The sequence below is a fragment of the Leptodactylus fuscus genome, chromosome 3 (genome assembly GCF_031893055.1).
Source record: "Leptodactylus fuscus isolate aLepFus1 chromosome 3, aLepFus1.hap2, whole genome shotgun sequence".
NCBI classification, from domain to species: domain Eukaryota; kingdom Metazoa; phylum Chordata; class Amphibia; order Anura; family Leptodactylidae; genus Leptodactylus; species Leptodactylus fuscus.
The window spans coordinates 226,542,857-226,614,945 of record NC_134267.1 but is presented as its reverse complement, the minus strand read 5'-3'; the positions used below and the strand labels follow the sequence as shown (position 1 = coordinate 226,614,945).

Below are 72,089 nucleotides of genomic sequence, written 5' to 3'. Positions count from 1 at the left end.
GGAAGTGTTTGTATATGTAGACACAAGTGTCATAAATGGCACATGGTAGGTGGGGCCCTGTTTCAGATTTTGAAACTGGTCCCAAAAACTGCCTGTATGATGGTGAAGAGGGGACTAGAACACATTCAGACACTACAGACTTACACAATTCTGGACACCTAAAAATCTATTACAATCGTTCACCCCCTTCTGCTGCTCATACAGATGCTCCAGCATGTTTAAGGGGGAGTTTCATTAAATTGGAAGATGGCAGATAAGCCAGTCCAAGAGCAGATTATTTGTCACTGCAAATCGAGAAGTGTGTTGTTTGCAACGTAAGAACGGCTGGAATGCACAGAGATATTTCAGACCATGAGGAGCAGCTCTTTTAAGCCACTATACAGGTCAATAAAATGCCGAACCACCTGATTAAGGACATACACCATACAAGACATACATATTTGTTTTATTGCAGCATAGCAACAATATTGGCGCCATTATCACTGGCAAAACTGTCCAGTTGGAGTTGGCGGAGAGCCATCCAGTAGGATACTTGCTGCAGGATACAGTGAAGCAGCTCCTCTGTGCGGCTCCTCTGACCCAGGTTTATTACTTACAGAACTGTATGGCAGAACGAAACGGTCCAGAGAGAAGGATGGGCCCTGCATAGTGTGGGAACTGGGCCTGAACAATCAGGGTAGAACTATCACTTGGCCTTGCTGCGTTTTTCCATTGTGGCCGCTGAGAACATATGGTTCTTGTCCATAATTACTGCTCCACATGGCCAGTGAGATTGAACGCATGCCATCAGATACAAGCACAGTCAGTTGTACAAAAGTGGAAGATACATGAAATAGTCTACAAAGCCCTATACAAAGGACTCTTGTACACAGCAGCTATCCAGCACAGGTCGTCCTCAGGGTCAGGGGTTAGCAGATTTGGCCAGGCCTGACCTTTGGATACAACTTCTTTATAAAACACCTTAGCCGGGACTACTGGAGAAGACTTTACAGCTGAACAATGCAGTGGAGGTGCAGGGTAGTAGTCTGAGGGGCTCATCTCCTGAGGGGAGACATGAGGAGGTGATGTTCCCCTGTTTTAGGACAGGCTCCAACTCACTAGTGCAGGAGCCGCACACTCTCCTAGGAGGGGGGAGGGCTAATCTAGCAGATTCTAGAACCCTCAGAGTCATCAGCAGATGCCATTGGCTGGCAGGATCATGTGACGGACTTATGGCACGTCCCATTACAAGCAAGTAATAAACCAATATTTATGCGGACAGAGCAATATGTCATTTTGAGCATTAGGTGGCAGCAAGACAATAAACCTAATGTGAGCTAATGTAGTCTAATGTAATGCCAATAGGAATGCTATGCTGGGACTATGGATGAAAATCCTACATATATATATGTAGCCAGTGTCTTAAGAGCATTTACAGTCTGTATCCAGATAAGTATATGGATCACCATTATGTTACATCATATAATGCAGCCGGCCCCATTACTATGGCATATACTATGTGATGGGATATTTCTCAGTGGGGTCCTATAACAGTATAATTTTGTGCCCACTGACAGCTGCTAGGTCTTTAACTTAACTTACACGGCTCACCCTAAATACTGTACAAGCAATAATACTAAGTCGTACCAGCTCCAGAATAATCCAGAGTCATGTAGGTAATAAGGAAAGACCTAGCAGCTGTCAGTGAGTACATTACACTGTTATAGGACCCCACTGAGAAATATCCCATCACATAGTATATGCCATAGTAATGGGACCGGCTGCATTATATGATGTAACATAATGGTGATCCATATACTTATCTGGATACAGACTGTAAATGCTCTTAAGACACCGGCTACATGAAGACTAAGAAATACAATAATCCGGTGCAGTATTTGTCTGATATCCATTGTCTAAGTGTGTTGGGCCCTAATACAGAGGTCATCAATAGATCGGTAGACGCCAAATAAAGTAATAATAACACAAGCTCTTAATTTTTCCGGATACAAACCCCTTCCTCTTGAAGGGCAGGTCCTTGGAGCTACAAAAATCTGTTCCACCACATCAAATTACCCCCAGCCACAAGCACTGGCTCAGGGGCCCCAAACACCCAGAATGGCAGTTTTCCATATATAATAAGCCACTCCCCGGGACACCCCCAGCAAGAGCCCAAAGACCAGGCAGACCAAGAGAAATAATCCTAGGGGAAACTAACCACCATGTTTCCCCACCGTTTACAATTTCAACCAGCTCCAAGAACCCCTTACCAATTAAAAATAACCTGTATACAGTATAGCTAGTATATACAGTATGACCTGTATACAGTATAGCCAGTATATACAGTATGACCTGTATACAGTATAGCCAGTATATACAGTATGACCTGTATACAGTATAGCCAGTATATACAGTATGACCTGTATACAGTATAGCCAGTATATACAGTATGACCTGTATACAGTATAGCCAGTATATACAGTATGACCTGTATACAGTATAGCCAGTATATACAGTATGACCTGTATACAGTATAGCCAGTATATACAGTATGACCTGTATACAGTATAGCCAGTATATACAGTATGACCTGTATACAGTATAGCCAGTATATACAGTATGACCTGTATATAGTATAGCCAGTATATACAGGATGACCTGTATACAGCCCTGAGAAATTACATACTGTACCACCACACTGTACCAGGCTGTCCCTCTCTCACCACAGGACCTCCATTACATGTGTCCTCTCAGCTCCACCATAGAGACACCCTCAGTCCCCAGGAACAGTCTGTATTATATAGTAGTATTTATGAGATATCAACTATGTCTGCTGTGTGAGGTAAATACATAAGGGCACTCTGTGACTGTATATAACCTGAGGTTATACTGCAGTATATATGATATATCAGCCATGTGTGAGGTAAATACATGAGGGGACTCTGTGACTGTATATACCCTGAGGTAATACTGCAGTATATATGATGTGTCAGCCAGGTGTGAGGTAAATACATGAGGGGACACTGTGCCTGTATATACCCTGAGGTAATATTGCAGTATATATGATATATCAGCAGTGTGTGACGTAAATACATGAGGGGACTCAGCCATGTCTGCAGTGTCTATGTCAAATACATGAGAGGACTCTGTGACTGTATATATCCTGAGGTAATATTGTAGTATATATGATATATCAGCCATGTCTCCAGTGTGTGGTAAATGCATGAGGGAACACTGTGCCTGTATATACCCTGAGGTAATATTGCAGTATGACGAAGGCTAGCGCCCAAACGCGCGTCGGGTTGCCGGGTTGGCGCCTTCCCCACTTGTCTCTCCTACACTCTCATACAGCATGGGTGAGTAACTTTGCATGTGCAAATTTTTTTCAGTGCATATATTGCCAATACAAACTATGTGAGTCTATCCATTTAATCTCCCTGGTGTGTTATAGCAATTTAATATATGGGATACAATTCTTAGGTGTGTATATAGCCACATTACTATATGGCTGGTTTCTGAAATTCCAGTGATGTGAGTGTATACAATAGTAGCACTTTCTTTGCCTTTATAATAATCCCTATATGTCCCTATTCACACCATACTCTTGCCATCACAGTTTTTGCACGTTGGGTCCAATTCTTGGAGATTTAAATTACCACCTGGTTCACAGATAGATCTACATTGCCACCTAGTGGCGCTTTGTATGTAGTACATTCCAATTACATTGTGTTTTGGTGAGTTACATGTGGGTTTATTTTGTATACTCTGTTTTTCCATTTGTAAAATAGTTTTTGTACATTTAATATACTCTTTATGCCAATCCTGGCCCATCGGGATAGTGTGTTTTTGTACTTTTTGAGTGGTTTTGCTTATCTCAAAAGCTGGTTTCCACTTTTTTTGTGCATTCACGTTTTCCAAGTACTAGTCTTTTTGTTTTTATTGTTTGTGTGTTAAAGGGGCTCTATCAGCAAAATCATGCTGATAGAGCCCCACATATGCGTGCATAGCCTTTAAAAAGCCTATTCAGGCACCGTAAAAGTTATATTAAACTACCCCCCCCCCCCCCCCCCGTTTTAAAATAATAACCTAAAAAAGAATGTGCTCTACTTACCGAACGTGCACCCTGGGCGGGCATTCAGGGTGTGTCTTCATCTTCATCCCCGCCTCTTCTTCTTCCGATGTCTTCCGATCCCGTCTTCCTCCAGCGCTCGCGAACGGCCAGTGATAGCCGGGGCGCATGCGCAGTAGCCGTAGTAGAAGCTGCATGCTACTGCGCATGCGCCCAGGCCGTTTTTTCGTATCAGTGTCCGCGAGCGAGCGCTGGAAGAAGACGGGACCGGAGGACATCGGAGGAAGAAGAGGCGGGGAAGAAGATGAAGACACACCCTGAATGCCCGCCCAGCGTGCTCGATCTGTAAGTAGAGCACATTCTTTTTTAAGTTATTTTTTTAAAACGGGGGGGTAGTTTAATATAACTTTACCGGTGCCTGAATAGCCTTTTTAAAGGCTATGCACGCATATGTGGGGCTCTAGCAGCATGATTTTGCTGATAGAGCCCCTTTAAAGTTCACAGTCAATGAGCATTGCCAACAGCTGTCGTTTGTTTGGCAGGCTCCTATTTAAAAGCATTGTACACACATCTTATACCAGCCATGATTAAGAGGGTTACCCTCTCGAAACATGTCGGCGTTTAACAGCTAGTATTGCTGGATTTTTTTCAATGTACACCTTGCTATACCACCCATTGCCTGTGATTTTCAATTTTTAATCGTCACCAATAAAGTAGAGTTTACTTTTTAAAGAAGGACGCGCTGGATGTCTTTTTTTCCTTGTCTACGCTACAACTTCCAGTTCCTTGCCGGAGGACGACAGGTCCATGCGCTGTTCCTACCTCGGAAGCACCTGAATCGGGTCAGTACTTGATTTATTACTGTTATATACAGAGTTGCTACGGCATAATTGAAGATTACATTGATCAAGTCTGTACCCTGGAGGCTGTGTTTTTCCCTTTTTTTCCCTTGGAACTGCATATCACACTGTCGACAACCTTAAGAGACACATGAGTTGGTCAATATAAGCGGTCATATATCTCCACTAAGAAAAGTACAAATCATCAGAAAGGGTCCTTGAAGCTGCATATTTTTTTTATCAAAACATTCCCTTTTTTTTTTTTTTTAAATAAAATATTTTTCTCCCTCCCTCCAGCCGCAATCAGCCCCAGCTCGGAGGGCTCAATTTAGTGCACAGGCATGTGAAAAATGACAGCCATGACCCTAGGGACTTACCCTAACAGGGTCTTCTTAAATTTAATTAGGTTGCCGTAACCAGGGGGTCCATAACTCTGAAGGCTACCCCTCCACACTCAGGGGACCATACCTCTGATGGTCACCCCTCCACACCAGTGGGACATACCTCCGATGGTTACCCCTGCACTGGGCTACACCCAAGGTGGTTCCCCCTTACTAGCCAAATTAAAAGTAACTTCAAGGACCCATTAACCCCTTCCCGACATACGCCGTAATAGATATCAACTATGTCTGCTGTGTGAGGTAAATACATAAGGGCACTCTGTGACTGTATATATCCTGAGGTAATACTGCAGTACATATGATATATCAGCCATGTGTGAGGTAAATACATGAGGGGACTCTGTGACTGTATATAACCTGAGGTAATACTGCAGTATATATGATATATCAGCCATATCTCCAGTGTGTGGTAAATACATGAGAGGACTCTGTGACTGCATACATCTTGTGGTAACACTGCATCTTATACAGTATAGTTGGTGATACTACATTAGTAGTGCTGTGTAATGTGAATGTGGTGACATCAGTCATACCTCCCAACTTTTGAAGAACCGAAAGAGGGACAAAATGTGCCGCAGCAAATTTAGCCCTGCCCACTTGTTTTGACTCCTCCCACTCATTAATTTTTCATGTGCCCGCACACAGTATAATCCTCCTACAGTCACCCATAAATTATATGTCCCCCCTCTATCTCTGCCCCCAGTTCCATGTCCCCTTCAATCTCTGCCCCCAGTTTCATGTCCCCTCCATCTCTGCCCCCAGATTCATGTCCCCCATCTCTTCCCCCAGATTCATGTCCCCCCATTTCTGCCCTCAGATTCATGTCCCCTCCATCTCTGCCCCCAGATTCATGTCCCTCCATCTCTGCCCCCAGATTCATGTCCCTCCATCTCTGCCCCCAGATTCATGTCCCTCCATCTCTGCCCCCAGATTCATGTCTCTCCATCTCTGCCCCGATTCATGTCCCTCCATCTCTGCCCCCAGATTCATGTCTCCACATCTCTGCCCCCAGATTCATGTCTCCACATCTCTGCCCCCAGATTCATGTCCTCTCCATCCTTGCCCCCAGATTAATGTCTCCACATCTCTGCCCCAGATTCATGTCCTCTCCATCTCTGCCCCCAGATTCATGTCCCCACATCTCTGCCCCCAGTGTCATGCCGTCCTCTCCATCTCTGCCCCCAGTGTTATGCCGTCCTCTCCATCTCTGCCCCCAGTGTCATGCCGTCCTCTCCATCTCTGCCCCCAGTGTTATGCCGTCCTCTCCATCTCTGCCCCCAGTGTCATGCCGTCCTCTCCTTCATCTGCCCCCAGTTTCACGTTCCACCTCCACGTTCCACCTCCACATTAATCTTACCTTCTCCTCCGCTCCCTCGCAGCTCTATGCGCGCCTCTCTCGCTGACACATATGCGGCTGAAGCAAGGAGCTGACACAGGTGCCAGCGAGAGAGGCACGCAGCGGTGAAGCGAGAAGCTGACACAGGTCAGCTCCTCGCTTCAGCCGCATATGAGTCAGTGAGAGAGGCGCGCAGCGGCGAAGCGAGAAGCTGACACAGGTCAGCTCCTCACTTCAGCTGCATATGATTCAGCGAGAGAGGCGCGCAGCGGCAAAGCGAGGAGCTGACCTGTCAGCTCCTTGCTTCAGCCGCATATGAGTTCAACTCAGATCTGCATCCTCTGGACGCAGATCTGAGTTGAAATCGGGACATACCTCCCTCCAACCAGGACCGCGGGACATGTCACCCAAATCGTGAATGTCCCACGGAAATCGGTACGGTTGGGAGGTATGACACCAGTGCTGTGTGAGGTGATAGACCCCAGTATTATACTCCCTGATACAGCAGACATACTTCATCCAGGTCTTGTGATGAGAAAGAGGATGAAAATGGATGAGACAGGAAGTGACATCTATTTCTAACTCCTCCCTCCCTACAGTAACACACTAAGCACCATATACTAAAGCTGTATATACACAGATATATACTCCTAAAGCAGAACATACACAGATATATACTCCTAAAGCTGAATTTACACAGATATATATACTCCTAAATCAGAATATACACAGATATATACTCCTAAAGCTGAATATAGACCAATATATTCTTAAAGCTGAACATACACAGATATATACTCCTAAAGCTGAACATACACAGATATATACTCCTAAAGCTGAATATACACCGATATATTCTTAAATCTGACCCAGTCTGTATAAATCTACACAACTACTGCACGAAGAAGAAACTGAAGGAGATATTGGTTCCTCCATCCCAAAGTCATGTCCCCCTTTGCTGGGGGTGTCTTTGCACACTATTATTTAAGGTGACGACACTAATATCCCTATGCAGACCATTGGCCAATGACACACGAAGACCAAGTGTATATAGAAATAATGGCCATTCTCGGACATTATAATGCCTTTCCATGTGAGTACATGGAGCTGTCATTCCTATATGTTTTCTTGCATGGCCACGGCTAAGTTTCTGCTTGCAGATTTTGCCCATCAAAGATCCAGCTAAGTATCAATGTATGAATAACACCAAACAAATCAGTATTAAATTGAAATAATTTATTCTTACAAAGTTTTTAATATTAAACATGATGGTATCAGGAAAGCACATAAAAACAACACGTCAAACGAGTGGAGGTCGCATTGGAATGAGTAGCGTCAGCAGGTGTATAATGTGCTGGAATAGAGAAGTCTCAATAGTGGTGTAGGGGATATAGATATATATATATATATATATATATATATATATATATATATATATATATATGGCCCTGTATTCCGTATATATATATATATAAATATAATTTGGCTTCTATTGCCCACAGTATCACAAAACCAGGGCACCTAATCCTATTAATATTATAAATGTGAAAGTTTGTGAGTTTGTGGGTTTGTGTGTTTGGATGTTTGCATGTTCGGATGTTTGTTCCTCAATCACGGAAAAACCGCTCCACCGATTTGGCTGAAATTTTCCACAAACATAGTCATTACACTCGATTAAACAATAGGCTACTTTTCGTCACAATAGCGCACATACGTTTGTGCCAGGACCCCCACAAAACCCAAACTCACACCACCATCTCTGCAATCTCACACACTTTGGACCATAGCAAGCCACAAAATTCATATTGCCCTCTACAGCCTCGCCCCTAACCCCACACAATCTCATATACATATACTTTACCACTTTACCCCTCACCTTAATGATACTCCAGGAGGCTCTCTTTAACGCTCCGGAGCAGCCATGTTTGCCGACCCCCACCACTCTGACAATCCGCGACACCGCCCACCCATGTCAATACCCCTAGGCGGTCTAATAAATGCAAAAAAAAAAGTTTAAAAAAAGTAAAAAAAATATAAAAAATAAATAAAAAGGATAAAAAATTCAAATCACCCCCCTTTCCCTATAACACATATAAAAGTAGTTAAAAACTGTGAAACACATACATGTTAGGTATCCCCACGTCCAAAATCGCCCGCTCTACAAAGTTATACAAATATTTTTCCTGTTCGGTAAACACCGTAGCGGGAAAAATGGTCAAAAGTGCCAAACTGCCATTTTTTCACTGTTTTGATTCTGCTAAAAATTTTAATAAAAAGTGATCAAAGCAATAACATTTCCCGAAAATGGTAGAACTACAAAGTACACCCATTCCTGCAAAAAATGACGCCCTATACATCCCCGTACACGCATGTATAAAAAAGTTACGGCTGTCGGAATATGGCGACTTTTCAAAAAATAATTTTTTAACACAGTTTTGGATTTTTTTTAAGGGGTCAAAATGTAAATAAAACCATATAAATTTGGTATCCCCGGAATCATCACGAAGCACAGAATACAGGGGACATTTCATTTTGGTTGCACAGTGAACGCCGTAAAACCAAAGCCCTTAAGAAAGTCGCAGAAATGCATTTTTTCTTCAAATCCACCCCATTCTGAATTTTTTCCCTGCTTCCCAGTACATTATATAGAATAAATAATGGTGGCATCATGAAGAAAAATTTGTCCCAGGAAAAATTAAGACCTCATATGGCTCTGGGAGCGGAGAAATAAAAAAGTTATGGGGTTTAGAAGGAGGGGAGTCAAAAACGAAAATCAAAAAATGCCAAGGGTTAACTTCAAATACTTCTGTCCCAAAGTCACTATGTAAAGTTTGTCACAACACCGTATAGCAGCTCACATACAAATTAACTTCAACACAAAAGTCTCCCGTATTCTCTGAATTACAGCAAAAACAAGATACAAAGTTACATTTCATATCCCATACCATATACACACTACGAAAACCTTACCCGCGCCTGTATATACCCACTTCTACAATCACCGCAGACGAAGTCGCGGGTACCAGCTAGTTGAAAAATATTTGTGGCATTGCAAAGATCATACCCACATCACCATTGTATAATTAGAGCATATAAGGTAACAGCATATAAGTTAACAGAATCAATGTGAAGTTACACACACATGCCAGTGTTACACATGAATCAGCCTAGATAGGGCAAAGAATGTAATGCATGAACAGTAGGGTTGAGCGATCGTGTTTGTAAAAGATCGGATTCCGATCGGCGATCGAGAAAATTTCATGATCGCCATCAGAATTCCAAACACAATCTTTTTAGGTGGGATTGAGATCGGTACTATTTCCCACAATGCTTTGCTTAGCCCTCACACTGAGTAAACACTCCGCTCATTCTGAGTGGAGTGTATACTCAGTGTGAAGGCTCCGCTGCGGTTCCATAGGAATGAATGGGAGACTAAACTAACATCTCTATTAGCTACTTACCTCCAGAGATGGCTGCTCCGGATCCCGGTGTTCTCCTTCTTCTTCGCCTCCCTGCCGCCGCCTCCCAGGTTAGTGTTTAACCCGCCCAAACTCTCTTAACCCATCCACACTCTCCTAATCTGGGAGGCAGGGGGCAGCGAGGCGAGAAGAGCAGTGTGGAGCGGCAGCGAGGCGAAGAAGAACACCGGGCGCCGGAGCAGCCATCTCTGCAGGTAAATGGACACCAGGGAGGACTAAGTAGCCAGAGGATTAAAAAGAAATCCTCTGGCTACTTAGTGATTAAAAAAAAAATCACTACACAGCGTGGAGTCTAACAATTAAAGTGTTCAATTGTTAGAGTCCATGCTGCATAGTGAATAGGATTGCTTTTAAAATCCGATCTCCGATTAATAAAAAAATCCCATTGACTTGCATTGGGATCGGAATTGGGATCGAGATCGGGTTCGAATGAAAAATGATCGGAAATTGGATTTTAAAATCTATCCTGAAAAGTAAAGATCGGCTCAACCCTAATGAACATAGAATATTGCTCACCAGCTGCGACCTCCGGAGGGGAAGCTTTTTATAGGGTACGTAATAGTAGATTAATGGTGCCATTAATTCATTCAGGTGCGGCTGTCGCATCACAATGGTGCGAGAGCATCACATGACAATGCTTGAGCTAATCAAAACCGTGGGAGTGTCCAAAGGAGGCACACATACAGCGTATGTAGAGGGGAAAACCACAGTCGCCACGTATACAGACCAGGAGATGTATCCTATATGCGCAAATGCGACAATCAGATTTCACATATCACCCTGAATTTATCATTTGACAATGTACACAAATATTCCCACATTGGAGATGATCATGTGTCAACAACAGCAAAAAAAGTCTGCCACTACCACCACCAGTGCCAAACCCCCACCTTGGGAGGTTCCTCTAGGCCTGCTCCGGATGTGCTTTTAGGATACTGAGCGAAATGGAAGTATCACCACTGCCACCACCCTGACCCACTTGCCAGGTACTACCCTCAAGAGAATCACCATCAGCAATCATCATCATCTTCCCCACTTTTTTCCAACACATACTCATACGTTATAACCATGCACACCCCCAGAATTTCCACCTCCAAATATCCCCCTAGCTCCCCTACTAGAACAACTACCACTAGTAGTAGTACCACGTCCTCTCTGCCAATACCAACAGTCATCACCTCTTCCTCCTCTGCTTGCACACAATGCTGACTGCTCTCATCCAGCCCACCAAAAAGAGGAGGAAGACTGCTCTGACTAGGAGAAATAGATTGCTCAGCAGGTGCCACATCACTACCAGCATCTGTGTCAGTGAAGAATGTAAAGGAGACGCGTTTTTTTCACTCACATTATTTTATAATACCCAGAAAATGCTTAATTAACTACAAAAAACACTGAAATATTTTTTTTTTCACATAATGAAGGATGCACTACCAATACCACCATCACTACTACTATGTGTGACGTACATCTACAATTACATATTTTGTTCAGATTAACAACCATGTTCCTTCACAGTGTGTATAGGTCATAGACCAGACTAGATTGGACGTTTTTTTAAAGATTTTTTTCTTAGTTCTATAACTACTGTTCAGTTTTCTGACTTGTGCTGCCTATAGCCCGGCCAATAGCTATGAGATGCAGTGACATAGGACACAGATGGTTTTGCGTGTCCACCATTTACACTATATGAGGTTGATCATGAGTGTAGAAGCTTATATAGTCCATATGATATCAGCCCTGTAAGCGCCACCTGCTACTGTCTATCGGCTGACAGCCTATCAGATGTTGCTATCATGTGATGTGAGAGTCACTACTACCATGACATTGTCTGCTCTGTATCTTCAGGTCTAACACGTGCTGCTGCCATTTTCTCATAGCGCGGTCACTTTTCTTTGTCCAAAGCGACTCACTATGTCTTCTAAATATTCGTTACGAACCGATATGCCCCTCTCCAACTCTGACCCCAGGTATTGGCAGTTTTCCCGCTGTCTCTTTTTCCATGCCATTCTTATTCCGAGGCTACAACAAGAGGCTTATTCACAAAAACTGTTTCTCCTGATCTAAAAAATGAAAACCCTATCCGCTTAAGCCAGTGGCCCCATAAAATATAATGGGGTCCCCGGTATCAGGGATGGAGGCCCTGAACGCTAGGGTGAAGCCAGCCTTAGGAGGATATCTTACAATTAAAGCTTACTTCCAGTTATACAATACATGAATAATATGGGGGAATATAAGAAACCTTGTAATACATTTTATTTAAGAAATATTTTTCCTTCTCAAGTTCCACTTCACGTACAGATGTAGTCAAATGAAAATTGACATGTTAAATAAATACTGGGGTAACATGGTGGGCTTGCAGCTCTGGACTTCTGGGTTCGAATCCTGCCAGGAACAACATCTGCAAGGAGTCCAAATCTTCCAAAGAACCGCGCTTCCACAGACTATTTCAGTCAACAGACTTCAATAAAGACCTTCTATTGACCGAACTACTCTATGGGAGCGCAGTCCTTTGGAAGATTCCAGGTGAATCCCTGTCCTGTCCATAGTGATCTATCTACAACACCCTTGGGTGTCTGGACCTTGCAGCCGCACACTGCCAGCAAAGTAGTTGTGAACTGGTCACAGCGAGTTAAGGTGAGAATTTATACATCTGTACCTTAACATACTTCACCACTTGGGGCTTTTCTGTTTGTTTTTCAGTAAAGAATATATGACCTGTCCGACTCTGCACACCTGAAATGTGGCCGACAAAGGAATTCTCCTTAAAGAGACTTAGTATTCCCCCTGACCCAGGTAACGGGAATGACATCTGAATATTGTCTATTGTGACTACAGATTTACAGTCTTTTAACTGCAAGGCAAAGCACAAATCATATGGGGTTTCGGTGCATTTGTTATTCCAATGTCAGGTGTCATGTCCACCTCAGTGACCCCTGGGGGGAAGGAGAAGGTGAATTTCTGCAGAAGACTTGTGAAAAAGATGAAGAGCTCCATTCTTGCAAGTGTCTCTCCGGCACAGGCTCTACGACCTAAAGTAAAAAAAAAAAAAAAGACAGATCATAGACAAAACAATTGTATACAGTTATAATGTGAAAGCCTACAAACCATAGTTGATGTGTGTACAAATTACATATAAAAAACAAAAAACTTGCAAGTCTTTAGTAGGTGATACCTTTTTTAATGGCAGAAATGTGGAACATTTGGTGCACCAAAGATTTTATGCCAAAAATCTTTATGTTGGAGAGACCGGCCAGAAGCTCAGAATGAGAATTAATTCACATCGCCCTACAATTAAACAATAAAGAATGGACCTTCCCGTGCCAAAACATTTCTGTCAGGAAGATCATAATATCACCAATGACATGAAAATTTTGATTTTGAGAGGGAATTTTAAATAAAGGAAACAGAGACGGATTTATGAATACAGGTGCATGACTCTATTTAACACTCTGGATAATGGAATGAATGCATCACATGGGTTCATGTCATTCTATAAAAATCACTGAACTAAGACAGCCATAAAGATAAAGAACCTGGGAACTGCGAATTGTTTATATTTATATGTATACATTAATAAGCCTCTTCCCCCTCCCTCCTGAAATCCTATCCCTATGTGTCCTGTTGTACATAAATATGCAGCCTTCAGAAAGTGTTTTTAGATATATCTGAAGAAGAAGCAGAAAGCTTTGATCTGTCATCATTATGAATTAGCCATTAAAAAAGCTATCACCTACTGAAGACTCTCAAGTTTTTTGTTTTTTATATTTCATACCCACTGGCTAACACAGTACAAAAACAAACATTTTCCTTATACATATTACATATACATACAAGGGGTTGGCCAAATCAGAATACAATATTTACTAAAAGCCCCTAAACAATTTGTTCAGTCCCAAATGTCCATCAAATGTTTCCTTCATCACCCAGATGAAGACTCCTGGTTCCCCATCTTTGGGCTATACAAGCAAATGGTTGCAATATCCATACTGTGAATGGCCGCCATGTGGTTCACTCATGTGGTCACTTTTCTAAAGTGCCTGTGGGTATCCATTCTTTTAAGCAGACAGGCTCTCCATCTTTCAGACCCCCATGAGGACCTGAACGATGAAGAGCCAAATGCTAGTGTGAACCTGGTGTAAGTAAAGACAAGTAGTCAATTGTTACAGTGCCAACAAACCATATGTAATATGAATGAGAGTTCTTTGATATACCTACCTGCAGAGAATGGCATGAAGGCTTCATTCTTCCTGAAATTTCCCTTGGAGTCAAGAAAATGATTTGGATAAAACTCTTCTGGTTTCTCAAATTGAGTCTTATCTCTCAATACCGAGGTCAATAATGGAACGATATAAGTTCCCTGGGTAAAACAATATAATTTATATATAATTTATAAAAATATACCATAGCTTTATCTTACTACAACTAACTACAACAGTGGTGTAACTAGGAATGGGATCCCAAGGCAAACATTTGACATGGGACCATCCCACAGTATAATAATCAGAGTCCCAGAGGAGGATATAAACATAAAAAACAATGTTACTTACCTCTCCTGGTCTCCAGTGCACTCCCCGCAGATCTCTTCAGTGTAGGACCAGACGGCACCTGACTTCAGCCGACGTCGCGACGCATAATGATGCCGGCCCACATTACGTCTGTGACATCACCATCAGTTCCGTAGCACAGGAGATGTAAGTAACAGTGTTTTTTATGTTCCCTCTCCTCTCCTGGCCCATCAATCATTATACTCTGATCTGAAAAGACCTCAGAGTATAATGATAGCAGTGGTTGTGGGGTTCGTGGTCTACGACCTCACTGATCCCCGATCCTGCTCACATCTACAGAAGGGGAAGTGCTGACGGTCATGAGCAGAAGTGAGGATCAGTAATTAAATAGGGCCGTTACCTGCAAGAGTTAATGTCTCTAATGTCCCGGGACTTGTGGCAGCCGCTACCCCGGTAGTTACACCCCCGAACTACAAGTGGTTTTGAAATAATTTATTTTCTATTAACAAAGCAGAAGTGTTGTTAATTCCGGAGGCGGGAAGAGGCATGAAGAGGACACGAGAGACCGGCATATGCTGCAATGGAGCCCAATGAGACTGCTTGTTGTGTTCACACTATCAATACAATATCACAACATGCTAAAAAAACACCTTGAAATGCAGACACTTCCCAAGAAACCATGTTGTACTTAGCAGAGTTACTTTTGATAGACGTATCTGGTCCAGCCTGAAGGACACAACTGTACCTGCTCAGGTCATACATGGTACTTACTTTTGGAAGAAAATATCCCTTAAAGATCACATCTTTGGTTGTTTCATGGCCCAAGTTAAGAGGTGCAATATCAGCGAATCTCTGGATTTCATGTATTACTGCATTTGTAAAGGGCATTTGTCCTCGGTGGCTGTATAAGGGCTGGGCAGAGCCAATGACTGATAAAATTTCCTCTTGAACTTTTTCTAACAAAGACCAGAAAAATTCAACAAAAATCAAGATGTTTCCAAAGTATTTCATGATGTTTCTCAGAGACATTAGGTAGATCCAAAGCACCATCTTCATCAATCTTCATATCCCATGAGCTTGAATAATAATAGTATTTACAGATATGCCCAATGTTACCTTTCAGTTTGGATAAGAACCTCCATTTGCCATAAAACCAAATCAATACAAAATTGCCCATGTCAGCAACTATAACTTTAACTATATAGCAACTATAAATTGAATGGAAGACCCTGTGGAGTATTTTCTTTTCCTTTTGTTTCTATTGTTAAAGCATGGACAAGACTCAAGACCTGGTTCAGCTGGAGTTTTCCTGTGTGCACATGTGCCTGTTACCATCCCCCCAGGAGCTAAGGACAGCATGGTCACCATGCGGCATGGAGGAGAAACCTGCATGGAAGTGTGGACTTCTTCTTTCAAGGAGATGATTTCTGGAGTCTATTGCTGATGTGTGAAGATGTCTACAGCTGACTGGTATTTCTTTCTTTTACTGTGGACACGTGAGACTCTGCTACAGCCTGGGAACCTACCATCACCCACCTACCCCATGAGTGTATGGAAGCTTGGCAAGAGAGCAGCACCCTGTCTACCTGGATGGCTTCAGACTTCTTTGGGCAGTAGAACACAGTGGTAAGAAGAAAGGAGGAGGGCTTGTGATGAAGGACATTTGGGGCATTTTTTGTGGTTAATGGACAATAGCGCTGATGCAAGATACCGAACTATCAGCTGTGAGCAGGAGATCTCACTACCTACCAAAGGAACTGCCACATGTTATCATGATAGCTGCCTATGTCCCCCACCTCTGCAAAACCGTTTCTGCCTGTTATATCTACATGCTGTGACCCCCTCCTCGTGTCCTCCAACCACGGTCGGGTTGTATTATTAACATCACTTCACACAGAGAACTAAATGATCCTGCAGTGTGTCTGTGTTTCTCTCTTTTTAGTTGCTATGATTCCTAGTATTTCTCTATCTGCCATGAGCTTGTATGTGTTTCTCTCTTGTTATATACTACTGTACCATCTATGAAACTGTATCACTGAAACTTCCCCATTGTGAGACTATTAAAGGATTATCTTATCTTATCTTAAAACTGCAAGGCACAACACAACCACTTGATCTCCTAGGAGAGATAGAGAGCTGCAAAATCATGTTTTTTGAATAGCTGATCATCTCGTGCCACACATCTTGGAATATTTTGAGCCAACATTAATGAAGATGGTGATTTGGATTCATGCCTGAGAAAGCACATGTTTAGCATGACTATCTTTGGCAGCATTTTTTATTCTCCTGCTTTGGCCTTTTATTGTCTGAGAATTCTAGAATGATCAATATCCAAGCTCCAGCACTTATGTAATCTTTATATGTTATTCTCCCTCCTCCTCCCATATGTATCCACATATATTTTTTATGACTTGTGATTTGTCACAGGGTGACATTTTATTATTACATTGTGTTCGGTGGGATTGTTGGCATTTTCAAGAGTTTGAGTAGGTGAAGTTGGTGAAAGGTCGTCTTGAAGAGCCTTAAGGACTCCTATGGCACAGAGAAGGAAATGCTCTCATAGGGATACACAAGTATGGATACTTCTCACACTGCATTAGACGCATACAGGAACACATGGTGAAGTGATCAAATCATCTCTGCTCCATCTGTACCTTGGATTTTTGGATATTTTGCCATCAAAAGAAGTCCCCAGGATAGTGTAGTGGCCGCTGTATCTATTCCTGCTGAGAACAGGTTTCTTACAACACGTGTCAGATTTCCATTGTGGAAATACGATTGAGGGTTTGCCGCTTCCTGGAAAATAAATCAGTATACTGAGTGAGTAACCCGCACCGAAATCCACTTACAATATACTGTAACTTGAATTAGGGTTACTTATGTAATCCAGAGACAAGAGCTGGATATACAACGACACTACAGCTGTTTATTACAGAAATATAGAAAGGGATTTGCAAGAAGCAAACAGTAGCAGAAACAACCCTGCCCCATTAGATTACTCCTTGTTGCTGCTTCTGCAAGTTTTATACTGATGACTAGAGATGAGTGAACACTAAAATGTTCAGGGTTCGGAATCCGATTCGAACAGCCGCACAATGTTCGACTGTTCGAACGGGTTTCGAACCCCATTATAGTCTATGAGGGGAAATGCTCGTTTCAGGGGTAGGCAACATTCGATCAAATTCTACTTACCAAGTCCATGAGTGAGGGTCAGGCCGGATTCTTCTCCCTGCGCAGCGTCCCCGCGTCCTCTTCTGGCTCTGAATTCACTCTGCTAGACATCGGGCCTCGGCAGAGCCGACTGTGCATGCCCGCACTACAAGCGGACATGCGCAGTCAGCTCTGCCCAGGCCCGATGCCTGGCAGAGTGAATTCAGAGCCGCAAGACGCTGCAGGGACGCTGCGCAGGGAGAAGACTTCTAAAGGTAAGAGAAGAACCAGCGTTGATTGGCAATGTATAGCATTCTGCCAATCAACGCTGGTTCTGCATCGAGTACGAGTATTTTGAATACCGTAGTATTCGATCGAACACCTACTCGATTGAGTACTACTCGCTCATCTCTACTGATGACTAGAGATGAGCAAGTAGTATTCGATTGAATACCTCCCCTGCATAGTTATTGGTGTAATCGGTCAAATACCACAGGTAAACGCAGTAAAAATTTGATGCCCCTCCCACCTTCCCTGTTGCTTTTGTACACCAATAACTATGCAGGGGAGGTATTCGATAGAATACTACTCGCTCATCTCTACTGATAACTTATATATATATATATATATATATATATATATATATATATATATATATATATCAAAAAAACTTGATAGTCTTCAGTAGTTGATACCTTTTTAATGGCTAACTCATAATGATGACAAATTACTGACGTTTCGGAACACTACGGCTCCTTTATCAAAGTAAATTTAAAACATTTCTGAAGGATGCATATATATATATATATATATATATATATATATATATATATACAGAGAAGGCACAAAGGGTGTTAGAATTCCAGGAGGAAGGGGGGGGGGGTTGTTAGTAATTGGTAGAGACAATGTAAACACTTCCAGGTCCTTATCAGTTCACACGTTTCTGTAAAGAGACATAAAACCCTGTGACACATTCAGTCCACACTCCAGCATTTCTAGCAGGGTCATAAATTTACATTCATGAATGCGTCGTTCTCTCTTTGATCTGAAATTCCCTCTCAAAACTAAAATGTTCATGTGTTCAGTGATAATGTGATCTTCATTGCAGAAATGTTTTGATACGGGAAGGTCCATTCTTTTTTCTTTAATTGTATGGCGATGTGCATTGGACCCCGCACAGATCAGCTATTATGGAAGTCTTCCACAGTGGATGGGGAGCCTGTGTTGTCTGCTTCTAGTCAAGTGATAGGCACTGAGCCCCATCTATAGTATAGCGAGGAACTGAAGCTCAGCGCCTATTACTTGAATAAGAGCATTATACGTGAGCTCTCCATCCATTGTAGCAGCTTCTGGCACCTGGAGGCCAGAACAGCTTCTTTCTGCAGGGCCCGGGTGTTGGACTCCCATGGATCAGATACTATGACCTACCGTATTTTTCGGACTATAAGACGCACTGGACTATAAGACACACCTAGGTTTTAGAGGAGGAAAATAGGGAAAAAAAATTTTGAAGCAAAAACTGGTAAAATATTTAATATATGGGAGTTGTAGTTTTGCAACAGCTGCAAGGCCACATTGACAGGTGACCCTGCAGCTGTACGGGGATGCATAGAGTGGTTTTTTTTGCAGGGCCAGAAGTACTTTTTAGTTATACCATTTTGGGGAATATCTATTGCTTAGATCACCTTTTATTGAAAAAAAAAAACCCGGTGGTTTATGATATATGATTTTCTACTTTTATATATATATTCTAGGGACAGGAGGTGATTTAGAACTTTTATTTATTTCATATTTTTAAAGCTTTTTTTTTTTCTTTTACTATTTTATTCCCCCCCCCCCCCCGGGGCTTGAGCCTGCGGTCACTTGATTGCAAGTCCCATAGACGGCAATACAACTGTATTGCCGTCTATGGGACATTCTGTCTATTAGTATTACGGCTGGTCATAGAGACCAGCCGCAATACTAATACAGCAGTGACAGGCCCGGGAGCCTCAGTAGGCTCCCGGCTGTCACCCGAACAGGTCGGCTCCTGCGATATCGCCGCGCAGGAGCCGGCCTGCAACTTTACAGGTACGGGGCCGGTGGGGACCGGCCCCGGGGGAGAAGGGGTCACCGATACTGACCCGGCATCCGCTGTACTATAGAGGCGGATGCCGGCACGGGATAGAAGGGGTCACCGATACTGACCCGGCATCCGCTGTACTAGAGAGGCGGATGCCGGCACGGGATAGACGCCGGGGCCTGAGACATCGCTGCCCTGCCCTGTATGAAGCCAGCGGCGGGGGGACAGAGGAGCGAAATAGCATCGCCCCTGCCGCTGCTGGCTTCATGCAGGGTAGAGGAGCACAGCGAAGTCTCAGGCCCCGGCGTCTATCCCTTTCCGGCTTCCGCCTCTCTAGTACAGCGGGTGCCAGGCGCCACATTCGGCCTATAAGACGCACCCTTCTTTTCCCCCAAAATTTGGGGGAAAAAAAGTGCGTCTTATAGTCCGAAAAATACGGTATCTTGTAGATAAGTCATCAATAGGAAACACCCTTTTAAAGCCGCTGTACATGTTACATTTTCCCACCATATAAGAATTAGAGCACCCAAAAAATTACTGTACCTCTTTTTGTCTGACGAGGAAAGCATCAATTAAACTTCTTTGATCATTTTCATCCAAGTTCTTCAGACGTTCTGTGAATGTTTTTGTAATAAAGTCACAAAGTTCCTCAACATTTTTCACAATTGTCTTGTGACTACCGGGAAGCATTCCAAGGAATGGGAACATGTTATAGAGCTGTTCAAGCAATTAAAAAAATAAATAATAAATCTAAGACTCAATATATTTTTTTCCTTTCCTGCTAAGAAGACACACTCGCTCTTGCTAAAAGATGACATAACAAGACATTGTTCCATTTCATAACATCTTTGAAAGCAAAAATTATTTTCATTTTTGCTAAGTATTTGATGACCTAAACCAGATTCAAAGGGGGCTTTAGTAAATCTCTTCACCATTGGCTCATTCTGATTCATTGAAAATCTTAAACCTGAAAAATCAGCCCTATTGTAACGTCTCTGCCTGTTTGGGTCACTGCGCCACCCTGTGCTCGCATGTTGTGGTGCAGGGGGCATGTGCAGTTTCATTCCTTGCTTAGAGTTTTTGGTTGCATGATGTGAACATGGCTCTAGTTCTGTAATTGAATTTCCACCACACCCGTCTTGTGCCTTGTTTGCCTCAGTTCATGAAGTGATTAATTCTAGTCTTGCTGTGTGATTGACAGCCTCTCCACCTATCAACTCCTTGGCTCACATTCACATTGGTGCTTGCTATTGCCTTGTGCGTGCTGGCTTTTCTCTTGCTGCTTATTCTTGTATTCTGATTCTTGACCTCTGGCTTTCCCTATAGACTACTCTTTTGGATATCGATTTTGACACGTCATTGCTCGACTGTTACAGTTGTCACCTATTACCTAGGATAGAACCGGCAAGCAGGAAGGGACAGTGGGGGTTTCAGACCAGGACTCACTGTCTCTTGTGCCCCTTCCTCCAGGGTTTCCAGCAGCTACTGGGGAATTGCTCCTATTGCAATTCCTTTACACCTATCATCTCTAATCATCCTCATCATAGAGAAGATAAATATAAGAAAAACACTGATAACATTACCAAAACCATTGGAGTTGCCAAAAGTCTAACATTGTCATGTTCTAGGTGTAGCAATCTTCGGAATTGAGAATCATCATAGTCCATTCGAATCCTTATTAAAATGGACACTATAATATTTGCCACAGCAGCTCGTAGGATCATAAAGTCCTCAAATGGCTCGCCTAAAGAGAGAGCAAAGAAATGACACACACACACACATATAGGGTTACACGTATACTTTAGGTAACACGAATACAACGCCCATAGTATAATAATAGCACTTCTGATTCTGGAAACAGGCGGTCTAGTGCTATGAAGCTATAGTTCAAATCAAAAAAATTCAACAAAACATAACTTTAACTGTAATGCAGGTAAAATATCATTATAGAACAATCAATGGTAAACCGACAAATGCCTTTGGCGAGAGGAAGGGGTTAGGGGGTAGAGCGTTTCCAGAAACAGATTATAATATATAATAGATTAATAGCTACCTTTGATCGGGTTTCTAATATGGTGCATAGTATGGTCTCTAAACATTGGGGTATTCTTACCATGGACCCAGATACTGATCACTTATAGAAGGAGCAGGAACATTAGAGATCGAATGCTAAAAGTCACTTTCTCCCACCACCCACCATTCCTATCGCATAGGACCTAAAATATGGGGATGTTACCGTTGTAGCTGTTGTATTGCCTGCACATTCGTACAAACGGGTAAGACATTTACTAGTCGTATTAAAATAAGGCCCAATATTACTGAACATCTTTTATTTATACAGCAAGTACTCAATGAAAAAATAAAACCAGATCCATGAACGATGTGGTGTTGCATAGTGTGTAACACCCAATTTTAGGGTACAACTTTGAGAGAAAAAAGACCAAACAGGGATTGTATATAACTATTTGGTTTGTAAGGGGGGAAAAAAAAAAAAATTATACTGGATAAATACAAAAAGTGTGTTTGGCCTAACTAAATTGTTTGCTCTCGGACATACATACATATATACTATACATTCATACATAAATATATATAGGATATGTATAATAACACTCCTTAGGGACTGCGCACCTTCATAGGCGTATGGAGACTTACAAGCCATTTTCTCTCCACTGGGGGATTATGGGAAAAATAAGCAAATCTGTTCTCCAGGATGTAATTAGGAAAACAGTGCCTCTGTTTGCAGCCCTCTAGGGGCAGCCCCCTTAACATCATGCATGACCTTTTTTTAATAAGCCTAATAACATAATGCGGGGATTATTGCCCAACTTGTTTTTCTATTCCAAAAGGAACAGATTCTCGGCTGTGGACAGTGCTGTTTCGATCTGTTGGATCTCTTCAGCACAGCGTAGGGATACTAGTTTGGCAGAGTGAGAGACTATAGATCAGGATCAGGGGATAATACCACTCCTTAGGGAGAGTGTGCACCTTCACAGGTGTATGGAGATTTACAAGACATTTTCGCTCCAGATCGAAACAGCGCTGTCCACAGCTGAGGATCTGTTCCTTTTGGAATAGAAATACTAGTTTGGCAATAATCCCCACATTATGTTATTAGGCTTATTAAAAAAGTCATGCATGATTTTAAGGGGGCTGCCCCTAGAGGGCAGCAAACAGAGGCACTGTTTTCCTCATTACATCCTGGAGAACAGATTTGTACATAAATACATGCATACATACAGTATATACATGACATATATACATACAGTACAGACTGAATTTGAATAAATATACTGTACCTTTGAAAGATGCAAAATAATTAGTCAAGTGTGAACATTCTTCAATAATCTTCTCCTCTATGATACTTTTTCCCATGCCAAAGTCCCGTAATGTGGATATTGCAAAACGTCTCATAATCTTCGAGTTTTCACCTTGTGAGAAAGTAACTCCTGAAACAATAAGACATATCAGTACTTCAGTATGATAGGTGGCGGATGGGCAATCATTACATTACTTTCTGCCATCCCTCCTTCTTCACTATGATGTAATGTGGTCTGTAGCGAGATCCACTGACTCCTGCTCTCCTAGTTCTAGGAATGCCCCATATTGTATTGATGGGTAGTTTGTTATTAGAAGACACTTATAAGAGATCATGGCGTTCTGTATTCCCATCTTTTTTTTTTCATACTCCCAACCTTCCAAAAGCCTTTATTATTGTTATTTTCCCTTTCACAAAGGTATCTGAGGTATCTTATTTTTAGTGGGATAAATTGTACTTTATAATGGCATAAGGAGGACAGAAGAACAGTAGCGGCAAACACATCCAGACTAGAAATGAGCGAGTAGTATTTAATCGAATACTATGGTATTTGAAATACTCAGTCAAATACTACTCGCTATTCACAGTAAAGATTTGATTCAGAACCAGCGTTGATTGGTCGAATGCTATAGCATTTGGCCAATCAACGCTGGTTCTGTAGCAGGCTCGTCTTTGCTAATCAGGAGAGCTGGCAGCTTGCGTTATGCAGGAGCTGACATTTTCTCATAGGAATGCATTGACCAGCGTTGATTGGCCGAATGCTACACTGAGTACAGCATTCGGCCAATCAATGTTGGTTCTGCTGGAGGCTCGTCCGTGATGAGGCGGAGTCTAAGATCAGACCACAGTAGTCTCCATTATGGTCCAATCTTAGACTTTGCCTCATCACAAATGAGTAGAAGAGATTCCAAAGGGTAGAGCCACAAATTGATAATGGAGAACCTTTCAAGAGTGGGTCTGAATCACAAACCTTAGATACTACTTGGACTCTACTGCTATGGGGATATGAAAATATGCGTCCTTGTGGTCCAAGGTACACATCAAGGCATCTCTTGCAATCAAGGGAGTGGCCGACCTGATTGTTTCCATTCTGAAGTGGTTATAGCGGACCCACCTGTTCAAGTATTTCAGGTTTATGATGAATCTGAAAGATTTGTCTTGTTTCCTTACTAGGAAAAGGGAGGAATAGTGTCCACTCCCTCATTGAACAACAGGTACCGGTGTTTCCACCCCAAATAGGCTGGCCACTTTTTTCAACGTGTTCCTGTAGAAACCCTGAAGGCTGGGTAGAGACCTGAAATCTAGGGGGGGAGGAACTGACAAAAATTCTACTTTGTACCCTGACTCTATGAATGTAAAACCCAGGGATTTGAGGTTACCTTTCCCATTGCACCAGGAACCCCTTTAACCTCCCCCTGACCCTGGCGTCATAACTTGCCCTCAGGTCTAATGCAGGAAGAAGAGTTTGGGTTGAGGAGATAACCCCTCCCCTTGCCTCCTTTAGGGTAGCTCCATCTGCCATCTTTCCCCGTATAACTATCCCTTTGGGATTTTTTTTTTTTTTTTTTTTTTTGGGGGGGGGGGGGGGCAAAGGAATAGGGCTTTTTGACTTGAACCCTTTCTTTTTGTCAGCTGCTTTCTCGAGAATTGGTCGAGCTCTGGTTCGGACACAAATTCCCCCAAGAAATGTAAATTACATAATTTGACTTTGGAGATAACATCCTGACCAATATTTAAACCATAAAGACCTGCGGCCAGCCATAGCTAAAGCCCCCTCTTTTGCTGTAAATCTAATACATTCAGCCGAAGAGTCTGCTAGAAACCCTGTGGCTGATTGTAATAAGGGAACTGCCTGAATTATATCTTCTCTGGGGGTTTTGCCTTTAAGATGAGTCTCCAACTGTGAGATCCAGATAAAAAGTGTCCTAGACACTGAAGTGGCTGCTATATTAGACTTTAGACTCTGAATAGCTGTCTCCCAATTTTTCTTAAGGAGTCCATTTGTTTTTTGATCCATTGGGTCCTTTAATTGCGCTGAAGCAAAAAGAGAAAGAGGCACCGAGCAGACCAATGTGTAGTATAGGTAGTATTACAACTGGGTGAGCAAAGAAAATGGCCGCTCACCTGACTGGGTTGTGTGGGACACAACAACCCTGGAAAATATGGAAAAAACAGAGGATAAGCAGGGCGGCAGCTGGACCCACGTTGGAGTGACCAGAACAACAGAATATGGATGGACCAACTCCCTCGGAGGGAGAGAGGAAGGAAGGACCACTTGAAAAAGAGCAATCCTGCTCGAAACGCGTTGTGTTAATATAATTTGAGTTGTCTCCATTTGGGCGAGCGCGGTCCTTCCTTCCTCTCTCCCTCAGAGGGAGTTGGTCCATCCATATTCTGTTTAATTGCGCTGAGTCTTCGAATGGAAGGTCAGTTTTCCCAACTGCCTTAGCCAATTGAATATCCACCCTGGGATATTATCCCAAATTTTCGACTCTTCCGGCTGAAACACAAGGCGGTTTTTAACCTCCAGAGAGACTGAAATCCCTTTTTTTGGCTCTAGCCATTCGTCTCTAATTAAGAGCCTAGTTAACAGGGAACACCCGCTGTTTTCTAGACTTCAAGCCCCCAAACATATCATCCTGAAGCAAAAAAAAAAAACACTGTCATCATCAGGATCAACAGCTGAGAAATTTTTTCCAATGGACTCTGAGTATGAGGAAAAGGCCTCATTATCCAAGTCCAAGGAAACTTGGACCCTAGGCTTTCTCCGGGGAGGCTCAGAACTAGACTGGGGCAGGAAGCTAGATATGGGGGACTGGACTACTTCTTTAATTAAGGAGCTTAAGTCCTCCAAAAACATCAGCTTTTCTTCCTTAAGGACTTTCTCCGTACATCCTGAGCATAGGGCTTTAGAATAGGGGCTAGATGTTTTCTACAAAGTGGACATTTCCTGTGTCTTTTTGATACATACTTGCCCCTATGGGAACCTTCAGTCTCCACCTAACAATGGAGAGAAAAGGAAACCCAAATTACACTCAGCCCCATTACAAAAAGCAGCCAGGGGATCTGTCACCGACAGCTGTGACTCACGGAGAGACATGCTGGAGTATACAGTGATACACCACATACCTCGCAGGAATGTTGCCTATTCACTCAATGCCCGGCATTTTAAAATTCCTGCCTGCGATGACATGACTTACTGTGCGCCAGTACCCACAAGTCGGCCATTCTTCCCCTGTGTGCGGGACCAGAGCCGTCACCCTCTCTTTCCCCTGCATTAGCCCTAATGGACTGCTTAATGGACTGCTGAAAGGGGAAGCTTATCAACTCGAGGGCAGGCAACAACGAGACCGCTGCGTCCTTAATGGTCCAGTGAGATAGCCCCATGGACTACGACAGAGGACTGGACGGTGGTCAAAATTCTCGACGGAGGAGAACCTCTCATCCCATCCCTGTGTAGAGACAGGAAACTCTGGTGTTTGGTGGTGGGAGTGGTGTATTTAACGAGTCTCAGTTCCTGTCCCTACAGAGGGTCAGAGGTCAACCTTCTTGTGTAGCTGTCATGGTGGACATTATGGAAAAAGGGCATTTGCGTTATTTTATTATAAGTTTTGTTTTTGAGCCATTCACTGTGCAGCCAAAATGACACATTAGCTATAATCTACGTGTTCGGTATGATATTTTAACACTTTAAAAAAAGATCCAAAATTTTGAGAAAACCTTCCAGTCTATTTATTAATATGTAATATTTCTAGCATTTTTTGAAGGGCAGAGTTGTCTTATTTTTATTTTTAGGCCTTGGGGCCTGATCACTGGTATAATATAATACAATGTTAGTATACTGCAGAAGAACTTGAGTCCATCACTCAAGTTAAAGGTTGCCTTCAATAGGGTCCCATCTGTCACAGTTCACCCTTGATCTTGCTCCAGGGGATGGATATTCAGAAGAACATGACAACACCCAGTACCAGCATTGTCATTGTGTCTCCACTGTGTAAAAATGCATTCTCAGCCAAGTATGAATGTGTCTACGTGATTTTGACAAAATTAGCTAACGGGTAAACAAGCATTCAGCCAACTACTGCCTGAGGTGTATGGCCACCTTCAGCCCAAATAGCTTCCTCGACTGCCCATTTTGGAGTCAAGTTACGATAGCAGATGCTTAAACCATGTTATAAACAACAGTGCTGGCCAATGTATAGACTCAAAGGTTAAGAACCACCAAAGTTTTGACTCATTTTAACAGAAGAATGAGTGGTAATGCAGGATAAGAAAACATGGATGATTTCTTCTTCTCAGGAAGTGACCTCACATACATTGTTCACATCTCTGTAGATTAACTGTACTATAATGGGCATCTAGAGGATTACATTGCATGTCATAATGCCCCACTAGTCCAGTTGGCTTCAAGTTTCTTAGGGCAAATGTGAGCTGATCTGTAGGGCCTGGGAGGACTATGGTCCTGTAGCCCGTAATGACCACCCTTATGATATGGAGTCCCTGTTCTGTCCCTGACTGCCCTGAAAAGGACAACTTACTGTTCTAATATCTCCCTATGTGACCCTAGGTAAGATATGATAGGAAAGAAGGGTATCCTCAGATGCAGTGGCGTAGCTACTGGGGTAGCGGCTGCCACAGGGCCGGGGACATTAGGGGCCCGGCGACAGCCTCTACCACTGCGGGGTTTTTTTAATTTTCTTAATAGGCGGTTACCGGCTGGAATTACTCCAGCCAATAACGGGCCCTATTTACTTACTGATTCTGGAAGTGATCGGTAAGTGATGCCACAGGCCCCAAAAACATCATTATTATACTCAGACACCCCCCCCCAAGTATAATGATCAGAGGTCCAGAGGAGGTAAGGTACCATAAAAAACCTCTCCGGGCAGGGTTCGGGCCTACTTCTGTGACTTTCCCTGACGTCACATGACCGAGCCTGCGTCCCGGGTAATGTGACATCCTGGACGTCATTGAAGATGGCTGACACCACCGAGGAGTGCAGCAGAGCCACGGATAGGTAACAATGTTTTTTATGTTGGTGTCCCTTTCGGTCTCTGATTATTATACTCTGGGGTCTAAAAAGATCCCAGAGTATAATTGTTCATGGGTGCCCACAGTGGGGCATAATACTGTGTGCACGGTATTGGGGTCTTCGGCGGATGTTGGTTGGGGACCCCCCATGTCAAAAGTTCACCACAGGGCCCTGTCGTTCCTAGTTATGCCATTGCACAGATGTTAAAGGATTCCTCTGCTACAAGCTTCAATCCGTGTTTCAAACCTAAACGCACTAAAAAGTGCATCTCAATGATCTGATGGAACCTTACCCTGTCAGAGGTATAGGTTTAAGTCCCTGTGCTGTCTCTAGATGCCATGAACAAAATTTCCGTAAGGTCACTAGGTGATCCTGTCTGGGGAAATTTAAGGTAGACCTGGAGAGTCCACCCAATTGCAATTGTCATCCTGAAAAAGACAATTAGATGATCCAGTGAAATATCCTTGTTGTCCAATAAAGGGCATTCTGGACAGCTGAGGTCATACCAATCCCTATCCCGATGCATTTGGCCCTAAACAGATTCATCAGAGAATAGAGGGTAGAGATTGCCCGATCTGTAGCCTGGCAGCCTTGACCAGATGCCAACTTTTGACTCCTCTTACTTGGATCAGATTGCGTTGCCTTATGTGTGTTTGGTGCTTTCCAACAAATGTAATACTCCATGCTAATAATAAAACCAAAAAGACTCACCCATTCCCTTGTCCATACTAGTGAATATTTTCAGTAATCCCCTTTCTCCAAACACTTCTGCGTTATTGACTAGAGCTTCTTTCACAGTCTCATATCCGGCTAAGACCACCATTGTTTTCATACCCATCTGGACACGAAACACCGGGCCATACTTCTTTGCAAACTTAAATACAATAATAAAACAATCATAAAGACTGTATCCTAGTATATCTGCTCCAGATCATACATCAATCTCTAGTCTGTTTTGCTTAGATGTTCCAGTAGAGTAAGACATCTACAGTAGAGTTGGGGTCTTTTAGCACTAGGTTTGGGCTTGAATAATGGAGATAGGATTTTTTTTCTCTGTCTTTCAAGGAGTCTCCTTGAAATCTTTGGGTTTACACCAATAGGTCTTCTTTATTGGGGAAATAAGTTCTTGGACCTTGGGATATAGAGGGTTCTTGTGTGTGACTTTTGGAGATGAAACAAGTCCTGATGCTCAAAGTAGGTCCTGGTTGCATGGAGAAAGGAACCCAGAGACAAAACATAGTTTGTTGCCTCAATAAGGACTTCAGATTATAACTTTGCCTGGCATTGGAATACCAGGTGGTGTCCCCAGATTCTGTAGTGTTGTGTTTTTATGGTGGACCCATCCCATGTCTTCTCTGCTATCTACCACATCACAGTGACTTCTCGATTCCACCTTTGTTATGATAGTAGTCAATAGACTTGAAATATTAGGATTTTGAGAAGATTTTCTGCGTCATGGTCTTGGATGGAGTAAATATGACTCCATAGAACAGTATATACCTGTTGACCTAACAGAGACAGTGCAAGTATACATTTCCACCAATCACACATTGAAAACTCTTGGACCAGAGGGTTGGATAGAAGTGTCCTTACCTGTAGAAAAGTGAGGTGAGGTCTCTGTAAATCCACAAGATGCAAATTCCCGATCAGCGGTAAACATCTGGGACTGGGAGGGAAATTCTCAACATGACTTTGTTTCCAACTTTTTAGGAAATTCAAGATATATAGAAGAGCCAAAATCAACACAAAAGATGATAAAGAGAATCCAAAATCCATAGTTATGAGTGGAGCTGATGCCAGTGCTGAAGTGTGGCAGCTGAAGAGGACCAGTCCTGGTTACTAGGTGGCTTTTGTAATGCTTTGGCTCCTCCTTTACCTTATTTACCTGATGAGTACAGAGTGTTCAAACATTTGGAATACATATGGTATAAACTGAAAAACGATTGAAGAGATGGCGTCATGTGAGCATTTAATATGAGTCAACAGTGCTGTCGCTCTTCTGTATGGAATGTTTGTGTCACTAAGTTACTTTGCCTTTAGCCATACACGTACAATAGACCGGCCTGTCTTAGAAAAATTTCTGCAAGTCTCTTACATTACCTTGAGCAATACACCATGACACTATCCTTTGTCCATTTATATACACAATGGCGCAGATTTATTAAAACTGGCCTATCATAAGTATAGGTATTCATACACACATGCAAACCAGGGCATTTTAAATACCATGGTGAATTTTATACATGGAAAGAAGTCAGGTATAAAAAGGGCCATAAACAAGGTGCATCACATAAGGTATAGAGATGAGCAAACAGTAAAATGTTCGAGGTTCGATATTCGTTTCGAGTAGCCCCTCAATATTCGACTACTCGAATCGAATATCGAACCCTATTATTTTCTATGGGGGGAAAATGCTCGTTTCAGGGGTAGGCAACGTTCGATCAAATTATACTTACCAAGTCCACGAGTGAGGGTCGGGCTGGATCCTCCGAGCAGTCTTCTCTGTGCAGCTTCCCCGCGGCGTCTTCCGGCTCTGAATTCACTCTGCCAGGCATCGGGCCTGGGCAGAGCCGACTGCGCATGCCCGCACTACAAGCGGACATGCGCAGTCGGCTCTGCCCAGGCCCGATGCCTGGCAGAGTGAATGAAGAGCCGGAAGACGCCGCGGGGAAGCTGCACAGAGAAGACTTCTAAAGGTAGGAGAAGAACCAGCGTTGATTGGCCGACTGTATAGCATTCGGCCAATCAATGCTGGTTCTGCATCGAACTTTTACATTCGAAATTCGCCGAACAGAGCCTTACTGCGCAGGCGTCCGACGTCCAGCCGAAGAAGGAAGGGAGGATGCAGAAGAAGACAGAGGTGGCGCTGGAGTCGGTTTTCGAGCAGCAATGAGGACGCCCCCATCGCATCTCCTGCGCTGGGGGACGCCCCCATCGCTGCGAGAGAACTAATTAGCATACCGGTACAAACCGGTATTTCGAACGAACGGCGTGGCGGAGATCACTTCCAAAGGTAGGAGACAAATAGCCTTTCTAAAGGCTATTCCGACGTGTTACCTAGAAAAAAAAGTTTTTTAATGGTAGAATCCCTTTAAGAAGGGTAGTGAATTGATTAGTGGTACTACGGGTAGTTCCTTCAAGATCCACCAATTTATCAATTGTATAACCAGTGGTGCTGTGTATCTTCTGACTTGGTGTTGTATAACTTCTGACTCCAGCACGTTGGGAAGATCATCAGAGAGTTCCGCAGGAGAATCAGAGAACACGTTACTGACATCGCAAGAAGAGAGCCAACGTCAGTGTCCACACATGTTTGGGAGAGACATGGGGTAACTTGTAATTTACCATGGTTTCTCCTTAGTCTTCATTTACACAGATTCTATTCTCTAATAGTCATATGGTATCTGCTGAGAGAAATATTGCTCATAGTCCATGACTTCCTCTTCTTCCTTCTCTTGATGAGTTGGATGAGAACCGCCAATGTTTTTTGGTGCAGAGGAGGTAGAGGTGGAATACATAAGTGTTGAAGGAAGTAGTGATGGCATGGGATATCCTACTGCTAGTGGTTCTGGTAGGGATACCAGCGGGAAATTTTAAATTGTGAGGGCATACAAGAATTCCATTGCCATGATGAGTCAACAAAGTGGAGAAGGTGATGACATTTTTGAATCCCATGATGATTCTATTACACATAAGATCTTGCAACCAGGTCAAGATGACACAGGAAGAGGTTGGTAGCAGCGGCAATAGTAAGATTTCCACCTGACATCCAGCTCCAACATCCAAAAGACATGTTGTGTACATGAGGACATATGGTGAGCTCTATTATCAGGACTGCCTACCTATTGATTATTTTCTGTGTTCTCCACACCTCCTAGGATCAGACCCCGCAGTGATCCTCTGGGATATAAACTATTGGGATTGTAGTTCTCTAGATGCACATGACTGGGGCTATTAATGGCTGAACACTTCTGGGGCAGTAGTTCTCGGAGCGTCTAGTCACAGGCTATAGTTCTCAGTAGCGGTGTATCTTTGTGTGCACTTATGTATTGATCTTTCTATCTTTAGCTGCAGACTCCTAGGGCTATGTATCTTTGTCAGCACATACGTATTGGTCTGTGTATCTTTGCCTTCAGACTCCTGGGGCTATGTATCTTTGTCAGTACATACGTATTGATCTTTGTATGTTTAGCTGAAAATTCCTGGGGCTGTGTATCTTTATCGGGCGTATGTATTGATCTTTGTATCTTTAGCTCCTGACTAGTGTTGAGCCGATCTTGACTTTTCAGGATCGATTTTGAAATCTGATTTCCGATCATTTTTCATTCGAACCCGATCTCAATCCCAATTCCGATCCCAATGCAAGTCAATCGGATTTTTTTACTAATCGGAGATCGGATTTTAAAAATGATCCTATTCACTACAAGGCATGGAATCTAACAATTGAAAGCTTTAATTGTTAGAATCCACGCGGTGTGGTGATTAAAAAATCCCCCGGCTACCTAAGTCCCCCTGTTGTCTACTTACCAGCTGCCGCTACCGATCTGCGCTGTTCTTCGCTCCTCTTCTTTCTACTGCGCATGTCTTCAGAGCACCGTATGTGCCCCCACCTCCCAGGCTAGTGTTACTGATTCTGGGAGTGGGCGGGGCTTGTTGTGGCTTAGGAGAGTGTGGGCGGGTACAGTACCCGCCCACACTCTCCTAAGCCACAAGCCCCGCCTTCTTCCTAGGTCTGTAACAGTAACCTGGGAGCTAGGGGCGTGCAAGGACCGAGAAGAGGCAAGAAGAGAACAGGCGGGGAGTGGCAGCGGTAAGAGGACTTGTCTATAGACTCTTTATTGTATACTCAGCTCTGCTACATCTGAGATGTAGATCTCAGATGTAGCAGAGCTGATGAGTATAGGAATGAATGGATGCCGCCGGCACACAGCCTGTGCCGGCGTCCAGCGCTTAACCCCCTGCACGCTGGCTGAGTCCATTCATTCCTACAGCATAGCAGGGAGGAAACAGAAGAGTTTGCTTTTCTCACAATGCTTGCAAGGCATTGTGGGAAATAACCTCTGACCTCGATCTTGCCTAAAACGATCGGGATCGGAATTACGATCGCGATTGTGAAATTTACTCGATCGCCGATCGGAATCCGATCTTTTCCGATCCCAATCGCTAAACCCTACTGCTGACTTCTGGGGCTGTGTATCTTTGTCGGCACATACGTATTGGTCTGTGTGTCTTTGACAGGACATTGTTGCTCTTTAGTTACATAACTTACTAGGTCTTATCTCATTCTGCAACTCAATTCATGCGTGCCCCTAGAATTAGATTACGTGGATTCAGAGGCCATAGTGGCTTGTCAATTGCAGTGGTCTCGAGTCTGCAGAGTGTGATGTGTGGCTTATTGTATGCTGCATAGTGGGTCACTTGGCACTTTAGGAGATCAAGCAAGTCCTAGAGAATCAAGAGAAGATGGTGGAAACCACGTTGGAGTAGTGGGTTAAGATAGCATTGGCTTCAGAAATGTACAAATTGCTAAATTCTGTGTAGGCCGTCACTGGGCTGGTGTGACTAGGGAGCTTAGTCAGCCTGACAGTGGTCATTATGGAAGGAGATCTACTGCAGCTATGGGAGACATTAAACCAGAAGGGACCTGTGACAGTAGAGGACAGATAGATGGCTGATCTTTGAAGTAGCTCCGTCCACCATTTCACCACCTATATAATTTTATTTATTTTTGCACACAACTAACACTACAATCTTCTCTTGATGAGCCCTATTTAGATAATAGTGGGGGAAACGCGTTGAGACGTTAAAAAATCTACAAGATTATTGCGATCTAGCTATCTATTGGGTGTTTTCAGCTTCACTGAAACAGTGATCTTAGTGTGGACAATATATAGGTCCTCTAGGAGATATCTAGCTGCCACATTTAGCACAGAATTAAGTATTGGATAGGAAAGTATGTAGAAGCTGTGGAAGATCTGCCATTGAGATCCCTTATTGTGAAAGTCTCAGTGGTCAGTAGTATCTGCTGGCACCAAGATTGACCATGGGACTAGTTACGTAATAGTCATAGTAATAGTAATAGTTATGTAATAGTCTAAGATTTGTGAGTGAAAATTTAGTAACAGACTGAAAATAGGGTTATCTGGAGCATATCAAGCTCAAATATGCTAGTCCTTCCTTGAGCTTTGGATGTAAAATGAAATTTCTCTTTTCTTATTTTCGGATTAGGAGGACATTAGATCCTGCAATCCATATAGGGTGTTGTGGTCAAAATCTTTTTATATATCGCTGACCTGGGACTTCCTTATTAGTTTTAATGCATAGCAATAAAGTATTGTGAATATTTTAATAATTTTCCCATTTAAATTGGTGAATAGTTCTAGAGAGATGGCTGCCATGAGGTCTGTAGTTTGGCCTGGTTTGTTCATTCTGGAGGAACATTGTGTGATAGCTGAGGTCTGGTGGGTGAGGGAACCTTGGAGGAGGTCCATATTGTGTGAGAGCTGAGGTCCGGTGGGTGAGGGAACCTTGGAGGAGGTCCATATTGTGTGAGAGCTGAGGTCTGGTGGGTGAGGGAACCTTGGAGGAGGTCCACATTGTGCGAATCACGTTAGACTTAATTTATTGGTTTGTTGTTTCAAGTGCTGTGTCAAATCATTACTCCCCATGGAGCGTTGAAAGAAAATAGTAGCCTGGAGACCCCTGTGAAGTTAACAGAGAAATAATTTTTTGTGGAATTTACAATTTTAATGTTTAACTGTGTATTTATTTCTGGAAATTAAAATAATGTAATACTCGAGGGTTAAAAATGTAACGTAAAATACCAAATTAGACATTGAATGTTTCTTTATTTCTGCTGTGTTTGTAGGCAAAAGAAAAGGACTGCATGAAAAGGCTCAGTATTGCCCTTGACAAATTCCTTGAGGGGTGTAGTTTACAAAATGGGGTCATGTTTTGAAAATTCATGTTTTTAATATTGACTTGTAAGGGGGCGTTCACACTACCGTCTGTGTCTGACAGGTAGTGTCCGCTCCTAGTGTCCGTTCAAAATCTGGCACGGACATTAGGAGCGGACACTAGCTGTGTGCGTGACACCTGTCATTTATTTAAATTGCGATCGGGTGCGTTCTTTTGCACTCCGTGCCCTTCCTTCACTGTCTGCATGTAAAGATGTCCGACTTCTCAAGCGGACAGAAAAACCCGACAATTTGTTAAAAATATGCAATATTTTTAACAAATTCCTTCGCCAGAGTCTTGGCCGTGGGCAACTTCGGAAAAGGAATTAGATGGCACATCTTACTGAAACTATCTGCAATAACCCATATCACCGTGTAACCTTCTGAGTGCAGCAGATTAATGAAGAAGTCCATTGCCAAATGTGTCCATGGACTACTGGGAAAAGGTAACAGGTGCAGTAAGCTTGCTGTCTGAGCATGTGAGGCTTTAGACCTAGCACAGACTGCACATTTAGCTACGTGCACAGCCACAAAAATTTCATGTGATTAACCTTTTAGTCTCTGTGAACTCAGGATGGCCCGCTAGCCTGGAATCGTGACATTCCAGAAGCAACTGACCCCACACACCCACTGGAACAAATAATTTACCCCGTGGGGCACCCCTAGGAGCATTTTCCTGTGCGGCTAAGATCTGAGCTTCCAAGTGAGTGTCTAAAGCTTTTAACACAACTCCCCTCTTCAGTACAAACGTGGGTTTATCAGTTTCATGGTTAGGAGTCATACTCCTTGAAAGAGCATCTGCTCTAACATTGTTAGTGCTGGGGACATAGGTGACAGAAAAGTTAAAATAGGCAAAGAAAAGTGACCACCAGGCCTGTCTGGCATTTAGACGTTTAGCAGCATCCAAATGGATTAAATTTTAGTGATCCGTGAGGATATTGATAGCGTGTCTCGTACCCTCCAAGAAATGATGTCAGTGCTGCAAGGACCACTTAATTGCTAATAATTTACAGTCACCTCTATCACAGTTCAACTGGTGAAAAAGTGGCTGGAACCAGACACCTGTACCGCTGCAAAGATGGTTGAGAAGGTGGTCCTAGATCGGTTCACCAGAGCTCTTCCTCCTGCGTTGCAGCACTGGGTTGGACATGGAGACCCCAAAGATGCCAACCACCTCATCAGCCTTCTAGAGAGGTACCTGGCCACTGAGGCTGAACTCTGTGATGACCCCACAGCGCGACCATTCCCCAGGAACACCCGACGAAGGGCACCTCCCATTAAGATTGTTCCGTTATTTGGGAGTGGAGGGAAAAGAGCTCAAAATATGTTTTCTGGGCAGTCCACCAGCCCAAGAAGGGACTCTGCTGGAGAAACCAGGGCTGGTGCAGTGTTGGAGATGCCATGAGCAGGGACATATTGTTGCCCAGTGCCCATTCACCTCTGAGCCAATGGACTGTGACGCTGGTGGGCGTCGATCATTATTTGCTAAACCTGTGTGTGCTGTGGCACCGGGAATAGAGACTGGGCCTCAGGTCTGCAATGCTGTAGTGAGTGGCCATTCTGTCCAGGCATTGTTGGACTCTGGTAACCTGGTCACTCTGGTGCATGCCAGCTTGATAGCTGGGGACTTTATCCCGGACAAACGTATGAGTGTTTGTTGCATCCATGGTGATGTCAAGGACTACCCCATGTCCAAGGTCACAATAGAGACTATAGTAGGATCTGTTTATTATGAAGTGGGTGTTGTAAAAAGACTTATGCATAATGTGATTTTGGGACGTGATCTCCCTTTGTTCTGGGATTTGTGGGGAAAAGGTACAACTACAAAGCCAAATGTGGAAAACCTGCCTATGCCCAAAGTGCATGAGGAGGGCGACACCTTTCCGTTACAGGTCCTAGCTGGAGAGGAGGATGATGCCTCTTCCCCAGCCCCTGAGCCTAATATACCTGAATTAGAAATCTCACCGGATAATTTTGGTACTGCACAGTTGAGAGATCCCACTCTTGCTAATGCTCGTGATAATGTGACAGTTGTTAACAATGTGCCTCAGGAACCTGATGCTAACCACCAATTCCCACATTTTGCTATGAATAATGACCTTTTGTATCGGGTTGCAAAAAGTAATGGGGAAATTGTGGAGCAGCTTCTTGTACCAAAGCCAGACCTTTCAGAGGTTGATGGACCAGATCTTGCAGCCACATCGTGACTACACAGCGGCTTACTTGGACGATGTGGTCATTCATAGCCAAGACTGGGGAAGTCACCTCTGTAAGGTGCTGGCAGTACTGGACTCCATAAGTGAGGCAGGCCTTACTATCAACCCTGAGAAATGTGCTTTAGGGCTGGAGGAAGCCAAGTACATGGGCTATGTCATTGGCAAAGGGGTAATAAAGCCCCAAATCAATAAAGTGGAGGCAATACAAAATTGGCCAAGACCACTGACCAAGAAGCAAGTCGGGGCATTTCTTGGCATTGCGGGCTACTACCGGAGGTTTGTGCCAAACTTTGCCTCTATTGCAGCTCCTCTCACTGACCTGACAAAAGGTGGGAAGTCAGTGATGATCCACTGGACACCAGAGGCAGAGGAGGCGTTACAGAGGTTAAAGCAAGCTCTATGCCAGCAGCCAGTGCTGATAGCCCCTGACTTCAGGAAGGAGTTCCTGGTGAAGACAGATACCTCAAATGCAGGTCTAGGAGCAGTGTTGTCCCAGGTTGTAAATGGTGAGGAGCATCCAGTGATGTACCTGAGCAGGAAGCTGTCCCCTGCAGAGAAAAACTATGCCATTGTGGAAAGGGAATGCTTGGTCATTAAGTGGGCGCTGGATGCTCTGAGGTATTACCTCCTGGGCAGCAAGTTTAAGTTAATAACTGACCATGCTCCTCTTACATGGATGAAAATGAATAAGGACAGAAATGCTAGGGTTACCAGATGATTCCTATCCTTGCAAGATTTTTCTTTCAGTGTGGAGCACAGACCCGGGAAATTATTGGGAAATGCTGATGCCCTGTCAAGGGTCCATTGTATGATGGCCACAAATGCCCAGCCCTCCGGTCTGGAGAAAAGGGGGGGATATGTAAGCCGATGGCCAGCCAGATAATGGAAAGGGTGTACATCTCACCCAGGGGCGAACCTGTCCCTTTCGCCGCCCGAGGCGAACTACAGAAAGCCGGGGCGGCGTGACGGAGGGGCGTGGCGAAGTACAGGGGTGGGGCTTAGTGCCGTTTGCCGGCAGAGAGCAGGCACGGAGACGACCTGCTCTCTGCCTGAGCGTGAGAGGAGGCTGCTGGAGCAGTGCTGCTCCAATGGCCTCCCCAAACCACCGCTCGGTGCTAAGCCAGTCCAGGTCAGCTTGTCCTGGACTGGCTTAGATAACCAAAAATGCTGCCCTCCCTGAGGCCCTCGCTTCAGGTCGCCTCATGGGAGGTGCGGCGCTGATCTCACCCAGACTACTATCTCACCCAGACTACTAACGTGGGTGAGATGAGAAAACTCCAGAAAGAATTTATGAAGAAGGAACTATAATAGTAAATGTAGAATGGGGAATATTATAAATGTGCCCCCTTTTTTTAGAAATAGCGCCCTATTATCTCTCACAAAATAATAAGGTCTTTTTACTCACCTATCCACGCTCCCCCATTGAATCCTCACGCTGAGGTCTCTCCCTGCTTGTGGACTCCAGAGCAGGTCCGGCACACGGGCTGCAATGTAGTGACATCATCGCGCTCCATCCTATCTTCCACATAGTTATCTATGTCATCTTAGGGACTTTGTAGCTCCCTGCTCTGGCATAGATGTCTATAGTATCAGCATGCATAGCACGTCGATACACTTGTTATTGAGGCTGCACCGATTCAGGTCACCAGACCAAACGTCTGGTGCGGAAAATCCCGGGGCCCCTTAAGAGACAGGGGGCCCTGGACATTTGCCCAGTTTGCCCCCTCTAATGCCGGCCCTGCCTACACCACAAGCAACAGTCCTCATGTCCTTCCTCCTCTGCTTGCACACAATGCTGACTGCTCTCATCCAGCCCATCAAAAAGAGGAGGAAGACTGCTCTGACTAGGAGAAATAGATTGCTCAGCAGGTGCCACATCACTACCAGCATCTGTGTCAGTGAAGAATGTAAAGGAGACACGTTTTTTTTTTTTTCACTCACTTTTTTTTTTATAATACACAGAAAGAGTTTAATTATTAATTAAAAAAGAAATTAAAATAAGAGCAATTCTTTTTTTTTTTACATCAACGAAGGATGCACTAGCAATACTTCAGCCATCACTACTACTGTGTGTGACATACATTTAGAATGACATATGACGTACATATTACAGATTTTTTTTCAGATTGACAACAATGTTCCTTCACCGTGTGTATGACACTAGTCTAGAGTGGAAGTTTTTAAAGATTTTTTTAAAAAAATTTCAAGACTTTATATGGTGTGAACATTACAAAACAAAGCTATTTTTATACAACCGGGTTTTTGTTTTTTTTTAACATTTGCGCAGAGCTTTATATTAGGTGAACGGCTTGTATATAAATTGATAGTTATAACTGTCCACACCACACTCTCTTTTCTATCCATGTCTGTCTCTTCATTTCTATTCCAGCACTACTAATCTGCCTGTGTATAATTACTGCTTGATTCTATATGTACTGTTCAGTTTTCTGACTTGTGCTGCCTATAGCCCGGCCAATAGCTATGAGATGCAGTGACATAGGACACAGATGGTTTTGCGTGTCCACCATTTACACCATATGAGGTTGATCATGAGTGTAGAAGCTTATATAGTCCATATGATATCAGCCCTGTAAGCTCCACCTACTACTGTCTATCGGCTGACAGCCTATCAGATGTTGATATCATGTGATGTGAGAGTTACTACTACCGTGACATTGTCTGCTCTGTATCTTCAGGTCTAACACGTGCTGCTGCCATTTTCTCATAGCGCGGTCGCTTTTCTTTGTCCAAAGCGACTCACTATTTCTTCTAACTATTCGTTACGAACCGATATGCCCCTCTCCAACTCTGACCGCAGGTATTGGCAGTTTTCCCACTGTCTCTTTTTCCATGGCATTCTTATTCCGAGGCTACAACAAGAGGTTTATTCACAAAATGCATATTCAAAATGCACAGTCATGCATATTAATTAATTGCTGATTAAAAATTCCGCCTGTCCTACCAGCACGCAGGAGCAGAAATACCCCACATTGTGCTGCTGGTATGACGACAGGGAACTATAATTGTGGAAACGCTGAGTTTTTCCCTCCATAGATTTCTGTGGCGAGTGTGAAAACCGCAGCAATAACAAAGCATGTTAAATATGTTGCAGAAACTCCGCAGAAATGCTGCGGAAAAGCATCAAAATCCGCAGACAAAAATTCACTGTTTTGCTTGGCTAAGGCTAAGGCCCCACGGGAACAATTGTGATATGAACGCATTGCGGTTCTTCCCACAGCACTTTGAACAGAAAGTTCATGGAGTTTTCCTCTACGGACTTTCTGTTACAATTATATCTATGGGAAAGCCACCGGTGTTTCCGTATATATAATTGACATGCTTTGATTTTCAAAACCACAACGGTTTTGGAAATCAAAGCATGTATTTTTTCCACAAAGTGGGCATGGGATTCGCATGAATCCCATCCACTTTGCAAGTACTGTAATACGCTGCAATCTTTTCTGTGGCGTTTCTTCCGCGGCCAAATCGCGGCATTTCGGGCCCGTGGGTCCCCGGCCTAAGTAGCAGTGGACCATAGTTCCTTAGGATTTTCAACATAGCCTTTCAATGACCTTTATTGCACATGAGGAACTCGAGCAAAAACGCAATGAAAAACCCAACAGAAAACTCCCATGAATTTCCACAGCACAAAACTGAAAAACGTGATGAAAAACGCTGCATTTTTTTGCTGCGTTTCCGCCCAGTAGGGCCTATGATATGCAGCCAGCTTCCTATAGATTTCCCATTCCTTTTGCAGCTATTTTTGGCTTTGGCTCAAAAAAAACACAACAAAATTGGCAAAAAAAAAAAAAAGCTCCGTTTCCGCAAAGTGGGGCCTCAGCCTTTCACGGGATCAGAAAGGAAGCAGCATTTTTTTTCTTGCTCCAGTTCTCTACCGTGTTCAGAACAAAATAATGTAATAATGTAATGTTTGGTTTGTTTTAAATTCTCATTTTTATTAGTTTTAAAAGTTTGAATAATGTCATGTAATAATATAATGCCAGATCGATTAGATCACTTTAACTCAATAAAATTAACAATTTCAATGATTTTATCTGAAGCTCAATGGGAAACATAAATATAAGAAGTATATCGTATAGAATGATACCAAATAGCGAGCCTAGAGCTATTTCATTGACCAAGACCTACCCGTACATCCATGGAGTAACCTCCTAGAGGAATAACCCTTGTATTATACTTATATCCTAATAGGACTATGGCCACTGAAATTATAAATAATAATATTAATAATAATAAATAATATATATTTCTTTATATAGCACTGACACATTCCTCAGCACTTTACAAATTGCAGGGTTCAAGTAGGGGCGAAATAATTAACACAATGGGACTGAGGGCCCTGCTCACAAGAGCTTACAATCTATGAGGTAGAGGGGGTGACACAAGAATTCAGGTTATTAGGGTTCATTTCAGTATATAAAGTGCATGTTACAATAATTACTCATGTACTACCAGAGTGACGTGAGGTTCACTCTAGCATTCGGGTCTCCGGTCTTCGGGTTTGCTTGGGGACCTAAAAAATGGAAACCCTATCTGCTTACAAAGCAATTAGCTGTGGATTCCATAACATAAAAAAGGGGCAGCTCATTTCCGCCAGGTTTCCGTCCGGTATTGGGGATGCAATCAGGGACATAGTAAAGAGACTTAGTATTCCTCCTGACCCAGGTAAAGTGAATGACATCTGAATATTGTATATCGTGACTGCAGATTTATAGTATTTTTAACCACAAAGGATGGCACAAATCATCTGGGGTTTCGGTGCATTTGTCATTCCAATGTCAGGTGTCATGTCCACCTCAGTGACCCCTGGGGGGGAGGAGAAGGTGAATTTCTGCAGAAGGGTTGTGAAAAAGATGAAAAGCTCCATTCTAGCAAGTGTCTCTCCGGCACAGGCTCTACGACCTAAAATGAAAAAAATGACAGATTTAGCATAGACAAAAAAATTGTACAAATGATGTGAAAACCTACAAACCATATTAGATGTGTGTACATATTACATATACATACAAGGGGTTGGCCAAATAAGAAAACAGTATTTACTAAAAGCCCCAAAACTCTTTGTTCAGTCCCAAACAGCCATCATATGTTTCCTCCATCACCCAGATGAAGACTCCTGGTTCCCCATCTTTGGGCTATACAAGCACAACAAGACATGGTTGCAATATCCATACTGTGAAAGGCCGCCATGTGATTCACCCATGTGCTCACTTTTCTAATGTTTCTAATTTTTTTAAGCAATCAGGCTCTCCATCTTTCAGACCGACCCCCCCCCCCATGTGGACCCAAACAATGAAGAGCCAAACGCTAGTGTGAACCTGGTGTAAGTAAAGACAAGTAGTCAATTGTTACAGTGCCAACAAACCATATGTAATATTAATGAGAGTTCTTTGATATACCTACCTGCAGAGAATGGCATGAAGGCTTCATTCTTTCTGAAATTTCCCTTGGAGTCAAGAAAATGATTTGGATAAAACTCTTCTGGTTTCTCAAACTGAGTCTTATCTCTCAATACCGAGGTCAATAATGGAACGATATAAGTTCCCTGGGTAAAACAATATAATTTATAAAATATACCATAGCCCTATCATACTACAAGTGACTACAACAGTGGTGTAACTAGGAATGGGATCCCAAGGCAAACATTTGACATGGGACCATCCCACAGTATAATAATCAGAGTCCCAGGGGAGGATATAAACATAAAAAACAATGTTACTTACCTCTCCTGGTTTCCAGTGCACTCCCCGCAGATCTTTTCAGTGTAGGACCAGGCATCATCTGACTTCGACCAGCATTTGGATGCATAATGACACCGGCCCACATGACGTTGTGAAGTCACCACCAAGACCAAAGCCTTCCGGAGCTCAGGAGAGGTAAGTAACAGTGTTTTTTTTTATGTTCCCTCACCTCTCCTGGCCCAACAATCATTTTACTCTGGGTCTGAAAAGGGTTGTAGGGATCATGAGCCCCTTGGCCTCACTTACCGATCTCTGATCCTGCTCATAGCTGCATCCGCAGAAAGGGAAGCGCCGGCAGCTGCAAGCAGAAGCAAGGATCAGTAAGTAAATAGGGCCTGTTACCTGCTGGAGTTCTTACAACAGATAACGGGCCCTATTAAAAAAAAAAAAAAAAACACATCAGGGGCCCAACATGTCTGAGGTCTTGTGGCAGCCGCTACTGCTTCTACCCCGGTGGTTACACCCCTGAACTACACGTGTTATTGAAATAACTTGTTTATTTTTAATTAACAAAGCAGAAGTTTTGTTAATTCCAGAGGCGGGAAGAGGGATGAAGAGGACACGAGAGACCGGCATATGCTGCAATGGAGCCCAATGAGACTGCTTGTTGTGTTCACACTATCAATACAATATCACAACATGCTAACAAAAACACCTTGAAATGCAGACACTTCCCAAGAAACCATGTCGTGCTTAGCAGAGTTACTTGTGATAGACATATCTGGTCCAGCCTGAAGGACACAACTGTACCTGCACATTTCATGTATGGTACTTACTTTTGGAAGAAAATATCCCTTAAGGGTCACATCTTTGGTTGTTTCATGGCCCAAATTAAGAGGCACAATGTCAGCGAATCTCTGGATTTCGTGTATTACTGCATTTGTAAAGGGCATTTGTCCTCGGTGGCTGTATAAGGGCTGTGCGGAGCCAATGACTGATAAAATCTCCTCCTGAACTTTTTCTAAGACAGACAAGACAAATTGAACAAAAATTAAGATGTTTCCAACGTGTTTCATGGTGTTTCTTGCAGAGACATTAGGCAGATCCAAGTCACCACTGTTAGGATTGTGCAGCAGGTGCGGCCTTGATATTAAATTTGCCAGCCTGTTCCACTGATTCTGTTCGGTCCAGCATCTATGGAGTTAATCCCTTTGCAGCCGATAGGCATGATCGGCATGCTGACTGACGCTGATGTCAGCCTATCGGCATCTGGCTTGCAGCACCTGGGCTGCTCATTGGTCCCGCCTTCATGCTATTTAAGGAGGCTAGTTTGGACGCTCGGCGCTCTAATATCATTTGCCAAATGTGTGTGGCCGCCCGCATGGGTTCCTGTGTAGTTCTCAATATCCACTTGCTGTGCGTCTGAACAAGACTTTAGTTGGCAGTAAGCTGCCTAGTTAGGCAGGTAGGCAGAAATTCCTTATTGGTTAAAATTGTGGGTTCCCTTTCCCTTAGTTATATTATGAATCTCCTACCTTAGGCAGTCTGCTACTTGTGGAACTACAGCTGTAGCTAGCTGTGGTGTGGTGCTGCCCAGTAAGCTTCTGGGAGCACATGGCCATTATTAGTGTGTCTAGTGGTGAAGTAACCATTAAGACTTTGTATTCATTTAGGCGGCTGCTAGTCCTGCAGAGGCAGCTTCTCTGAGAAGTATCAGAGATGCTCATTAGTTTTGGGTGTAGCCCGGCAGGGAGCTTAACTGCAGTTCAGAGCCCAGTGGGCTCCGTAGGATATTAGTTTATTTAGTTTTTTTAAAAATATATCCTGCTGACCGTAACAACGACCTTCATCAATCTTCATATCCCTTGAGCTTGAATAATAATAGTAGTTACAGATGTGCTCAAGGTTACCTTTAAGTTTGGATGAGAACTTCAAATTCTCATGAAACCAAACCAATACAAAATTGCCCCATGTAAGGAAAACCGCAAGGAACAACACAACCACTCGGTGGCTTTGACGGGCACACCTAGGATAGAGAACTGCAGAATCATGTTTTTTGAAAAGCTGGTCATCTAATGCCACACATCTTGGGATATGTTGAGCCAACATTAATGCGGCGGATGATGATTTGGATTCATGCCTAAGAAATCATCGGATCCACTAGAGATCAGAGATGGGTGAATCAGTTGGCAAGGAACTCCAAATTGTTAGATTTTTTTTTTTTTTTCAAAATCGAAATATTTGGGATTCGTCATGGATTAACTAAAATGGGCACCACAGGTAAATTATTATATTCTGGGCTCTCTTTAGACCCCAGAGTATAATAGACGGAGGCCCAGGGGAGGTGAAAAACATATAAAACCATTTATGCTCACCTTCCCTCACCTCTTTTGGGTCTCCTTGGGGCATCCAGCTCTCTGTCTCTGCTTACTTGTGATGTCATACAGCCGGGGTCACTGTTGGACCTCATTGGTGACATGGGCATAAACAGGGCTGTAGTCAATATGTTTTTCTCCTTAAATATAATATTATGTATTCCCTATGTGGTCGGCCTTGCTGCTGTTTATGTAAATGTTTAGCATGTTTAACCATCCTCCTACCTTATTCATCGACATATATTTTTTATGATTTGTGATTTTAAAAACCGGATTAAATTTTATTTGAGATACAAAGAGCCTAAGGACTACTATGGCACAGGGAAGCAAATGCTCTCATAGGGATACACAAGTATGGGTGCTGCTGGATTTGAGCTTGTAACTTCCAGAAGATAAGAAATGATAAACTACAAGATTGTTCTCACACTGCATTAGACACATACAGGAACACATGGTGAAGTGATCACGATTGAGCCGTAACAAGCTTATCTTTGCTCCATCTGTACCTTGGATTTTTGGATATTTTGCCATTAGAAGAAGTCCCCAGGACAGTGTAGAGGCTGTTGTCTCTATTCCCGCTGAGAACAGGTTTCTTACAACTCGCGTCAGATTTCCGTCGTGGAAATAAGACTGAGGGTCTCCCGCTTCCTGGAAAATAAATCAGTAGACTGCATGAGTAATCCTCACCGAAATCCACTCATGATATACTGTAACTTGAATTAAGGTCAGGGGCGTAACTACTGGGGTAGCAGCGGTAGCAGCTGCCACAGGGCCCCGGGACAATAGGGACCCAGCGACAGCGTTTTTTGTTTTTTTTCCTTAATAGGCCATTACCGGCTGGAGATACTCCAGCCACAAAACTACTTTAGGCTGGGGCACAAACTGTGGCGAATCCCATTCCCACATTGCAGAAAAACATGCACAGCGAAAATGCTGCGATTTCCAAAACCGTTGCATTTTAGGCTAAGGCTAAAGCAGCTTTATATTGCAGATTTTGCTGCATTTATTTCAGCTAAAGCCAGGAGTGAGTTGAGCAGAAGGTAGAAGTATAAGAGCTTCCTATATATTTACCATTCCTTTTCAAGCCACTCCTGACTTTGGCTCAAAAAAAAACACAACAAAATCTGTCACAAAAAAATGCAGTAACACTGAGCCTCAGCTTTAGGCTAAAGCCCCACGTTGCGGAAACGCAGTTTTTTTTTGTTGCAGATTTTGCTGCAGTTTTTTGAGCCAAAGCCAGGAGTGGATTGAATAGAAGGAAGAAGTATAAAAACTTGCTATATATTTCCCATTCCATTTGTGTATTTGTGTATTTCCCATTCCATTTATATTTCCCATTTCCATTTCTTGACTTTTGCTCAAAAAACCGCAACAAAATCTGCAACAAAAAAAGCTGCATTTCCGCAATGTGGAGCCTCAGCCTCAAAGTGTCACGGCTCCAGCGGACACTGGAATGGTGGGGATCAAGCAGGCGAGTCATGTTCAATTGTCTTCAACTCTTGAATTCCCCCTTTAAAGCCGTTGTACACCTTCTACCATATAAGAATCAGAGCACCCAAAAACTTACTGTACCTCTTTTTGTCTGATGAGGAAAGCATCAATGAAACTTCTTTGATCATTTTCATCCAATTTCTTCAGGTGTTCTGTGAATGTTTTTGTAATAAAGTCACAAAGTTCCTCAACATTTTCAACAATTGTCTTGTGACTACCGGGAAACATTCCAAGGAATGGGAACATGTTATAGAGCTGTAATTTAAGAAAAAAAAATCATAAAAATAAGACTCAATATATTTGGTCCCTTCCTACTAAGAAGACACTTGCTCTTGCTAAGAGATGACATAACAAGACATTGTTCCTTTTCGTAACATTTTTGAAAACAAAAATTATTTTTTTTTGCTAAATATTTGTCGACCTAAACCAGTTTCAAAGGGGGCTTTAGTAATCTCTGATAACCAGCGGATCACTGTGTTGACACCTTTTAAAAAATATATTGGATGTCTTTGGCAGGGATTTGGAGTTTTGTGTTATAAAAAAAAATTAGCTTTTACTGTTATAAAGCTCCAGATGAGTCTACCTTATCTTGAAAATGGCTAAAGGGGTTGTCCGGGACCTGAAGCTAATTGATACTGATGACCACAGGATAGGCCATCAGTAGAGATGAGCGAACGGCGTTCGATCAAATTGGTATTCAATCGAATATCAGGCTGCTCGAGGTATTCGATTCCAATCGAATACCACGCGACAAACACAGTAAAAATTTGTATCCCCTCCCACCTTCCCTGGCACTTTTTTTGCACCAATAACTGCGCAGGAGAGGTGGGACAGGAACTACGACAACGTAGGCATTGGAAAAAGCCATTGGCTGCCGAAATCAGGTGACCTCTGATTCATAAGAATAGTGTCGGCCATGTTCGTCTCATTTTAGTTTTGGAGAGATAGGGAGAGCTTGGTCTCAGGGCAATATACTGATTTTAGCATTGTCTAGGCAGGAAAAAGTTCTTATAAAACATCTCTTTTCAGAGCTACACAGCAGGAACACTGTACACATACAGTGAACCTGCCAATCATGTAGCAGAGTAGCAGCAGGGGACATGGGCAAGGACGTGGATGTGGATATGCAGCTGGGTATCCAGTCCACAGTCCAGGTACTGGAGAGGGGCTGCCAGAAGTGCCCCTCGTCAGTAGCAGAAGGGGGAGAGGACGTGGACGCAGATATCCAGCTGGGTATCCAGTCCAGGTACTGCAGAGGGACTGCCAGCAGTGCCCCTCATCAGTAGCAGAAGGGGGCAAGGACGTGGACACGCATATCAAGCTGGGTATCCAGTCCACAGTCCAGGTACTGGAGAGGGGCTGCCAGCACCCACTTTGGACTCATGTAGTGTAGCACAAGGGGGCAAGGACGTGGATGCGCATATCAAGCTGGGTATCCAGTCCACAGTCCAAGTACTGGAGAGGGGCTGCCAGCAGTGCCCCTTGTCAGTAGCAGAAGGGGGCGAGGAAGTGGAAGCGGATATCCAGCTGGGTATCCAGTCCATAATCCAGGTACTGGAGAGGGGCTGCCAGCACCCACTTCAGACTCATGCGGACTCCCCCAGATGGAATCCAAATGCAGATGTGAACAGGGCATTAAAACTGAAAAATCAGCCCTATCATCTCTAATCATCCTTATAATAAATAAGAATAAATATAAGAAAAATAACATTAATATCATTACCAAAACCATTGGAGTTCCCAAAAGTCTAACATTCTCATGTGCCAGGTGTAGCAGTCTCCTGAATTGAGGATCATCATAGTCCATACGAATCCTTAGTAAAATGGACACTATTATATTTGCCACAGCAGCTCGTAGGATCATAGAGTCGTCCAATGGCTTTCCTAAAGAGAGGGCAATGAAGTGACAGAAAATTACAAAAAAGTAAACTGTTGATGGATGAATCAGAGGGTTACACATATACATACAATGCCCAAAGTATAATAATTATTAGAACTATTATAATAGCACTTCTGATTGAAGAAGCAAATCTTCTGAGGTTTGCCCATCAAGAGTGTTTGCACACGCTCAGTACTATTGGAAGAAGAAATGACTCGTACAAGTGTCCAGATCCTTGTCTGTGGCTAGTAAAAGGTTTGGTATTTGGAAAGTGCGTATGTAGTGGACTATGGAATATGCAATGGCCTTTATCATTTTAATTTTTTTAAAAATATTTTTTATAATGCCATTGCAAAGAGTACAGAACAGGGCTGCCAAATCCACCGGAGATATCAGGCGGTCTAGTGGTATGAAGCTATAGTGCAAATCCAAAAGGTGATCAAAAAATTCAACAAAATGTAATTTTTAATTGTAATGCAGGTAAAATATCATAAAACAATCCATGATAAATCAAAAAAATGCCTCTGGCCGGAGGAAGGAGTTAGGGGGTAGAAAGTTTCCAGAATCAGATTATAATTAGAGATGAGCGAGTAGTGAAATATTTGGTATTCGTTTCGAGTAGCCCCTCAATATTCGACTATTCGACCGAATATCGAATCCCATTATAGTCTATGGGAAAAAAATGCTCGTTTCAGGGGAAACCACTATTCGACTCAGGAGAGTCACCAAGTCCACTATGACACCCCAGGAAATGATGCCAACACCTCTGGAATGCAACTGGGACAGCAGGGGAAGCATGTCTTGGGGCATCTGACATTCCCAAATTGCAGTATTATGCCACTATCACACCCTATCAACTAGACACTCCAAACTCAATAAAGAAAGTGGAAAAATTCTTGGAAACCTTCTTTAGTCCACAATAGTATGGACAGAAACAAAAATTTAAATAAATAGTATTGCCCATGACAACCACAGATGGCATAGGCAATGGGAAATCCAACAGACCCCACCCTTAACTGTCATTGTTTATGTGTCTGTGATGTGGTGAGACCTCCAAAAATTACTTTTCTGGCCCTTCACGTGAGCCCTTCCAAATTAGGTTAGAGGCCCTTAAGCTGAGCTACCAGCAGAGATTGAGGCCCTTGAGGTGACTTCAGCCTTTTACCAGCAGAGTTTTAGGCCCTTTAACTTAGTTCAGCCTTGCACCAGCAGAGTTTTTTGCCCTTTGGGTGAGTTGAGCCTTGCACCAGCAGTGTTAGCCCCTTTAAAATTGTTAGCCCCTAAAACGGTGGTTCCACAACCATCACTCTCATTGTGTTGGATTGATGCAGTGGATTGTACTTAGGACCCAGACATTGACCTTGATTTTGATTGTCAAATTGATAATATTTTGGCATCAAGTCCTGGGGTAACTTTTATTTAAAAGACTGCAAAGGTGGAGAATTGGCTGCAACCACTACTAGCGGTAATGGTCCTCTAATATGGGACTCTACATTACCTCTACAGGGTTCTGATCAGGTGTTAATAGTCCAAACAACATGCTCCAGTACTTTAGTTGTAGATCAGAAACCACTTTCCTTCCGACACCAGATTTAACTAAGGTTCATCATCCTGCTGAGATGGAGCCACTAAAGGAAAGCTTGCCTTCCAAGGCATGTCCTGGAGCTGCGACTGAGCCAAATCTAAACACAGAGTCCTTTGGAACTGAACAAAATTCAAAGTGTCAAAAGACTTTAGTGCAGTGGTTCTTAACCAGGGTTCGATCGAACTCTAGGCCATATGCACGGTTCATTTTGTGTACCAGTAAAAAAAACCCAACATATACCTATGTCTTGAATTTGGTAAAAAATCATATTTGATTTATCACTAAAGAAGGGTTCAGTGAATGTGCATATGAAACTGGTGGGTTTGGTACTTCAAACAAGGTTAAGAACCACTGCTTTAGAGACTGTTGAAAGTAATGGGATGCAGAATGAGGAGTTCATCACAAGGTTGACAGACCCAACTCCAAATGCTGCAGCACAAGCAACCAGCAGTCAGACTAAGATGGTCTCTTCTTCAGGTGGACACAAGATTCTTTGGAACCAGAACAGGAAAACCCAGTGACTGCCATTGCAGCAGTGCCTAGGCCATCTGTCAGAGCAGTTCATTCAGAGATTGAATTGGAGAAAATAAGGACATTTACTGTGATCGAGTCTTCATGCACATTAGTGGGCATGGACAATCTAACATAGAAGATCCTCATGCTGAGCTGGCCTCATTACTGAACACGATCAACCAGGATAATCAGGGTTGGAAACAGCCATCACATCTTACCCAAAGGAATCACCCTCGGTTTGGAAAGAAGCCAACAAAACATTGCACCTTTAATTGAGTTGAGTATTGCACCAGCGGAACGTTAGGCCCTTTGGGTGAGTTGAGCCTTTAACAGCTTAGTTTTTGGCCCTTTGGGTGAACTGAGCCTTGTAGCAGCAGAGTTTTAGTTTTGGCCCTTGGGGTGAATAAAGCCTTGCACTAGCAGTGTTTTATTTTTTGGCCTTTCGGGTGACTAGAGCCTTGCAGCAGCAATGTTTTACTTTTTGGCCCTTGGGGTGAGTAGAGCCTTTAACCAGCAGTGTTTTAGGCCCTTTGGGTGAATTGAGCCTTTAACCAGCTTTAGTTAAATTTAGCTTTACTTTTTGGCCCTAAAATATTAATTTTCAGGACCTTGGGGTGAGCCCTAAAACATTAATGTTTTTTTTTAACCATTTGTTGACGGTGAAGATGGTGGTGCAGGAGGAGGAGGAGGACGAGGAGGAGGAGGAGGAACGTTTGTGCTGGCACAGACACATGGAACCGTGTCTCGTCAGTACTGTGGATGGGACATACTGGTTGCGGGTCCACAATATCAACTATCCACCCTAGCATAGGTTCCTGGTGCTTGGGCCTCGTCAGCGGGGTACCCTGCACCCTGCTTGATGTTGTGGCACTGCTGGCTGCCCCTCTCCAGTAGATAATTGCAGTCGAGCTACTGTGGCCTGGATCCACAGCTGGATTTCCTTGTTCACGTCCTCGTCCCCTTGTGCTAATGACAAGGGGCACTGCTGGCAGCCCCTCTCCAGTACCTGGACTGTGGACTGGATCCCCAGCTGGAAGTCCACGTGCTTGCCCTCGTCCCTTGATGCTACCCTGACGCATCTTTGGCAGGTTCAGTGTATGTACACTGTTCCTGCAGTGTAGCTCTGAAAAGCTGTTGAATTTTTCCTGCCTAGCGGTGACTAAACTCTATCTCACCCTCAGTAAAATGTCTCTCTCCCTATCTCACCAAAACGCATCTGACACGAATATGGCTGACACTATTCTTATAAATTTGAGGTCAGCCAATGACTTTTTTTTTTCGATGCTTACGTTTTCCTGCTTCCTGTGCCACCTTCCCTGTACAGTTATTGGTGCAAAAAAAAGGGAAGGTGGGAGGGGGTAGGACTTTACTGCGTTTACCGCGTGGTATTCTATTGGAGTCGAATATGTCGAATACCCTAATATTCTATCGAATACCTACTCAATCGAACGGTATTCGCTCATCTCTAATTATAATATATAATAGATTAATTGCTAACTTTGATGGGATTGCTAATATGGTGCATGGTGTATGGTATGGTCTCTAAACATTGGGATATTCTTACCATGGACCCAGATACTGATCACTTAGAGATCGAATGTTAAAAGTCACTTTGTTCCACCACCCCTTGTTCCTATTGGATAGGACCTAAATATGGGGAGGTTACCGTTGTAGCTGTTGTGTTGCCTGTATATTCCTACATGCAGGTAAGAATTTTACTAGTCATGGTATTGGTCTCGTATTTAAAGTGAGGAAGTTCATCAATTGTCGATCTTGCTCTTTCAGCATCAAATACATAGAAAAAAACATCAGAGTTCAGACGAAAGGTGGGTAAACATTTTGGCGACATCCAACATCAAACGATACACCTATCTCTAGACATGTGCACAAAGAACATCATGGAGACCCTTCTTTTCTAAAATTTATGGGCGGGGGTGTGTGGCTAGCCGGCAAAGCGAGCGGTATCATCCAGCGGAGCTCCTCTCCTACGGCAACTAATCTACCTACTATCAGCTGCATCTGAAGCCCTACACTTGCTCAAGATACCCGAGGTCTTCCCCTGGGCCTCAGTTAGCTCACTGGGGTACTAATTTATGCTCCGCTGCAACATCTGAGCCCACATCCCAGACTCCTGAGGCCTACCTGACAGAGAGGGGCTTCCGCCATCTTAGGCCTCAGAACCTGCGACTTACCGTCCTCCAATACAGAGGTACCTCAGGACGTCTATGTTAGGACAGTGCGGCAACTGCAGCCAAGGGATCAGGTGTTGTAGTGCCCCACTGTCCCTTCCTCTTGCTGGTCCTATCCTAGGTAATACGTGGAAACTTGGAGACGATCCCTTCCTATATGTGAAACACAAAGTGCAGACAAGACAAAAAACAACAAAGGGAGGTCAGCTAGCCAGGGTTCGGTAACAGTTGAGCAATGCAGTGCCAAATCGAAGTCCAAAAGAATAGTCAATAGGAAAAGCCAAGGTCAGGATTAAGAATACAAGTAATAAAACAGCAAGAGAAAGCCAGCAAGCACGAGGCAATAACAGGCACCAGTGTGAATGTGAGCCAAGACTAAATAGGGGAGGATGAACCCGCCCTGGACCTGACAGGAAGGCAGGCTGTCAATCACAGGGCAAAACCAAATTTAACTACTTCATGGAGAGGCAGAAAAAGGCAGAAGACGGGTGTGGGACAAATTAAATTAAAGAACTAGAGCCGTGTTCACACAGTGCAACTAAAAACTCTAAGCAAGGAACTAAACTGCACACACCTCCTGCACCGCCGCATGCGAGCAGAGGGTGGCGCAGTGACCTGAACAGGCAGAGATGTTACACATATATCCATACATACACACATACAGTACATAAATACATCCATACATAAATACATACATACTTAAATACATACATGCATACATACAGTATATACATGACATACATACATACAGTACAGACTGAATTTGAATAAATATACTGTACCTTTGAAAGATGCAAAATAATTAGTCAAGTGTGAACATTCTTCAATAATCTTCTCCTCTATGATACTTTTTCCCATGCCAAAGTCCCGTAATGTGGATATTGCAAAACGTCTCATAATCTTCCAGTTTTCACCTTGTGAGAAAGTAACTCCTGAAACAATAAGACATATCAGTACTTCAGTATGATAGGTGGTGGATGGACACTCCTTACATTACTTTCTGCCATCCCCCCTTCCTTCCTCACTATGATCTAATGGGATCTGTAGTGATATCCACTGACTCCTGCTCCCCTAGTTCTAGGAGAAGACCCCTACTCCTGCATAAAGAATGAAGGGGACATGGCTCTAATACCTCTATATTGTAACGATGGGCAGTTTGTTATTAGAAGACACTTAGGCTAAAGCCCCACGTTGCAGAAACACAGCTTTTTTTGTTGCAGATTTTGTTGCGGTTGTTTGAGCCAAAGCAAGGATCGGATTGAGTATAAAGTAGAACTATAAGAGCTTCCTATATATTTCCCATTCCATCTGTAGCCATTCTTGGCTTTGGCTCAAAAAAACGCAACAAAATCTGCAACAGAGAAAACTGCGTTTCCGCAACAAGGGGCCTCAGCCTTATATGAGATTACGGCGTTCTGTATTCCCAACTATTTTTAATTTTTATTTTTTACACTCTACCTTCCAAAAGCCATCATTATTTTTTTTATTATTACTTTCCCTTTCACAGAGCTATATGAGGGTTTATTTTTTGTGGGACAAGTAGTACTCCATAATGGCATAAGGAGGACAGAAGAACAGCAGCGACAAACGCATCTAGACTCCAAACATCTCTTTATTCACCGATGCAAAAAGTGACCAGGCATAGCTGGGACAAACACCGAGCATGTACTCCATAATGGTACCATGTAATATTATGTACAATGTAATGGAAAGTTGAACATAAAACTGGGATGGAATTAGAAAAATACATTCGCATCATTTTTTTTTATAATCCATCACTCCAGTTAAAGGTTGTTTCCTTCAATATGGTCCCATCTGTCACAGTTCGCCATTGATCTTGCTCCAGGAGATGGATATTCAGAAGAACATGACAACGCCCAGTACCAGCATTGTCATTGTGTCTCCACTGTGTAAAAATCCATTCTCAGCCAAATATACACGTGTCTAGGTCAGTTTGACAAAAATAGCCAACGGGTGAACAGTCAACTACTGTCTGAGTTGTATAGCCACCTTCCGCCCAAGTAGCTTCCTCGATTGCCAATTTTAGAGTTAAGATATGATAGCAGATGCTTAAACCATGTTGTGAGCAACGGTGAAAGCCAATGTATAGACTCAAAGGTTAAGAACCACCAGTTTTGACTCATTTTAATAGAAGAATAAGTGGTAGTCAAAACGTAAAGAGGTTGTGCCAATTTAGGCAACATGGATGCTTTTTTCTTCATAGAAAGTGACCTCACATCCATTGTTCACAAGGCAATCCTACATCTCTGTAGACTAACTTTAGTATAATGGGGAACTTGAGGGTTACATGTCATATAATGCCCAACTAGTCCAGTTGGTTTCAAGTTTATTAGGGTAAATATGAGCTGATCTGTAGGGACTGAGAGGACTATGTTCCTGTAGGCCGTAATGACCGTCCTTGTGATACGGAGTCCCTGTTCTGTCCCTGACTGCCCTGGAAAGGACAATTTAATGTTCTAATAACTTTCTGTGTGACCCTAGGCAAGGATATGATTGGTATAAAAAAGCTATCCTCAGCTCTTAGTGGATCCCTCTGCTATAAGGTCCCTGCTTTAATCCTAGCTGCACTAAGAAGTACAGCTCAATGATCTGATGGAACCTTACCCTGTCAGAGGTATAGGTCTAAGTCCCTGTGTCGTCTCTAGATGCCATGAACAAGACTTCCGTAAGGTCACTAGGTGACCCTATCTGGGGAAATGTAAGGTAGTAATGTCATCCTGAAAAAGACAACTTGTCCAGGGGAGTTCCCTTATGTGTCCCTGGCTGTCCTATAAAGGGCATCCTGATAGTCAGTAGAGGTCATACCAATCCCTATCCAGATGCATTTGGCCCTAAACAGATTCATCAGGGGATATGGGTAGAGATTGCCCAATATGTAGCCTGGCAGCAATGACCAAAGGCCAACTTTTGACTCCTCTTACTTGGATCAGATTGTGTTGCCTTATGTGTGTTTTGTGCTTTCCAACAAATGTACCAAAAAGACTCACCCATTCCCTTGTCCATACTAGTGAATATTTTCAGCAATCCCCTTTCTCCAAACACTTCTGCATTAGTGACTAGAGCTTCTTTCACAGTCTCATATCCGGCTAAGACCACCATTGTTTTCATACCCATCTGGACACGAAACACCGGACCATACTTCTTTGAAAACTTAAATACAATAATAAAACAATCATAAAGACTGTATCCTAGTATATCTGCTCCATACCATACATCAATCTCTAGTCTGTGTTTTACTTAGATGTTCCAGTAGAGTAAGACATCTACTGTAGAATTGGGGTCTTTTAGCACTGGGTTTCGGCTTGAATAATGGAGATTGAATTTTCTCTGTCTTTCAAGGAGTCTCCTTGATATGTTTGGGTTTACACCAATATGTCTTCTCTTTTGGGGAAAGGAGGATTTGGACCTTGGGATATAGAGAGTTATTGCGTGTGACTTTTGGAGAAGAAACAAGTGCTGATGCTGAGAGTAGGTCCTGGTTTCTTGGAGAAAGGAACCCAGAGACAAAAAATAGTGTGTTGGCCCAATAAGGACTTCAGATTATAACTTTGCCTGGTACTGGAATACCAGGTGGTGTCCCCAGAGTATGTAGTGTTGTGTTTTTATGGTGGACCCATCCCATGTCTTCTCTGCCATCTACTATATCATAGTGACATTTTTATTCCCCCCCCCCCCTTGTAATTATATCAGTCAATAGAATTGAAATATTAGGATTTTGATAAGTTTTTCTGCTTCATGGTCTTGGATGGAGTAAATATGACTCCATAGAACAGTATATACCTGCTGACCTAAAAGAGACAGTGCAAGTATACATTTCCACTAATCACACATTGAAAACTCTTGGACCAGAGGGTTGGATAGAAGTGTCCTTACCTGTAGATAAGTGAGGTGAGGTCTCTGTAAATCTACAAGGTGCAAATTCCCGATCAGCGGAAAACATCTGGGACCGGGAGGGAAATTCTCAGCATGACTTTTTTTCCAACTTTTTAGGAAATGCAGGATATATAGAAGAGCCAAAACCAGCACAAAAGAAGCTGAAGAGAACCCCAAATCCATAATGATGCGTAGGGCTGAAGTGTGGCAGCTGAAGAGGACGAGTGCTGGTTGTTGCTGGTTGTTGGTGGCTTTTGTAATGCTTCAGCTCCACCTTTACCTTATGTACGTCATGAGTACGGAGTGTTCACAACCATTTGGAATATATATGGTATAAACTGAGGAACAATCAGAGAGATGGCGCCATGTGAGCATTTAATGTGAGTTACTGATGCTGTCACTCTGTAGTATTGAAAGTGATTCAGGAAGAGTTTCCTTTGCCTTCAGCCATACAGATACAATAAATCTGTCTTACACAAGTTTCTGCAAGTCCCTTACATTATCTTGATCAATACACTATGACACTATGTTGTATACATTGATATACGCAATGGGACAGATTTATTAAAACTGGCGTAACATATGTATAAATGGACAAACAGACGGAGATCCAGCAGGCTTAATAAAATCTTTTCTTCTTTATTCTGGACAAAATTTTAAAAATTGCAACCTGAAAGTGGACATAGAGTAATAGATGGTGATAGATGGTATAACGCCAATAAAGTTCAGGCAGTAGTCTGACCACTGAAAATAATCATATTTAAATACCATCAGAAACCCAGCCATTATGTCCTTATTGTGTCCAGGTTATCTTCTCATACAAGTAGTCTCCTCCTGATAACCAGCCATGATGTCCTTATTGTGGTCAGGTTATCTTCTCATACATGTAGTGTCCTCCTGATAACCAGCCATGATGTCCTTATTGTGGTCAGGTTATCTTCTCATACATGTAGTGTCCTCCTGATAACCAACCATGATGTCCTTATTGTGGTCGGGTTATCTTCTCATACATGTAGTGTCCTCCTGATAACTAGCCATGATGTCCTTATTGTGGTCGGGTTATCTTCTCATACAAGTAGTGTCCTCCTAATAACCAGCCATAATATCCTTATTGTGGCCAGGTTATTACCTCATACATGTAGTGTCCCTGCATGTTAAATTGGCAACAATGCAGAAATCATGGCTGGGGCTCATAAAAGTCCCAGAACATACAAAGTTCCTTCATTCATGGGCAAATCCACTGGCAATCAAGAACCTCTAAACACTAAGAGGGTTAGAGAAAATCTTAAAAATTATACAAAATGGCCACCACAGGGCCACCTCAGTCCCTAGCTTCCAAAGAGGTTACCAAAGGAGAGTGACAGGGATTTCATTTTGACAACAGAGGAAGCGAGACCCTCAGCGTTGTATGACATCCTGTGACATCAGAAACCAGATCATGTGATGAGACTGGAGACACAGAGTTGTCTCCTCCCTCATCACTATCTACCACCCTAACCGTCCTCTTCGTTCTGGCAGTGACCTTTGACTTGTACCCTCCTTTGTCCATACAACTTCCATCTCCAAGAATTTTGTCGAGCTGCATCAGTGCCCTGGAATTCTCTACCCTAGACATTCAGATTAATATTCAAATATGACAGATGTTATAGTTGAATATGTCAAAAACAGAGGAGACATGAGTGTATATGTGTGTACAACTCAGACACTGTGACATGGTAGCACCACCTGACTGTCTCTCAGGCAGTAGACAGTGCTAGATGGACACCTTACAGTGTTGATTCCATTTGCACTATATACAGTTGTACACTCATAATGAGACTTTAGTTACTGTAATGGTGGACATATGAATCCATCAATGAACCATCTCACTGCATCGCATGGAGTGCAGTATAAATATAGAATTACACAGACAGGATCCTTTCATTGTCAATAATCTAATTTTGAGTTACAATTGTGCAATAGAGCAGTTTCATCCATATACATGGTCTTTAAACATACTTCTTATCGGTTAGTGAAAAATGTTTTGTTACAGACTTTTTTGTTGGACACGGAATCTCCTGGCATAGGCATTTACACTTACTGTATAGGTATTCTTATCTGTTTATTACTATGTTTATGCGCCCTCTCATCTTATTCTGATGTTAGCAGTGGTATTCTACATGCTATTACTTAATTGAGGCTTACATACAATTGACTAAAGAAAATTTGCTGACGTGTTTCTGCTCGATTGCTCCAACTCATCAGAGGCAAAGAACATATGCCGGGTAAAGCAGGATGCAGAAAAATCGATGCAACGCTGCCAATAGAAATATAGCAACGAGTGCCTGGTTTAGCATGCCCAGCCGGCCATGATGTCTAGCCACAAGTGCCGGCAAGCGCAGCCCCACCGAATATGGGCCACACCCCCTTAATATCCCGGGCCCTGTGGCAGCCACTACCACTGCTACCCCGGTAGGTACGCCACTGCTTCTGGGGTAGTAGTTCCCTGAGTGCCTAGTCACAGGCTATTTTTATCTGTAGCGGTGTATCTTTATCTGCAGTTATGTATTGATCTTTGTGACTTTAGCTGCAGACTCCTGGGGCTGTTTTCTTTATCGGCACATACAGTACGTATTGGTCTGTGTATTTTTGGCTTCAGACTCCTAGGGCTATGTATCTTTGTCAGCACATACGTATTGGTCTGTGTATCTTTGGCTTCAGGCTCCTTGGGCTGTGTATCTGTCGGCACATATGTATTGGTCTGTGAATCTTCAGCTAACCATTGCTGCTCTTTAGTTACATCACTTCCTAGGTCTTATCTCATTCCACAACTTAGTTCATAAGTGTCCTAAAGAGTTAGATTGCACAGTTCTTGGGTCTTTCAACTGAGAAGCAATGGGGATTCAGGGGCCATAGTGGCGTGTCAATTGCAGTGGTCTGGAGTCTGGACAGTGTGATGTGCGGCCTATACTGTCCTCATACACATGACTGAGGTGTGTAATAGACATGTAGCTAACCCCCTGTCTTCTTAAGAAAAAGGCTTGTGACGTGGTAAACCTCTTTATTAGAAGTTGACAGGAAAGGTGAAACTATAGGAAGAAATAATGGCACTTAGAATACAATCTGTACAGTGCATATATAGAGATGCTCTTGAGTATGGTATAAAATGAGGTAGTAATACAGGCTATGAACAGAACTATGTAATGCATCAACACACCGTAAAACAAGGCATAGTGACATAAATAGAACACTCTTACCGACTATGCTTGAAACAGGCTTGAGATAGCAAACACATGGCACAGGTGGAATGGAGTGACCTCCTCACTCTGAGAGATGATGTAAAACGGTGGCTGAACAGGAAGGAAGTAGAAAAAACCCAGGCACTATCCATAATGCATAGGGCTAGAGAAGAAAGGAGGTTACAGTGAATGACCAGTAAATGGTGTTGTTACAATACAATATAAATTTGCCTATGAGGGCAGAACACTCCCCACTTGATGTCAGTGGAAGTCACTACTAGGTTCGTTAGATGAAAACAAAAGAACAAGTTCTCCCACTGGTCTCAAGAACAATTTGGTCACTCCTTGTTTCTGAATTTTAACCTCTACCTTAAGTATAACTCCATCTTTACTCTTGAATGTCTTGGTGATAAGATCAAGGGGCCACTCATTTCGGTGTGTCTGACAATCTTTCATTAACACCACATCACCAGGCTGGAGGTTAGACTCGCCAGTTTGCCACTTTCTCCTAGGTTGTAGGGTAGGAATGTATTGCTTTTTCCACTTGTCCCAGAAGGCTTTGGAAAGACTTTGTACTACTTGGACAATTACATTCTTAGGCTGCTCCAGATCAAGAGCTGTGTAGACACGTTTACAGTGGTGCCAGCCTGTGTAGACTTTCTCTTTAGCCAATGAGGTAGTCTTGTATGACCAAGCTAAGTGAGTCAGGTAGGTGATGGCAAGGATAAGGAATCTCCGAGTAGAGAACTTACTGAAGCGATGGGATCCTAGCTGGCAGTCTACAGTCTCTGTGTTCAGTACAGATACCTGAGGGCATAACTCAACATCAGCATGTGGGTCTACGAGCGCAAACATGGTGGCTCTTGTCGTGCTGAGTTTTGGTCTATACAAGAACGTAGGTCCAGTAAACCACATTGTGTCTTTGAGGTGATTGGCAGCAACAGATCTGATTGCTAGGTCTGCTGGGTTGAAATGTGTAGGCGCATACTGCCATTGTTCAGGAGAGGTAGACCTTCTGATACTTAGCACTGTGTTGTTGATGTACACATAGAAGCATCTAGCTTCATTATAGATGTATCCTAGAACTATTTTGCTGTCTGTACAGAACTCGGCTTCTTTAATCTCCAGATTCATCTCTGCTGTGATCAATTCAGCCAACTCTACTGCTAACACAGCGGCACAAAGTTCCAGGCGTGGTATGGTCTGTTCATGGAGAAGCGTCAGCTTTGCTCTGCTCATGACAAACCCTACATGGCATTGTCCACTAGTTCAAATAGGCTACAGCAGCAATCGCCTTGACTGATGCATCAGAGAAAACACACAGGGTTTGTGACGCAACCTTGACAGTTGATACTGAAATATAGAAGCGTCCAATGTGAAGATTTGATAAGGCTGACAAGGAATTTCTCCAGGCCAACCAGTTGGCTTTTTCCTGTATGGGGAGAGGAGTGTCCCAGTCCGACACCTCTTTGGTGAAGTTTCTTAACATAGCTTTGCCTTCGATGATTACTGGAGCTGCAAAACCCAGTGGGTCGTATAGACTGCTAATAGTCGATAGTACTCCTCTGCGTGTGAAGGGTTTTTTGTTTTCGCCAACCTGGAAGGTAAAGGTGTCAGCTTTAATGTCCCAGAGTAGGCCAAGGCTTCATTGCATAGAAAGGGATTCGACACCTAGGTCCAAATCCTTTAAATCATTTGAACGGTCAAGTTAAATAGAGCAAGTGTTTCCTTTGCTCTCTTTAGAAGACTAATCACAGACTCAATTGGGGGCATGGATTTCAAACAGTCATCCACATAGAAATCCTTTTCTACGAAGAGTCTGACATCTGTTCCGTACTCTGCTTCAACTTCTTGAGCTGCACGTCTCAGCTTGTAGATGGCGACTGCAGGAGAAGGGCTATTACCGAAGATGTGTACCGGGTAGACAGGTTAGACAGATCGTTATCCTTGAACCACAAGAATCTCAGAAAATTCCTATGTTCTTTCTTAACAAGAAAACAATGGAATATCTGTTGGATGTCGGCTGTAAATGCAATGGAATCTTGGCAAAAGCGTAAGAGTACTCCTATGAGCTTGTTGTTCAGATCTGGGCCTGACAGCAGGACGTCGTTCAATGAGACACCTTCATATTTGGCGCTTGAATCAAACACCACTCTGATCTGACCAGGCTTCTTTGGGTGATAGACCCCGAACATGGGCAGATACCAGCGTTCCTCAGAGTCTGGAAGAGTAGGTGCTAACTCTGCATGACCATTCTGAAATAGCTTTTCCATGAAGGTAAAGAAATGATCTCTCATCTCTGGCTTGCTTTGTAGTCTGTGCCTGAGGGAGACGAATCGTTTGTAAGCTTGTCCTCTATTGTCCGGTAAGCGTTGTCTTTGAGGCTTGAACCGCAGGGGCGCAACAAAACTCTTTGTTTCATCTTGCACCATTCCATTATCCATTATATCAAGGAACAGTTTATCTTCAAATGACATTGCTATATGATTGTCTTTTCTTGTCTTGCGAAAAGCTGTGCACCCTAAGTGATCTTGATTGCTGTCCCATATACAGTCATCACAGGCAGGACTACACATGATATTTGGTGGTGAAGTGCTATGTAGCAGTTCCTTCATGAAGAAGTGATTTACTCATGGTTGGAGGTGAGATGGACGTCCACACTCGAGTGTATTGGTAAGCATGCTGTTGACCGTTGTGGGTTTGTGAACAACTCCCAAACAGACCTCCCCTACGACAACCCATCCTAGGTCCAGTCTCTGGGCATAAGGAGTGTTGTGGGGACCGTTGATCTGTTGTCTAAGCTTGTGGACTTGCAGAATATTTCTACCAAGGAGCAAGACTATCTGAGCCTCTGGATCAAGGTTTGGCATCAGATGTGCAATATGCTTCAGATGAGGTTGATGCGCCGCTGCTTCAGAGGGGGGTATCTCAGGTCTATTATCGGGAATTTGGTTGCATTATAGTATAGTTAGCAGGGGCAGACACACTTTGCCATCTATGGACTCTACTATGTAGTCTCTTGCTCTCCTTCCAGCCGTCTCTACCATACCAGCACAAGTTTTTAGAGAGTAGAGTGCACTGGGTCCTTCAATATTAAAGCTATCAAAGAAGGCAGACTTGGCTAACAAGCTATTACTTTGATCGTCCAGAATTGTGTACACTTTGATGGCTTTGTTCCGGTCACTTCCTGGGTAGACTCTCACTAGAGAGATTTTAGAGCAGAACCTGCCTCCTCTGAGGCCTCCACATACCTCTGTGCATTTAGAAGTGACTGCTGGAGTGTCAGTATTAACGTCTTTCGACTCCCCGCTATGCTCTTGGGTTTGGAGAACAGTCCGCTGTGGTGGTCCAGGGTGTAGAGCTGAGTTATGTTCTGAGCTGTCACATTCGGAACACTTTAGATTGACCTCACAGTCTCTAGTGAAATGTGAAGTTGAAGAGCAGCATTTGAAGCAGATGTTGTTCTCCTTAAGGAAGGCTTTCCGATCCTCCAGTGACTTTTCCCTGAAGGTTCCACACTTAAGTAGGGAATGTGGCTTCTTGTGTAAGGAACACTGTCTGCTTGGGTCCTTGTCTAGACGTGGGCTAGACTTGGCGGACTGAACCTGTGGAGGAAACGTTAGTTTTGTGCTCTTCAACCAATGCTCTACGAGGTTTACTAACATGAGTGGTACCACATGACAACATGAAATCAAAGCTTGGATCATTTCTGATTTCTGCTTGTTCAGAGACAAAATCTACAAATACATTAAATGGGGGAAATTGCACTTTGTGAACCTGTTTATAGTGAGAACCATGTATAAGCCACGTCTCTTGTAATTTATACGGGAGCTTCTGAACTATAGGGTTAACGCCTCTGGCAGTTTCAAGAAATGTCAATCCTACCAAATCTCCTTCTTCCTTTGCTACACGCAACTCCGATCACAAGTCACTTAGCCCTCTAAGCTTTAGATAGTCTCTGTTAGCTATTTTAGGAAAGTCCTCGATTCTTTTGAATAAGGCACTTTCTATGACCTCAGGTGAGCCATAGCACTCGTTGAGTCTATCCCAGACCATTTTGAGACCAACATCTGGGTGATTTATATTGATGTCTCTGATTCTCTTTGCATATTCTGCAGATTCGTTTCCCAACCACTTTACCAGGAGATCCAGTTTCTCACTACATGATAGATCTATGTCTCTGGTGGCGTTTTGGAAAGAGGCTCGCCAGGCTCTGTAGTTTTCAGCACGATCAGTGAACTTTACAAGTCCCTAGGTGACCAACTCACATTGAGCAAGGAACCTGGCAAAGTCCATGGTGGCTGGAACAGCATTAGACCCAGCTGCTGGTGTGTTGTCAAAGTACCTGCGTGGTGTGTAATCATACCTGGTGAATGTCTCTGGTTTAGTCCAATCTGTGTAGTACCTTTCAAAAGCAAAGGGTGTCTCTCTAAGTTGTGAAGTATTTTGGATCTTCTGTTCTGGGGGGGGGGAGTTAATGTAGCCAGTCTTGCATTGATGTGCATTCTCTGGTTTGTAGAAAGCAGAGTGGTAGTAGTCTTCCTGGTGATCTTCATAATCAGGTTCACTTGGTCTATTAATGAAGGGCTTTGTATGACGCTCTGCATCTAAGTCGTCACCTGACTTGGAATATTGATAGACGTATTGTGAAGTATGTTGTTCTGGATCTTGGAGTTCGAGATCTGGCTGGAGAAAGTTGCGACGAATCTCAGATTCTGAAAGTTCTGCAGCTTCTAAGAATTCTGCCTTTGCTAAGGTGGCTGCCGTCTCTTTCTCAGCATCAAGGCGTGCTTTCTCCATCTTATATCTTAGCCTTAACTGTATCTCTTGTTCAGTGAAGCTGGCTTTCGCTATTGCTGCTTCCGCTTCTGCATGGGCAATGGTGGCAGCTTCTCTGATAGATGTCTTGTTAGAGCCATTTGTCGGAGAACTTGTCTTAACTGAAGTTGCTCGGCTTTGAGACATGTTGAGACTGTTAGGAGGTAGCTGTGCTATCCGTATGCTGACTCTGCGTGGATAATGGCGGGCTCCGTCTGGTCTGATCTCCTCAGCTTGTAATCAGCAGTTGTTTCACTGATCCCGTGAGCTTGTCATTAGCAGTCGTTTCACTGATCCTGTGAACTTGTAATCAGCAGTCGTTTCACTATACTGTCCTCATATACGTGACTGAGGTGTGTAATAGACATGTAGCTAAACCCCCGTCTTCTTAAGAAAAAGGCTTGTGACGTGGTAAACCTCTTTATTGTAAGTTGACAGGAAAGACAGGAAAGGTGAAACTATAGGAAGAAATAATGGCACTTAGAATACAGTCTGTACAGTGCATATATATATATATATATATATATACAGATAATCTCAAGTATGGTATACAATGCGGTAGTAATACAGGCTATGAACAGAACTATGTAATGCATCAACACACAGTATAACAAGGCATAGTGACATACACTCGCCGGCCACTTTATTAGGTACACCTGTCCAACTGCTCGTTAACACTTAATTTCTAATCAGCCAATCACATGGCGGCAACTCAGTGCATTTAGGCATGTAGACATGGTCAAGACAATCTCCTGCAGTTCAAACCGAGCATCAGTATGGGGAAGAAAGGTGATTTGAGTGCCTTTGAACGTGGCATGGTTGTTGGTGCCAGAAGGGCTGGTCTGAGTATTTCAGAAACTGCTGATCTACTGGGATTTTCACGCACAACCATCTCTAGGGTTTACAGAGAATGGTCCGAAAAAGAAAAAACATCCAGTGAGCGGCAGTTCTGTGGGCGGAAATGCGTTGTTGATGCCAGAGGTCAGAGGAGAATGGCCAGACTGGTTCGAGCTGATAGAAAGGCAACAGTGACTCAAATAGCCACCCGTTACAACCAAGGTAGCCAGAAGAGCATCTCTGAACGCACAGTACGTCGAACTTTGAGGCAGATGGGCTACAGCAGCAGAAGACCACACCGGGTGCCACTCCTTTCAGCTAAGAACAGGAAACTGAGGCTACAATTTGCACAAGCTCATCGAAATTGGACAATTGAAGATTGGAAAAACGTTGCCTGGTCTGATGAGTCTCGATTTCTGCTGCGACATTCGGATGGTAGGGTCAGAATTTGGCGTCAACAACATGAAAGCATGGATCCATCCTGCCTAGTATCAACGGTTCAGGCTGGTGGTGGTGGTGTCATGGTGTGGGGAATATTTTCTTGGCACTCTTTGGGCCCCTTGGTACCAATTGAGCATCGTTGCAACGCCAAAGCCTACCTGAGTATTGTTGCTGACCATGTCCATCCCTTTATGACCACAATGTACCCAACATCTGATGGCTACTTTCAGCAGGATAATGCAATGCCATGTCATAAAGCTGGAATCATCTCAGACTGGTGTAACCCCCTCACAGGAGTTACTAATGGTTATTTGGCCATAGAAGTGCCTTACATGTTATGATAGTTTGTATATGTTGCCATGTTTATTCTGTATTCATTTGTGTAATGTTGTTAAGCTATTGTTCTCTGGTTTCACTTGTCCTAGTGAGCTGTGGTCTCCATAGCAACACACACTATGGTGGATGGATCTGTAGCTGGAACAGGAAATAGTCATAGCAGGGAGAGGAAGTAGTATTCTGTAAGAGCCAGGGAAGGAGAAGGGTGGCAGTGGCCATCTTGTGTTTCAGACACTGTGCTGTGAGGATTCCCATAGCAGCAGTAGGACAGAGAAGCTGTGTGACAGCGCCCCCATCACTATCAGTAAGAGGACAGGATTACATCAGGCTGAGCAGAGCTATAACCCTGGCAGCCTGCACCGACCTCTACAAGGTAACTGAGCCCCTGCAGTAAACCAGAATCTGGATCTGCAGCCATCTTAGACTCTCTGCTAATACATGGGAAGGTGTCAGCCAGCTACAAGCCACTGTGCCACAGCTCACTGCTACAGGACAAGTGACCAGCAGATGCCTGTTACAATAAAGCAGTGAGCACTTCTACTGATCCTGGCCTGGACATTGCCTTCCTTGCAGCTAAGCCCTGGGCAAATGCTCTTTGTTGGAGTAGAGCACTGGCACCCACATCACCATCTCAGCCCAGGGACCAGCGGGTGTCTCAATACTCCAACTGGCGTCACATCTAACTGACTCTGCCTATTTCCCTGTGCACCTCTCCTGGGAGTTCTGGTGCCTATAAGGTCACCGTGACAGTCCAGCCTCCTGCACGGTTCTCCCGGGGTGGTCGCAGTTGGCGTCACGAACAGGATTGCTGTGCCATTGAAAAAGAAGGGAGGCACTTGAGCTGCCGGCAGGAAAAAGGATCCGTGACTGCGACACTGTGCAGTATCGCCATCTTGGCCCTGCATCGCACGCTATACCTGAATCTACAGCACAGGCAAAAGCAGGTGAGCCACGTACCTCCAGTATGTTTAGGAACAAAGAAAAAAGGGATTTTGTCAGTTTTAAACACCAAGGGTTCAGTAGTGAAGATGAGGAAGAGGGGTGTAGTGTTTCAGCCCCCACAGCTGCAGTAATGCCAATCACAATGCCTTATTACCCAGGCGTGCCATGGCTGCCACTCTATGTAGGCGAGCCAAATACCCTAAAGGACTTTAAAGAAAAGATGCAAGCGACTTTCAAAGTTTATCCCCTCACTGCTGAGCAGAAGGTTGCTATGTTAATGGGTCAGATGGGAGGAGCAGCCCTCCGTGAAGTTAAGTCCTGGGATGTTAAGGAGAAACAAACTGTTAAGCAAATTTTTGATAAACTGCGCGCCATATTTGAAACTAAGACTCTGTCAGAACTAAAAGCTCGGTTCTTTAGCCGCAAGCAGAACGCAGGTGAAAGTCTTAGAGACTATGCTCTGAGCTTGGATGAAGCTCTCCGCCAGGTTGCGCAACTAGATCCTCATGAGCTTCACAATTATGATTGCACGCTGAAGGAGCAATTCATCGAGGGTGCTACACTTGATGCAGTTAAAATGCAACTACGTATGCTTAACTCTCAAGACCCCGACCGACCCTTCAACCTATTTAAAGAGACAGCCATCCAAATCCTTAAAGTGGACACAATGCCAGAGGAGCAGCATAATGTGCCCTCAGCTTCTACAGCACCTCCGCCCTGTGTAATCCAACAACCCATTTCTCAGTGCACACAGATCCAACCTTCTGACTCCAACCTTGAACTCCAAGGACAAATCGCTGAACTTTCAAAGAATCTAATTAAGCTTTGCAAAAAAGTGGATGACCTTCAGCTGACACCACCGAGGTCTCCCTCATCCCGGCACTGGCAGCGACCTTCGCCACGTCAGTATTCACGCAGACCGTTATTCCGACCCGGTCGCAGGGTCACGGACCAGTTTGATTCATCCGGAAGGCCCATCTGTCGAAGTTGTCATTTACCAGGACATGTTGAACGAGAATGCCAGCCTTTAAACTAGGCCGTCCTGGGGCAGAGGACCTACCCCCAGGAGACAACCACCACCATGGTCCACTATCACCTGAATGGGGCCGACATTTCATTGGAGACCGCCCTATCCTTTCCATCAATATGAACAACATCCCACTGACTGCTCTCTTGGATACGGGATCACAGATGACTACCATGCCCCTTGCCCAGTTTGAAAAATATTGGTCTCGAGATCAGCTACAACCATGCAATCCTCATGAGCATGTGACTCTAATTGCCAGCAATGGACAAGAACTTAAACAGGTAGGATACTTCCTAGCCACCCTTAAGATTGGCAAAACCGAACTGAAGGATCAAGGGATTGTCATTGTGGACGTTGCCAAAGACAGAGACACTCCCTCCATCATCATTGGGACCAATGTCCTAGTTAATTGTTTTGATGAAGCCATTGCTGCCTTGTCTGACACTCTTCAAATAGCCGCTCCAAAAGAGAGACACATCTACCATAAGGCCATTAAGGTTTTGGTCCAACAACAACAGGTCCAACTTTCCCAAGGTGAGATCGGAAAAGCTAGGGTGACTGACGCTAGACCCATCATCTTACCACCTGGTCATGTGATGATGGTCTGGTGCCGGGCCAGGTTTGGTGTCAAAGGCAGGGATTACTCCGTGCTCATTGAGTCAATGCCTACGGATCGTACAGTTATTGCTGCCCGTAGTTTGGCTAAGGTGACCCATGGACGAGTCCCTATACAATTGTTGAATTTTGGGGATTCTGAAGTTACACTACCTCGGTATACAGTGGTTGCCAAATTATCCAGAGTTCAGGATGCTGATTGCCTCCGGAGAGTCCATTATGAAGCTCAAACCACCAATTCACAACCCACAGATAACCCCACTGGGGAGCAAAAAGAATGGTGGCAGGAGATTCACCTTGGAACCCCTGAGACGCCTTCATCTCAGCTGGAAGGGGTATTGCGGGTAGTTCACGAATACGAACACATTTTCAGCAAGTCCCCTATGGACTTTGGGCATGTCACTGCAGTAGAACACACAATTCAAACTGGTGATCATCCTCCCATCAAGCAAAGACATAGGCCCATTCCCCCAGCACAATACCAACAAGTAAAAGGCTTACTCCAAAACATGAAGGATTCCGGTGTCATAAGGGACAGCCGAAGCCCTTGGGCTGCTCCCTTAGTACTCGTCAAAAAGAAGGACGGTACCATTCGCCTTTGCGTGGATTACCGCAAATTGAATGATATCACCCACAAGGATGCGTATCCACTGCCCCGGATAGAGGAGTCCCTTGCAGCTCTTCAGTTTGCAGCCTACTTCTCTGTCCTGGACCTTACCAGTGGATACTGGCAGGTCCCTATGTCCCCAGCTGATGCTGAAAAAACTGCCTTCACAACACCAATGGGTCTGTTTGAATTTGACCGGATGCCATTTGGGTTGTGCAATGCGCCTGCCACATTCCAACGGCTCATGGAATTCTGTTTAGGTCATCTAAACTTTGAGTCTGTCCTGTTATATCTGGATGATATAATTGTTTACTCCAGGACATATGCAGAGCATTTGGATCACCTTGCGAGAGTGTTTGAGTCTTTGGATTGCTATGGTCTGAAACTCAAACCTTCCAAATGCCATCTCCTAAAATCTGAAATCCAATACCTGGGACACATCGTGAGCGCTGATGGGGTGTCGCCAGATCCTCAGTACACTGAACGGATACGCGACTGGCCAACTCCTGAAACGGTAAAAGACATCCGTAGATTCCTTGGGTTCGCCGGTTATTACCGCCGATTTGTAAAAAACTTTGCCCGGATTGCTGCACCCTTACAGGCTGTACTGATAGGTCAGTCTACCACCCGATCTGGTAAGAGTCCAACTATCCAATGGACCCCTGAAATGCAAAAAGCATTTGAGGAGTTAAAAGCGGCCTTAGTCGGTCCAAATGTCCTTGCTTACCCTGATTACAGTAAACCGTTCATTCTGCAAACAGACGCAAGTAAAACTGGACTTGGTGCTGTCCTTTCCCAGAAACAAGAAGGTTTGATTAGACCCATTGCATTTGCCAGTCGTTCGCTTCGGGCAACTGAACGTAATGACTCTAACTATAGCTCCTTTAAGTTGGAGTTTCTGGCCTTGGTTTGGGCGGTTACCGAAAAATTCCATCATTATCTCACCGCCACTCCTTTTGTTGCATACACAGATAATAATCCTCTGACCCATCTTAGCACTGCCAAATTGGGAGCAATTGAGCAGCGTTGGGCTTCACGTCTTGCCAATTATCAGTTTACCTTAAAATTCCGTGCAGGGAGGGAGAATGTTAATGCTGACATTTTATCTCGGTTACCCCAAGAGTCAACTAATGACCTAGATGACCCTGACATATGGGAAGAAGTTGAACTCCCTGACTTCTATGACAAAGTCACTCAACGTGTTAATCAAAATGTCCGGACCAAATATTGTACCCTTCAGACCGTGCGAGTTGAGTCCCTCCATCATATGGATTGGGAACAAGTCCAAAAACAAGATCCAACATTGCAAAGATTAAAAGACCTTTTAAAAGATTCTAATTCAATAGGTCCAGATAACAATGCAAGCCCTGAACTTCAAAATCTTTGGCGAGAGCGCGGTCGTTTAACCTATCTGCAGGGAAAACTGGTCCGCCGTTATGTAAATCCTCGTACCCATGAGCGAGTGTTTCAGATTGTGATACCAAGACAAGACGCTCCTTTGATCTTGGATGCGTATCATAATCAGTCAGGACATTTCAATGCCCAAAAGACAGAACGAACCATTAAGGATCGTTTCTACTGGGTGGGAATGCGCCCTCAAATTGAACAGTGGTGCCGGGATTGTGCACAATGTGCTTTGCGGAGAGGATCTAACCAACGGGCCCCTCTACAGGGCATTGTCACAGTCAGACCACTAGAGTTGGTAGCACTTGACCACGTCAAGTTGACTCCAAGTCGGTCAGGTTACACTTATGCACTAACAATGATTGATCATTTTTCAAAATTCATGGTTGTAGTCCCAGTAAAAGATCTCACTGGTAAAACAGCAGCTCGGGAATTCCAAAGACATTTTGGGCGACCCTATGGTTATCCTGAAAAGATCCTTACTGATCAAGGTCCTGCATTTGAGTCAGAGCTTTTTCAAGAGTTCTGCAACCTCTATGGGTGTCAAAAGATCCGCACCACAGCCTACCATCCCCAGGGTAATGGGCTTTGTGAAAAAGCCAATCAAATCATTATCAGCATGCTGAGAACAGTTGCCCGTGAAAAACGATCTGAGTGGCCAGAGCTATTGCCAGAGATCACTGAGATCTATAATAACACCAGACAGGATTCCACAGGGTACACTCCTGCATACCTCCTTAGAGGTCAGTTAGGACAGCTCCCCGCTGATCACCAAATGGGAGTGATTACAGAGGTTAGGTCCCCACCTTTACCAAATGACACTTGGGTAGCAGAAAGACTAAGGGTTAATAGAGAACTTCAGGAACTTGTGTGTAA

General features: G+C 43.6%; 2 protein-coding genes across 2 annotated transcripts; both read right to left on the bottom strand.

The window, feature by feature from the left end:
- Window positions 1-12,950: 12,950 nt before the first annotated feature.
- On the bottom strand, window positions 12,951-29,947 carry LOC142196848 (cytochrome P450 2K6-like). The gene is made up of 9 exons (XM_075266831.1): window positions 29,765-29,947; window positions 28,883-29,045; window positions 23,120-23,269; window positions 21,404-21,564; window positions 20,364-20,537; window positions 17,263-17,404; window positions 15,380-15,564; window positions 14,319-14,460; window positions 12,951-13,132 (listed from the first exon to the last, which is right to left on the bottom strand). Exons 1-9 carry the CDS (start codon window positions 29,945-29,947, stop codon window positions 12,951-12,953), a joined length of 1,482 nt encoding a protein of 493 aa, XP_075122932.1.
- Window positions 29,948-42,084: 12,137 nt separating this feature from the next.
- LOC142198583 (cytochrome P450 2K6-like) lies at window positions 42,085-57,151 on the bottom strand. The gene is made up of 9 exons (XM_075269612.1): window positions 56,969-57,151; window positions 56,083-56,245; window positions 53,857-54,006; window positions 48,632-48,792; window positions 46,990-47,163; window positions 45,924-46,065; window positions 43,879-44,063; window positions 42,765-42,906; window positions 42,085-42,266 (listed from the first exon to the last, which is right to left on the bottom strand). Exons 1-9 carry the CDS (start codon window positions 57,149-57,151, stop codon window positions 42,085-42,087), a joined length of 1,482 nt encoding a protein of 493 aa, XP_075125713.1.
- Window positions 57,152-72,089: the final 14,938 nt, after the last annotated feature.

Coding starts and splice junctions, on each gene's coding strand:
- LOC142196848 (XM_075266831.1), bottom strand. CDS start 29,947: ATGGATTTTGGATTCTCTTTATCATCTTTTGTGTTGATTTTGGCTCTT. Junction 29,046..29,764: donor CTCACCTCACTTTTCTACAG/GTAAGGACACTT, acceptor ATTGTATTTAAG/TTTGCAAAGAAGTATGGCCC. Junction 13,133..14,318: donor CTTCATGCCATTCTCTGCAG/GTAGGTATATCA, acceptor TTTTTACTTTAG/GTCGTAGAGCCTGTGCCGGA.
- LOC142198583 (XM_075269612.1), bottom strand. CDS start 57,151: ATGGATTTGGGGTTCTCTTCAGCTTCTTTTGTGCTGGTTTTGGCTCTT. Junction 56,246..56,968: donor CTCACCTCACTTATCTACAG/GTAAGGACACTT, acceptor ATTGTATTTAAG/TTTTCAAAGAAGTATGGTCC. Junction 42,907..43,878: donor AGGGATATTTTCTTCCAAAA/GTAAGTACCATA, acceptor TGTTTTACCCAG/GGAACTTATATCGTTCCATT.